Here is a 72089-nt window from a genome sequence, read left to right on the forward strand (position 1 = left end):
CTCAATAAAAAAATTGCATGAAAGGACCGCCCTCAAGCACACCACATTTGGCATACATGTCGACCCACGCAGTGAACACGGGGAGATGCTTATCCCTTTAAAATATTATCCATGAAACATGGTCGGACAAGGGTTGCATACCATGGGGCAAGAGCCACGCGTAGCATCACCAATACTGCCACTTAATTGATGCACAAGAACAACAAAGAGAACTCGTAGCGAAAAAAGCATGAAAAAAAAGGGGAGGGACTAGAGCCCTCCCATCATCCACACGCGCGCAGATGATGGGGGGGCTCCAACAAAGGGGAGGGACTAGAGCCCTCCCATCATCCACGCGCGCACGAATGATGAGCCCCTCCCCCTTTTTTTCGCTTAGCATGGTTTGAGTGCATTGATGCTTGATGCATATTTTATGCAACCTCTTTAGAGACAAATATGCTCAACTTGCCCTTAAGTCATCCCGACAGCGAGCGCTACAAGGAGACATAACATGTTGGTATGGGCATATGACATCATGGTTTCAATCACATGGCTTCAGCATGGATAGACTACCTCCATTTCAGTACTCCTTGCATGCACCCTCCCTATCTCTCTCACGGACAGAGATCACTATTGTATGTCGAGATTTGATTCAACTAGATACTAGGATCATATGGATACAGTCGATACAAGAGTTGGACACGATAATGGCTTTCTTTAGAGAGCATCTTCTCCAACTAATAGAGGATGGATATATGATCAGACCGGCCTATATGGACTCTCATTTATCCTATGGGATACAATATGCTATTGGTCAAATGCACACATCGTTGCATCAGCTAGAGATTGAGATTGGTAGATTTAGGAGAGTACCAGTAGAGGCCAGTATATGCCAGTTGTGTCATATAGTGCTAAAGACAACGTCATGAGATATCAAGATTATAGATTTCTCGGGTTTTTTTTGCTAGAGCTGTACAGACACAAGGAGAGTCTCTTGAGGAGATCGAGTAGTGGGATACATTCATGGAGGGGGATCAATAACTTCTTTAGAGCAAGGACTTAGCAGCCAAATGAGCAGACTTCAGAGCCCACTTATACAAGAGGTATATTAGTTTATACACCCATTGAACCAGGGAGAGCTAGACGCCCAAGGTCTACGAGGACGACCACGACATTGATGGAGGCTCCATCATAGGACCAGAATATTCTAGCACGACATGGGAGAGGCCCAATATGACTATTTACAGAGGCTGACATTGACAAAGCTCTTCAATGATCGATGCAATACTTTTTTGGACAAGGCCCGATGCCAGGTATTCTCAAGCAGCATTGGATGATGATGATAATAATTTTGGTCTTTCACTTCATTTTTATTTTTGTACCAAGAGATTGGATTAGATCCACTAAGATTGTATCAATTTTTCCTCAAAGGTCATTTTGGCCTTTTGAAGATGTTTAATATGAGATTTCATTTCATTTCATCTCTCTCTCTCTCTCTCTCTCTCTCTCTCTCTCTCTCTCTCTCTCTCTCTCTCTCTCTCTCTCTCTCTCTCTCTCTCTCTCTGTGGCAGCTCATCATCAAGGACTTGTGTTGTCTTTACTAGACCACCGCATTTGGCATACATATCCACTAAAGCATTGCCAAACACGGTTCCCTTCCCCAACATATCCTATTTCATGATATCATCGTATACTTTCTCTCCTATTTCAAGTGGTTGAATGCTAAAACAATCTTTTAGAAGCGACACATAGGTGACTACATCAAGCTGTTTTGAATTGCAATGCGTCCGTGCATAGCAATTCAAAGCATCTTGATCTTTGCCATGTTGGGCATACCCCCCAATCAGTGCAGACCACATCACAATTAGGAAGCTCCTCGAACAGCTTTTATTAGAGCACCACATATCGTATACATATCAACTATTATGTTTCCAAGTGTAGTAATTTTTTCCTAGCAATCCTTGTCTGGAAATCTATTCATGAACTTGTTCCCTCAAGTCGATGTCATCTACATTGCCACATGCTTTTAATTAGCTAGAAAAAGTCACTCTATTCAAGGAGAATCTCTTTCTCTGCATCCATTCTAAACAGATTAAAGCATTGATCCTGGCCAATTTGGGCACATCCTACTAGAAGTGCATTCCAAAAGATTACATTTTGTCATCGAAAGATTTAGGTGCTTTGCCAAGGGCATGGCAATTGGCATGCATATCAACACACAAAAGTGTCCAACACTACATCACTTCCAAGTAGCTCTTATGGATAGTTGCATATGCCTCTGAAACACCTCATCATGATTGTTGTAAAATGTTTTTATGGTAAACAATATATAATAGTATAAAATTAAAACCTTACATCACACGACCTCCTCCCTAATTTGTACACCAACTATGGACAGGCTGCTTCTAGAGATCTGAATATTGTTTTTGCTTTTGCTCTCCCTTGACTGCTAAAGTACATAAGACTATAGTTGCCTATGCCTCTAAGACACCTTAGCATAATTGGTGTGAGATTCTTTTCTGGCAGACAACATATAATAGTATAAAATTAAAACCTTACATCACACAGCCTCCTCCCTAATTTGTACACCAACTATGAACATGCTGCTTCTAAAGATCTGAATATTAATTAAATTGCTTTTTCTCTCCCTTGACTACTAGAGCATAGAGGACTAGCAACCTTTGGAGGCAACAACCCCTTTTCCCTCCATCTGTAACGGCTCCTTCCCATACCATATGGCCATCTCTAAAACATGTTTCTCATGAAATTCATCATTCAAAAAACTACAACAAGAGAAATGCTTCATGTCAAACTCACAAATGGTGTAGACAGTAGCTTATGCTTGAAACATTTCCATGCATTCATACTATCCCTTTGGAATATCCTTTGGAACATCTAATGTGCATTTTACACCTTGTAGTTCACAAAACCATTCAATATTGATTTTGACCGTACACACAAGAATAAGTTTAAGTCAAGGCTTCTCTGCACAGTGCACACTGCCCTCTTGGCCCTCATACCTCCACTCTATGCCAAGTCTCTCCTCCCTCTTTGTTTCTGACCTCCCTTCCCCTACGACTTCAAACTCTCAATTGATTGATACCCTCTCTTTATGGAAAAAATACTAAGCATGATATTCAATCGAAATACACACAAGATCAATATCTAAAATATGTTTTTGTTATTCTTTAGCATCACAATGAACCTTGAATGGTTTCCTTCAACGAGCTTCTGGAAAAAGGTCTAGTACAACCAAGTACTTTGCCTTACTGCTCTCTACTCTTAATAGTGCTAAAGAAAGATGGCAGGTTTTGAATGTGCTTAGACTAATGATCTCTAAACAAGATCCCTATCAAGAATAACTTTTTGATTCCTCAGATTGATGATATTTGTGATAAATTCCAAGGTGCAAGCATCTTTAGTCGCATTGACTTAAAGAGCAAGTATCATCAGACATGCATAGCCCCTGAGGATGTCCATAAGACTGTCTTTCGCATAACCTTTGGACTTAATGAATTTTTGGTAATGCCTTTTGGCTTGACCAATGCTCCTACCACATTCAATCAATGATGGTTAGAATTTTCAGCCCACACCGAGCTTTTACAGTAGTGTTCTTTGATGACATACTCATCTTTTCAAAGATTGTCGAAAGCACTTGGACATAGTGTTTCAGGAATTGCAAAAGCATAAGTTGCATGTGAATGCAAAAAAGAGTGTGTTCTTTCTCACTGAGATACTCTATCTTGGCCATATACTCTCACACAACCAAGTATGGATCCCGCAAAGATTTAGGTGGTACAAGATTGGCCCACTTCCACTACATTACATGATGCACGTAACTTTTTGGGATTGTGTTCCTATTATGGGAGGTTTATCCAAGGCTTCGCTCAAGTAGTAGGACCACTCCATAACATAATAAGGAAGAAAATCCCTTTCAAATAGGGATTGAGACAACAAGGTGCCTTTGATAGGCTAAAGTATCTATTAAACAATGGACCTATTTTGATAGTACCAGATTTAGGGAAACCATTCGAGGTTCATTGCGATGCTTTAGGTGATTTCATCGGTGCAGTACTTAACCAAGAAGCCCATACAATGGCTTATGAAAGTAGAAAGCTTAAGGATGCAAAATTGCATGCCTCAATCTACGAGAAGGAACTTATGGCTATGATTCACGTCTTGTCTACCTGGAAGCATTATGTTCTAGGCGCGGATTTTGTGACCAAAGCCGATCATCAGAGTTCGCGGTATTTCCTTATGCAACGGAGATTATCAAAAAGAAAATGAGATAGAATAACTTTTTATCCATGTATCACTTCCACATCCTTCATATGGATGGGAGTAAGAATGTGGTTGCAGATGCATTGTCTAGACGGCCTAGGGTGAAGGCAGGTACTTCTATATATCACCAAGAATTGGAATCACTTCCAAATTTGTATCCAAATGACCTCGACTTCTCCTCCATTTGGAGCAAGACAAAATGGAGAGAATGAATATCCCTATTCCATTCGAGATGGTTATCTCTATCACCACTAAGCAATTTGTGTGGCGGTGCCATTGAGGAAGAAATCATGGAAGAAGCCCATGCTTCACCCTATGCGGGTCATTAGGAAATTCTCCCTATGACTTTAGCATTGGAAAGCTAGTTCTTTTGGCCAAGCCTTAGAGCAGACATTGATCAATATGTCAGGGAATGTTTGGTTTTCCAAAAGGTAAAGTAGGATCGGCATAATACGCTTGGATTACTCCAACCTTTGTCTATGCTTGATCAACCCTAGGAGATTTGCCATGCATTTTATTATGGAACTCAGACTGGAAATGATGCGATAGGGACCATAGTGGACAGATTTAGCAAGCAAGCTCACTTTATTAGAGTCAAGAAAACGATCAAAGCGGACCATATGGATGGGAATTTCCTAGCACAGATCTTTAAGCATCATGGAATGCCCAAGTCTATTGCGAGTGATCAAGATCCTCGCATGACAGGAAAATTTTGGCGTGCCTTATTTGATAACCTTGGCACAAAGTTAAATTTTTCTTTTGCATACCATCCTCAAACAGATGGGCAAAGTGAGATTGTTAATTCCACAATATTGGATATGCTGAAATCTTATGTGTCACAAAGACAGTCTGACTGGGAGAAGTATTTTTCCCTTGTCGAGTACGTGTATAACAATACCATACATGCGTCCCCCACGGGGAAAGCACCTTTTGAGATTCTTTATGGTAAGCCTTTTCTTCCACCGATCCTTGTCACTAAGGATAAGATTTTTTGAGATTTGGACACGGCCTACGGGCAAGTTAAGATGCAATTTTGCGCTCTCAAGAAAAACATAAGAAAGCTACAGACAAGCACATAAGGAATCTGGACTTAACAATCGGTCAATTAGTCTTACTCAAGTTTGAGAAGACAAGATTAAAGAAACAAGTGACTCATAGAGGAAAAGTGGTAAAACTTTCCAATCATTATTATGGGCTGTTTAAGATAATTGACCAAGTGAACGATGTGACTCCGATTAGATCTACCATCTAATTGGAAGATCCACCATGCTTTCCATGGTAGTTTACTCCGGCCATATGTGGAACCGCCTCAAGTCAGCCTATTGATGAGGAACCTCCTAAGTTTGAGGAAATGGAAGAAATACTCCACCGGAGCAAATCATTCATCAATAGGTGCGGCCACTCAAGTCGGAGAAGATTACACGGAAGTATTTGGAAAAGTTCAAGAATTATTCTACTTTGGATGCTCAGTGAATGACCGCGCAAGAATTAGCATCTTATCCCAAAATTATGGAAGGATATGTACACGCACTACATTTGAGGACAACTGTCTAGAAGCCAAAGGGATGTTGCTGAATGGATTGTTTTCATTTTTCTTTTAATTGACTTCTTTTTAGTGAAATTAGCAAATTTAAATGTGTGCACTTGAATCGTAAGGTTAGGAACTATAAATCTACTGGAATCATTAAAAGCCATCAGCAATTGGCAACCTTGATGTGTCATATGATGGGTGATATAAGCATTCCAAAGGGATTGTACTGTTAGTTCGGTAGGAGGGATCAGGAACGAATATTCCTTATGTGTCACGTGATGGGTGATAGGAGCATCGAAAAGGGAATATTCCTTTGGTCTGGCAAAAGGAGTAAACACGAAGACGCAAGCACAAGAATAAAGATGGGTTTCGAGAATCTTTTTCTAAAAGGGGAATACTTTTACGTATTTTTTAGAAAAATTAGATGCCTTCCAACAAGCAATCTATGTTTGCATTGCATCTGTACCTGAGAACTGTATCCGGGGATTCCTGGAATGTGATTGCATAGAATCAATTTTCAGCTTACTCACTTTTATTGAGTTTTGTCCAGATTCACATTTTTTTAAAACAAGTGACCGACTGCCCACTTATTACCCCCTTAAATTGAAGCAAGGATTTATTAAAAAAACACAGCACTGCTAGTCACAGGTTGCTCGTCAATCCTAAGAAAAATGAATTCTTCTTGGAAAAGATCCACTTTCTAGCACTTTTAAGTTGGTAGTGCTGCACTTTTAAGTTGGAAGCACTACCTGCTATTGTCCAAATAGATCATCACACCTTGCGATAATTTTTGACACAATCAAAGTTATTGGAAAAGCATATGCAATGGGCGGACATTCTCTCTATGTTCCACTTTCAAATTGTGCAACTGGAAGGCAAGAAGAATGTTATGGTTGATGTGTTATCAAGAAAGCTACAAATTTTAGCTGTGCCAATCCCTTATCATCATGAGCTTGATGACATGAAGGAATGTTATACTACTAATAAAGATTTTGCAAAGACCCTTGAACAGTTGCAAGATGGACAACACCATGACCACTATCTCCTCGGGGGCGTTCTTATGATGATGCGTGGTTGACTATGTGTCACTCGGCCATTGCAACATAAGGTTATGGTAGAAAGTCCAGGCCCATTTTATTCCTATCAAGAAGAAGATAAAATCTGATCAAATGGTAGGATTGTTTATGCACAATGTGTTCAAGTACCATGGTATGCTTTGATCCTGATCCTCATATGACGAGCCTATTTTGGAGAGTCTTGTTTGAAAATATGGGCACTATGCTCAAGTTTTTCTCTTCATGTCATCCACAAACTGATGGACAGTCAGAGGCCAATTCTATTGTCTTAGATCTGTTGAAATGTTATGTGTCAAATAATAAGGGCAAGTGGGAATAGTATTTACCCATGCTTGAGTATGCATATAACAATACGGTGCATTCTTCAAGAGGCAAGGCACCTTTTAAAATTGTTCAGGGTGGTAGGTTCTTCCCATTTTTCGTACAAAGGATGAGATTTTTGAAGCAGATCGATATGTAGAGAACATGGATGAAATGTACAAGAAAATCAAGCTTGCCTTGGATAAGACTCACGCAAAGCAAAAAAAGGTTGTTGATCATCACCGACGTGAATTGTTGTTTTCACCTGGTGATTGGGTTCTTTTGTGGTTTGAAAAGGCAAGGTTAAAGAAGATGAAGGACAAGGAAAGGTTGTTTCCCAAGCTTAGCATGCGTTATTATGGGCCTTTTCAAGTACTTGATACGATCAACGATGTGGCATATAGATTGAAATTGCCTGACACTTGGGAAATTCACAATGCGTTCCATGTGAGTCTTCTAAGACCCTTTGTGGATGATGTGCCAGAAGACATGCCAAATAAAGATCAACCAAAATTTGAGAAACTTGATGAAATCTTGGTAATTGAACAGATTTTGGTACATAAGGAAAGAAAAGTTAAGGGATAAGTTGCAAGACATTATTTGGTGAAATTCAGGAACTATCCACCTATGGATGCAAAGTGGATGGAAGTGTAAGGTGCAGCCGAAGTGAATGTTGATAGTGCTAGAATGAGTGCTCCGAACTTTGTTCAAGGGTTCCTTTTACTTACGGAAGGGAGAGCTTTCCATTCTTCTTAGAGGAGACTGCAAGTGCAATGATTACAAACAAAGTGAATGCAACTATGAATGAGAGTATTAAGAGAGAGAGAGAGAGAGAAAGAGATACGACACTAGATGGTTCTCAAACCCTCCTCGAAGGGTCCCCCCTCTCTATGGCAAGAGAGGTCTATGCTATAGATTGCACAAATCTGGTACAATGGTCTAAATGTTGTGGTACTTGATGACAACGATCTCGACGACGATGGAGACTATGACGATGACGGCGATGGTGTCGTCTTCAAGTTCGGGATCTGCGACAATGGCGATGAAGGTGTCGTCGTCAAGATAGGGACTACGATGACAAAGGCGAAGGTATCCTTGTCAAGATAGGGATCTGCGATGACGATGACGATGACGATGTCGACGACGATCGTGTCAAGGCTAAAACCTGAAAATGCTAGATACTCTGCTAGGGGGATCTACTGTTGTGGCGGTATCACGGCCTGAGACTAGAATTGCTTCGCTGGACTAGGGCTAAACTGAAAAAATGTTGCTGAAATCTAAAAATGCTAGGTTGATATGGTACTAGATGGGGAATTTGGCAAGGATCTGCAACTAGAGGATGCGGGTTTTAGTGAGGCTAAGGCTCAAAACTAAAAACGCTCGTGGTAGTGGCTGAAAACGCTGATCTTCTTCTTCTTGAGAAAATGCTAGGGCTCCTGGTGAGGTGATGCCTCTAACTGCTGGGTGTCTCTCTTGTGTCCCTGTTTCTTCTACTTCTACTGAGTGCCCAATGGTTTCTTTTATAGTTCTTTAGCAAATTGCCCTACCTACTTTTCCAACAAAATTCACTTATTAATAAATTAGTGAAAAATGTGTACTTTGACAAAAGGTTCTATGCTCTGAAAAATGCTCATGATGGGTATTGAATGTCATGCTAATGATCCTTCTTTGTGAAACCAGAGGATATGCAACTACTCTAAGTGCATGGACATGCACGGTCTGCGCACATGCTCACAAATGGTGGTAGAACACTTCCTAGACTAACTTGAACCCAAGACCTGGAATAGCTTGTCCACATGCACATAGGGTTTTAGATGTGCACGTGACATCTCCTCCTTTTTAAAGTGAGGTAATAGTACCGAGTTGTATGGCGTGGAGGAAGTGTGCCAACAACTCCAAGAATCTTGGGAAGAACTCTTCATCAACCCACTCTAATGTGTGGGTCGTGCGATACTTGAACTTCATGAAGGTCTGTAATGCTTGCTTCTTTGGGTTGTGTCGAAAGTGACACAAAATGATTTGTTGCGGCTTCAATGCTCCAACTTTGGCTATGGTCGTGGGTCCACCTTCTTCAAGAATCTTCGAGGAGGAAAATTCCTGAAACCATTTCCAACACAAAAACATAAATATACCCATTCCATGTAGAGTAACTGAAAAAATATTATTCTCCCTAAATAAATGTGTATACAATGCAGATGAACAAAGTGACGGAGTGCCAAATCATTTACCAAACACACGCAAAAAGTAAGATCAAAACTTGACTTTTAGACGTAAACCTATGAACTGTGGCAAATCACAACGGAAATACTGATGCTTGATGAACAATCTTACTCGTGCTCTTTATGAGACTTTGTCATGCCAAGGAAGAAACATATAAAAGCGATTGACAAAACGGACAATCGAGAAACAATGTGAATTCCTTGAATGCAAACTTTTTTTCTTTTTGAGAGTGATCCGCATACATCTGTGCTCATCCGTGAGTGAATCATGTGCAACATACAATACGGCATGCCTATGAAAAGGGAGCACATAAAGACGGTGATGAAAATACAAGAAACTGTCACGAATAAGAAACTCAAACAATGCACGATGGCTAATCATGTGAACACACAATATTTCCTCAGTGGGTTCTTTGGACCTCGACTCAAGAGCCAAGATCAGTCATGTGTGACTAATCGTATCTGCAATGAGGTTAGCTTCACTAGAAACATCATCATTCAAATCCATCATCCTTGCGAAAAATATGTATCGTGCTTCGGAGAAGAAAGGACCGAGAGAGTCTCCTTCTCATGTTTCTTTTCAAGCTTTACATGCACATGAGAAATGAGAGGTAAAGAATGAAGACTCTCCTCACCACGAACGATCATGGGAGAGTCACTTTTGGCATTTGGAGTGAGTGTATTGTCTACCCAATCAATGAGAGGGTTATGTTCATGAAACCATCGAATGCCCAAAATCATATCGCATTCTAAGAGAGAAGACACAACAAATCTTCTATGGAAGGAAGCTTGCTGAACGGTGAATAACACAGCAAGGCACTCTCGTGTAATGAGAGAGTCCATACTGGGAGCGAAGCTCGACACCTCGAGAGGAGTTTTCTGGCTAACCTCCAAGCGGGCTCTTTCTACAAGAGAGTCACTAATCACATCATGCATACTGTCTGAATCAAACAATAACGTTGGTCCTTCAGATCACCATAACAGTTAAAGAGAGACTCATCAATGGTGGGTGTGTCAAAAGACACGTGGAGAATCAGTGTGGTTCACTAAAGTGCTTGTGGTGGTTGTTGGTGTTGTGGATTCTTTAGGTTTGTCGGATGATTTCTTAGAACAATCTCTTTTCATATGACCTTTAGTGTGATATTCAAAACATCTTTTGTCTTTGTGCATATTCAGCTCGTTCTTCAAGAGTTAACCAACCTCCTGAAATTTCTTTTGCAGATTTTTCATCAACCGTCACCTTAGGGTTTTCTTGACTTTTAGCTTTTTCTTTTCCCTTAGGTTCATTGTGAGAATTTTGTGCTTGAGAAATAGAGAAAGATTGATTAGGAGAATTACCGTTGTTCTTACCATTCTATGAAGTTTGAGAATTTTGAGTGATACTGCGAGAAGACTTGTTCTCCTTAGGCGTACCTTTATTGTGCTTCATCTCTTGTGCGAGATCAATCGCTACCGCCTTGTTGAGATCTATTGAGTCAAGGACTTCAACATCGAACTGGATATACTCATCCAACCTGAAAAGGAATGCCTCTTTGCGCTCATCATCCAATTTGCGTAATTGGGTGTTGAGCTGCAAAACACGGTTAGAGAAAGACATAAATGGCATACCATTTTTCTTGAGATTGCGTCAATCTTTTTTCAACCGCGCTAAGTACTGAGGTGGCATAAACGGCATCTTGAGCTTGTTGTGGAAGTCGGCCCAATTGAAAGAAAAGGGCACGCCTTCCTCGGCTTCCTCTAGGTGTGCAGTCAATTGTGCCTCTTGCCACGCTTGATACCAATTAATGGTATCACCGGCAAGATACATGGCTGCCGTCAAAACTTTGCTATTTCCTGTTTTCTTAGTTGTCCCAAAGTAAGCATTAAATTGGTGCAACCAAGAATGAATAATGTTTGCATTCATCTTATCGTCATACTTACTGAACGTCAACTTAGTGAGACTGAGTTGTCGAATCTACATCTCTACCTGTGCTACCTGATGAAGGGCCAACGTCCTTGATTGGCTTGGATTTTGATGTGAGTACCTATAAGACCAACTCTTGCATGCGTTGGTCTCTCTGCGCCTCACACTATAGCTCCATAGCTGCTCGCTTTTCTTCGACTTCTATCCATTGAGTTTCGCGCGCTTGCTCGCACTCAAGCTCCATTGTTTCCCTTTGGCTTCAGCCGCCAAGTGCGCTTGCTCATGCTCACGCTCCATGTCTGTCCTTCTTTCTTCTAAGGCGACATGTTGCACCTCTTGTTGTAGCATCATCTCCATCATCAACTTGACCAAAGCCTCCATAGGATTTCGTGCAATCCGTGGCGTAGATGGGGATGAGGGAGGATCGGGTAACAATCCTCTTGGTGTAGAAACTTCTTCTCCTCCATCTCCACTCTCATCACCTTCACGCAAAGTATCCATTCCGCATCCGTTGATGACCATACACTGAGATCTTGGATACTTGGGTTCTTGAGGGACTTGTGTTCTTGAGGTGTTTGACAAGGCTTCTCTGACCCGAGCTCGACTCTTCCCTGCGGGTGCACCCCTTGGTACCCTTGTGCTCACATCAAAGTTGCTTTTTCCCACCTCACGTCGATTGGCCGGCCACTAAGTGCATGGTCTGCTCTCAAAGTGAAAAGAGGAACAAGGGGAGGCTAGACAAGCCCTTCTTTCTTGAGTTACCTGTCACTCTTCAAAAACACGATTAGGAATCGACACGCCCAAGTAAACTTGGGTTACGTGCGACCGCAACAAGCAAAAAAATCTTGTGGTTCTTTCCTTAAGTGATACAAAACACTGCCAAAAAGCTCTGATACCAATGCAATGTGAAACATAAGTGAATGTTGATAGTGCTCAGGATGAGTGCTCCAAATTTTGCTCAAGGGTTCCTTTTACTTACGGAAGGGAGAGCCTTTCGTTCTTCTTAGAGAGAGAGTGTAAGTGCAATGATCACAAACAAAGTGAATGCTACAGTGAATGAGAGTGTTGAGAATAAGAGAGAGAGAGAGAGAGAGAGAGAGAGAGAGAGAGAGAGAGAGAGAGAGAGAACAGCAGACGATTCTCAAACCCTCCTCCAAGGACCCCCCTCTCTATGGCGGGAGAGGTCTATGCTATAGATTGCACAAATCTGGTACAATGGTCTAGATGTTGTGCTCCTTGATGATGACTACGTCAACGATGATGGAGACTATGACAATGGCAACAATGGTGTCGTCCTCAAGTCCGGGATCTGCGATGATGGCGACGAAGTATCCTCGTAAAGATAGGGATATGGGATGACGATGACGAGATGATGACAATGACGATGGTGTTAACGACGACGGCGTCAAGGCTGAAAACTGAAAACGCTAGATGCTCTGCTGGGGATGTGCTACTGTGGCGGTACTCTGGCGTGAAACTGCAACTGCTTCACCGGACTAGGACTGAAATGCAAAAACGTTTGATGATATGACTAAATTCTGAAAACTCTAGGTTGATCTCATACTAGATGGGGAATCTAGAGAGGATCTACAACTAGAGGATGCAGGTTCTCGGGAGGCTAAGGCTACTACTCTAAGTGCCTGGACATGCAAAGCCTGCGCACAGGCTCACAAAGGTCCCAGAACAGTTCCTAGGATAACCTGAACCCTAGACCTAGAATAGCTTGTCCACATGCACATAGGGTTAGATGTGCATGTGACAAGAAGAGAGTGAACTCTTGGAGTCACCTTATGTATTGCAACTTTACCTTGAGGCCTTTGGGTTACAACCTACGTATGCCCCAACTCAACGTGTTCAAAAGAGGGGTAATAATGGAACTAGCAAATTATATGTACATACGAATTCAGTGCAAAGTATACATCGCTCAATAACTATTAAGAGTACAATGCTCACTTCTATGATAGATGGAAATGGCAAAAGTATGAAGTTTCATTAATCATTTGTATCTTGTTTCGTGACCTTTCTTGCGGATGCATGTGATGATAAAAGAGTGCTAATCACACTAATTATCTATGGCATGTATATCTGGCATGCATCGAAGACGTTAACGATCTTAAGAGGGGGGTATGTCACGAGGCTGTGACAACCACTGACCTTAGCTGTTGGTTTTTTTCTCTTGATTTTTATTTACTTTTTGGGACCCTCTTTTTGAAGTCACAAAAGGTGAACATTGTATGGCCAGTGTGAAATCGCCGACGACTAAGAGTTTCATCCACAACATTGAATGGTCAGTGTGAAATGGCCGGACATTGTATGACAATGTGAAACGGCCGACGATTAAGAGCTTCCTCAGCAACAATGAAGGCCGTGTTGCCACAAGTTGGTCGGGCCAGTCAGTACTGAAATCCGAGCAATAAAAGGTTGTTTAGGCTTAGTTCAAAGTCATTTATGCTCCATGCAACACTTTATAAGTTTGTGGGTACTAGAAAATTAACTCAAAAGAGGTAAACTGAACACATGGCCACACTAGAGCTCTTTTGCAAGCCACATCAGCTTGGGACATCCATTTTTGAGAGAGGAGGCTGCATCTTTCCTGATTAAGTACCTACAGTGTGCGTGTGAGTAGTGGGTGCAAATCTTACAGCTTTAATGGAAATCTTGCCTTCTCCTTTGTCTTATGTAGCACAATGATTCCGCTCTCATGCACCTCTCTCCCCTTTTGAATATAGAATGGTGATGCCTAGCTCAAGCGCTATTCATCTGTATGTACAGTTGTGTGGGTTCATGTGCGATTGCCGAGGCAAGAGCCTTTTGCACAGGTACTAGAATAGCTAATTACCATTCCCTCGCAGACACGTATTGATTTGGAGAGATTCCACACGAGAAATCTCGTCCGAATCAAACCACAAGTAGCCCTACAGGTGCGGGAGCTCGAGAATTTGCTATGGCCTGTTGTGTATTTTTGCAGGTTTAGGATTTCGAACCCTTATACCTTGAGGAAGCTAGGGGATCGTTGTGGAGGTGTTCTTGTGCATTTTCAAGGCCAAAAACAAAGAATTCAACGTGCTGCAATTTCTTGCCAGGTTTGAGAAAGTGCTCTAATGCACCGGGAATGTCACCTTTTGCATGGAGGTTTTGTCGGTGAGCCTCCTATCGCGGGGTTATGCAGCCAAAACCGGGCTAGAGTAGGCCATTTTCAGCCCAATAAAAGTGGAACAGCTTATAGAAATTCTCATAATTTTCTCCAAAGTTTACTTGAATAAACGAATACTGAAAGGGGCGCCAACCTTTGGGGCCAACGCGGTGTCATTGTCTGCTTGGAAGCACTCTAGCTACCAAGCCATGGTTTGTTTGAAGTGTAATTTCTAGTCACAATTTATTTGTGAAGTTCCATTGTGTCGTAAAGTTCAAGTAAAGTTAAACAGTGTAAAGATCGGGTGAAAGCTGAAGTCTTCCACCCTTTAGAGAGTCTAAGGGCCGGTTTCAAGAGGAGTGGCATCTTGAGGAGCAAAAAGAGGTGGTGGAGCTAAAGGAAGTACAAAGGCTTGCTTATGCAAGAATAGAAATTTTCCAAGGTCAAAATCCACCACATTCACAACAGGAGGAGTATCATAAGACCAAAGTCAAAAGGAGGCATCAAAGTAACCATAGCAAATTAGTATGGTACAGGATTCTAGACCTTGTTCAACAGAATCTTATGAGAGCTAGGAGACAGAAGGGATATATGCCCTCAAGGTAAAGAAGATCTAAAAACCACCAAAAAGGCAGAGCCTCATAATCATTATCATCATCGCAGTCTAGATTACAGGTTTGCGTCTCCTATGTAGAGGAAGTTCCAAAGAAGCCCTCTAGGGAGACCATCCCAATATGCCTTGCTTCGCTCTAATAGCAGCCTCTTGCTTGTTTGTGCTCACTCACCTCCCGCCTTTGGATGATCTATTGTAGACATCCTGGTTCACTTCTTATGGTGTGATAATCTCAGTGGTATCCTCATGATGTATTTTATATTTTACTTGGTCTAGCTAATATGGCTCTAACAATATGTAGGTTTTTGATAGCCAGGATCACTTCTTCTACTGATATTGGCTTGTTCTGATCTCTTAAAACCCTATTGATCTCTTCTTCCATGGTTGCTTTTCTGCCTCATACCAACTTTAAATTTGTTTCTGCCCATATTGGGAACTTGTAGATTCTGGCCCTGAGAAATATCTATGGCATACTCATTACATAACTGAGGCTTGATTGGTTCTGACAGATGCTTTTTACTGTTTTTTTATTATTACTCACTTTCCCACTTTGCTAATCTTAACTACCAGCTATCCTATCCAAACCATTATATAGTTTATTTCATGGACGACTAGCTGGATATATACTAATAGACTTTCAACCCTTTCGGATGCCTTTAAAAGTCTTGCAGGGTGATCAGACCTTTACTGCCTTATGTTTGTACCAAATTGTTGATTTATTAAAAAGATATTGTTATGGTAGGGATGGTTTAAAGTAAACTTCTTGGTGCAAAAGACAACAGTGATTTCTCAATAAAGTTTTCATGCTATAATTGAATGGTTTCAGGCCCTTTTGATATATGAATTATCATTGATGAGTGCTTGACTTACACAAGGTTGACCTTAAGATTAATGCATTTTGATTACAAAGATACACCTGGGTTGGATAAGACTGGTTGGGTAAAGAATACTACATGGTAATATGGCGGCTAATCTGGAATATGTTTTTCAGTGATGGCTCACGTACTAGTGAGGATTAATGAGCTGTGGTAATTGAATTCACTTGAGATGATGTTTTTCGTGGGTATCTGATGCTTTATACATACCCGCACAAGTTATAAATATAGGTTTTTTTTCATCTGGAATGGTAAATGTACCTCATAATTTAAAACTGAAGCAATCACATCCATACCTCACTCATCTTTTCACGGATGTCTTGATCTGCTAAATCTCGTTACTATCAGAATCAGATCTTTTCATTTCACATTTCAATCAAGCAAACCATGCCCATGACCATCCCCACAAGACAGTACATCCACATAGCTTGCAGTTCACAAAATCACACATTTAGTTCACAATGAACATCGTGTTTCAATCATTCAATCTAGCCATCTCGTTCCATCCAGAACTCTTGATGCACCTAGATCACTGTGCAACCGTCTCATCCTTCTGGAACTCTTGATGCACTCACACCAGTATCTAGTCATCTCATCTAGATAGACATCTTGATGCACTAGAATCTCATTCAGTTCTCATTCACTTAGCCATCACATCCAGATCTCTAACAGATGTCTCGATGCACTAAGTTCAAATCATTCATCAGACAAAATGATGCAGACATTTTATCTTTCTCTACATGTCTCTAACAATACACACACAAAAGAGCACATGTTTTCAAGCAAATCCAACAAGTGTCCTCATTTCGAGGATCACTCAAATTTTTCTTGGTCTTCAGAGAGTTCCGATAGTTCGTCGTCCTCTAGTGCTAGTGAGGATGAGAAAAGGCGTAAGAAGCGGAGAAAAAGCAACAAAAGCGAGGAAAGCAGATTTCTCAAAAAGTCTAGACAACGTGGGAGGTCATCTAGCAGTTCAGGGGAGAGAGCTCGTTCGCTTCTAACAGTGACCAGATGAGCAAGAAGACCAAGGAGTTCAAGGAAGGGGGGGTCAAGCCGTCATGTTTGAGACGTTTTCAAGCTAACAGGACACCCAGTGATCCCTTGAGTTTATACAACAGTTAGACGTTGCCTTCTCTGGAGGTTGGTTAACGAAAAACTCCAAGGTGCGAAGGGCGGCATCTTACTTGAAAGGAACTGCACAGACATAGTGGTCTACTTTGTTGTTACACAAAGAAGCACCCTATCGCTAGAGGTTTTGGGATACTTATTTGCCAGTGTCTTTGTTTCGGAAGATTATCTTTAGGGACTAGATTGAGCAGTTTTATTGTGGATTGCCAAAAGAAATTCGAGAGTATTGTCTAGAACAGTCTGACTCTATTCAAAGACTTATGGGATGTGCTAAGCAACGATTTGTAATGCATGCCGGGTCATTGACTTATCCTACAGACAAGATAGTATCCACCTCAACAGGGCAAGAGTCTTTAAATGAAGAGAATGAATCGAGGGAACCGGATAAGAGACCATCATAAGAACCAAGGGAATCAAATGGTAGCGCATCCGAGGGTTCCGACGAACTAAGGGAACCATGGAACATGGGCAAAATTCAAGAAGATTTGTCGTCGACTTGGATATCAGATGAATAAGAAAGAGATGTCATCACAGCTTGGCATCATTTGAGAATGACTAAGAAAGATACATTGGATTACCACCTCGAAAGTCGACTTCCAGCCCAAATAACCGGGGAAATCCACCAATTCCTCTTCTTCTGAGACGTGCTTCAAGCCTTTCATTATCTGGTTCATCTTCTTTTCATGGTAGCGCATCCGAGGGTTTTGACGAACTAAGGGAACCATGCGACGTGGGCAAAATTCAAGAAGATTTTTGACGTCGACTTGGATATTAGACGAATATGAAAGAGATGTCATCACAGCTTGGCCTCATTTGAGAATGACTAAGAAAGATACATTATATTACCACCTCAAAAGTCGACTTCCGGCCCAAATAACCGGGGAAATCCACCAATTCCTCTTCTTCCGAGAGTGCTTCAAGCCTTTCATTATGTGGTTCATCTTCTTTTCAAGAGCTTTGTCTAGCTCTTTCTGCGGTACAATTTTTTCTCTTTTTTGCAATTGTCTGTCCTTTCAGCTTTCTTCCCAACGTGGAAGGAGAATCAATGGCCTCACACCATCTCGAGTGAATCTCTCCAATCGAGTAATTCTTCAGGTGTTTTGCAAATCTCGGGTCTCTGGAGTACTTCATCAATCTTTTCACACACGTGCCAACTTGCAATTGATGGTTGTACTCTGCTCTGGCAAACTTCCCTGCCGAAAATTTGCCAAATTTTTCATTCTTTTCTTCAGTTGCCGCGTCGGATTTCAACTTTTCTTCACCTTCCCATTGAGAGGTGTCATCTCTATCAGATTCTCCGCGAGAACCCTTGAGTGCTTTTTGGTTCTTTATGGCTTATGCCCATTAGGACAGAGCGATGAAGATTGGAGCGCACTCGATGGACGAAGGGTAGTGGCTAATAAGTCTGAGGTCGGGACACACAGATTCTTTCACAAACAAAATCTTGACTGCTTTGTCAGGTTCTTCTCGAGAATGTGTGTGTGTTGCAAAAGGGATTAGATTCTCTATAGAAGAAGAGCTCTGATACCAATGTTACAGGGTTGGACACTCCAAGTGAGATATCAATACGAAAACCAACAGAAACTGTAAAATCACTAAACTTTACTACCGAGCTCCACGACCAAAAGCACTCGCCTCAAAGACTGGTGCCCCTTTTGGTGTTTCTTTTTTATTGCTCACAGTAAAAGTACAACTCTCGAGGGTCCTCTGCATAGGCACTCATGACTACACATAGTACTAGGGCAAATGAAACCCAAACCAGAAGAAATTCAAAACCCAACCAACTCCAACAAAAAAAATAGAAACAAACTCAGAATTTGAAGCCCAAAACTTAACTCACCAAGGCTGCTCAAATCAAACACATAACATAAAAAGGCGCAGTTGCAGAGATCAAATACCATCGCCATCAGTTCCATAAGGAGGGACACACCCGCGACTTGGCTACACAAGCCCCATAGCCGGCAACAATGGGCCTTCCACGTCCGAATGCCTCCATCACACGCAAAAAGCAGGACTGATTGCTTCCCTCTTCTTCCCTCAAACCTCTTCATCACTCACGACCAAAAACTCATAAAAACTTCAGTTTTCTTCATGTTTTAAAAGCATTTACTCACTCTTTGAAGTCTCAACATTTCTATGTACAAAAACAGCAAAACTATGTACCCTGCACAACTGGCCCACATGCATATAGACATATAGACAGCTGGCACACACCGACTTTGCACAATTTGTACAAGCATCCTTTATTTACATCCATGAGGCCCAAAAGCATTAAAAGACATCTCTCGAAGTCTTTGGGGTGCCCCACATTACTCTTCAAAAACACATCACAGCATTATGGAAACTTCATGCGCTTGCGCCGCCAACATTGCATCCATTTGTTGCCCCATGTCTTCAGGCTCGATCCCTAATTGAGCGGCCATCTCAATCGAGATAAAATTGGCCTCACTATCAAAAAAGATAAAAATTCTCATCTTGCACCTTGCCCCACGTCCTACAAAGTTGGGATCAGATTAACTTGTAGGCGCCCCCATGAGATTTGGAATCTTTTGCTTTCCCTTTCGTTGATTAATGAGTATGGTTTGTCTTCATCATTCTCTCCTCCTTAGTGAACTTTCCTTAGATGTGCCACGTCTCTCCACACCCAAAGAGTAGTACTCTATCTTCTGCTCTACAACCATCTGAGGGGTGAAGGATTTCTTCTTCTGCGTCTTCTTGGATTTCTCTTTATCCTTTGATGCCTCTTTCTCTTCAGTTTTTTTCATTGGCTCATCTGTAGCATAAGTCAATGGCCCTATCCATGATGAGAAACTGTCCATCGCTTGTTCCATGAGTCGAATGCTAGAAGATTGCTGCTTGAGACAATATCTCTGTATCTCTTTAGGTAAACCACACCAATGTCGTTCTGTTTACTCTTTTAAAGAGACCTTTGTGAAAGAAGCCACTGGTAAAAACGTGTCCCAATATCTTCGATTGTAAGTCAAGATGGTGTCTTCTCCTTTTATGTGTAGGGTTCCAAGCCATCAACACATCTGCTTCAAATTGGGAAGTCAACCAAATAGAAGGAAACAGATTTTTTTGCCCAAGTTCCTAGCACTTTTTTATGCAATAAAAGCAAGGGCCACAATGTCTGAGCATTCCCTTTAAGATGGGAAGCTGCTTTCTAAACCTTCGAGGCTTCTGTGAAATTGTCTCCAGAAAAGATCAAACTGTTGTATAAAAGAAAGAGAGCGATGGGTATCATTATGACCAGAAAATGTATCTAACTTGATGCTTTGACCCCATCCTTGAAATCGTTCTTTCCCCTTTTCCGTTCAAAATTGTCATACTTAGGTTCTTGAGGCATATGATTCCTCTTCTTGTCAAAGACATTTTCAAAAGTATAGGAATCAGAATTGCAGAAGATGTAGTATCGATGTCTGAGCGTCAGTAGCTCCTTTTGTCCCGTCTAAATCTGCTCTTATGATATTCCAGCTTCCTCAATTCCCGTCGATCTTCCTCGCTTGAAGAGGAGGAAGAGGAAGAAGGGCTAGCATCTTCTTTGAAGTAAACACGTTGGCGGTGTCGCTTCTTAGATCCCTTCTCTGCAAGTTCTTCAAATGTAGACTATCAGCCCAAATAACTAGGGAAAGACTCGAACTTTTGTCCCTTTCTCGAGCGTTTTGATGCTTCATCAACTCATTGATTTTTCGTTTCATAGCGCACTCAACATCCTCTTCTCTCAAAAGCGAGTGCTTATTTGACTTCGGCCTTACTCTGATTTTCATTGCCGCTCTTAGAGGTTGCTTAGTAGCCTTCTGCCATATATCATAGAATTCTTGGATCGATAAATACTATGCATAAGTGGATCTCTTGCAAACTTCATCGATCAGTCGGTCAAGTATTCACTTGCAATTGACGATGAAGATCTATAGACTTTTGAATCTTGATCCTCCTCGAGAGAGTCATCAAGTAATACATTAGACGACTCCTCAATTGAACTGTTGTTGTTGGAATCATCATTCCCATTTTGGAATCTTCCTCACGCATAATTGTCGACGGGACATGTTCCCATTCCCTATTTGAATCTCTGTCAGAGTCCATGGAGAGCTGCAAAGATTGGACCAGATCCTCTATAGAAGAAGAATCGATTGAAGCTTTGATACAACTGTAATTGGCTTGGCAATGTTAAGACTGTAAACTCTCAGCAACACACAAATAGAATAGAAACTTTCACTTGCACTTCAAAACTCAAAGTAGTCAAGACACGAAGCGGCAAAGTTTCACTTCTAGTTGCGTTGGTGACACCCCTTGTACTACTTTTTTTAATTTTGATAATCACATAATATGACTGCCTGGGAGTAAATAAATTCTCATTCACCGATGAATTTGACGACACCCCCCCTTGCTGCTCGCTGCTGCTGCCACGCCCACCCTCTCGCCATCGCTGCCCCCCCCCCCCTCGCGCACCCTGCCACCCGCACCTGCTGCGCGAACGCATGAAGTGCTTGGTGTAGGTTGAGCCTCAACAAGCTCTATTTGCGGTGTAGGTTGCTTATTTTGTTGTGGCACTAGTGGCGCTTGCAAGAACTCCATAAACCTTGGGTTTTGCACCAATTGCGAAAACACAATCACCACGGCAACTAACTAAGTCGTGAATGCATCATCCTCGAGTTGCCCAGTCATAAAGCTCTGTACTGGAGGGACATTCACATCAACAGGAGGTACAGACAGACGTGGCCGTGAACTCTCTCCAATCTCGAACACCATAGGAATTTCCTGTTTGTCCTTCGAAGATGAACCCTCTTCCATAATGCCCTTCCCTTTGTCAGTCACAGTGTAATCTCGCGTCTCTGTACTCTGTGTCTTTACCCAAAACAACCGAGGCTCACTTCTTGAGGAAAAATTGATTGATGTCCCGGCAACAGAACCTTGAAACCGGCCCGTGGGGCGGTAGGCTTTGGCTTTCACCAGAAATTCTTTGCTTTAGACACACACACAGAGAACGAGCAAAGGTAATCTGCGACGGGAATTAACACTTAAAAACACACACACGGCTCGGAAGCTAGAATGCTCCGAGCAGATGCCGACAACCTGTAGGCCCCAAAATTGGCACCCCTTTCGGTATTCCTTTATATACCTTCATAAGTTCAGAATAGCCTTTAAGAGTGTAAATTACAAAGTAGAGCCCTAGGAATTCTTTACCTGTATCCAGCTAGATACCACCTGTTTTGGCGAAATTTCGATAACATAACAACCCCAAAACTTGCCCAAAACCAATTCCCCTACTGGAACTCACTTCCACTGACATAAACCCTCTGATTTCTACCCAAATACAGTAAATTCAGCTCGTTGTATTAACTGGTTTTTGCCCTGTTTTCATCCCTAAACAGTCCCCGAACTGTCCTCTAATAGTGGGGCACTAATCCCAATGGTTCTAACGTCTGTATGGCTGAAAAACAGTCAAAATACAGCGCATAACAAACGCTGAAAACACACCTGTACGGTGAGGTTATCACCCTCAACCAGTGCCTGCTTTTGGAGCAGCAATTAGCTACTCCCGTTCCTGCTCAGAGAGGCTCTTGCCTCAGCAAAAATGCATACAACCACACAGCTGTACATGAGTCAAATGAAGAGCCCTCTTGTGGGGCATCACATTACTGCACGTAGGGGGGAGAGAGAGCTGTGAGGTGTGCATGACATGACTTCTTGCACCACACTGTACATGAGAAGAAAAGCTTGAAGTCAATAGCTCTTAACATGTGACAGCTTACAAAATGAGACCTCCGAAGTACAAATCGAGCGCCCCCTTTTGCTGCATGAGGAAAGTCCACCAAAAGATGCCACTTGGCACATTTTCACACAATTTCCCGTTTCGGGGTTGCCGCTTAAAAATCTCCCGACTGGTTGCCCAGTTGACTTTGCGGCAGAGTTCTAAAATGTTCCACTTTTCATTCCGGAGGCAATGACGCGAACAGATTTCATGGCCCAAAATAGCAGTTCCCTAATTTTTAGGAGATGCTTCCGTTGGACTCCCACTGGTCTTCTGACTATATATCCCCATTGGGACCGCATCCAAAAATGCAATGTGGCCCAACTGACGGGTACTTTCCTTTGGTGACCCCACCTTGGCTTTGTGCCTTTATTGAGTTCACTTCCTAGTATCCACCAACTTGCTAAGTGCGACGGGGGGGACCTAAATAATCTTGAACTAAGCCTAGACATTCTCTTACTATACAAATTCCAGTGCCGACCAACTTCCCGTCTGCGGGTGAAACTACCGTTTACATTGGCCCGACCATTTGCAACGTCAAAAAGAGGGTCTCAAAAATAAAACAAAAATCATTGGAAAGAAACCAACAACTAAAGTTAGCAGTTGCCACGTCCTCGTGACATAGTTAATAGTTGCCATGTCCTCCTGACAATAGATCATGCTCTCCTAACGTTTGCCGTCTCATTCCATTTCAGCACAACTCGACTCGCAAAGACACCTACGCATACCCGATACACTTTTACTTCAAAGACTGATTCGGTTACATAGATGGTATCTACAGACGCTTATTCACAGAGGATCCGGGGAGACCTTTACGGGAGCTCACTTATATAATGTAAGGTGCAGCGGAAGTGAAAGTTGAACTTTGCTCAAGATGAGTGCTCCGAACTGTGCTCAAGGGTTCCTTTTACTTACGGAGGGGAGAGCCTTCCGTTCCTTTCGTAAGAGAGTGCAAATGATAACAAACAAAGTGAATGACACTGTAAATGACGGTGCTGAGACTGAGAGAGAGAAGAATACGACACCAGACGGTTGTCAAACCTAAAAGGGCCCCCCTCTCTATGGCGAGAGAGGTCTATGCTATTGATTGCACAAATCTGGTACAATGGTCTAGATGCAATGGACTTGCCAACGATGTCGACGACAATGATGACGACGACGAGACGGGCTGAAATCTGAAAACGCTAGGGGGTGAAATCTGCAAATCTGCTAACTACTGAATTCTGACACCGTGTCGTCGGCGAGGACGGCGATGGCAACAACGCAACGACAATGCGCTGAAAACGAAGATGCTGATATCTGCGGACAGCGGGCTGAATCTCAAAACGCTGGCCAATCTGACGGTGCGGCGAGAATCTGTTGTGGGTAGGTGAGATCTGTGAGGTTTGGGGCTAATGTTGCGGAGTCCAAGTGCTGAAAACTGAAAACGCTGATGCAATGGCTGATCTGACGCCGAGAAATTGCAAAACACTGATGCTATCTACAAGTTGCAAAAACGCCACGCTGAATCTGGAATCTGTACGCCAGGGCTGATCTGGTGCTGCTCAAAACGCTAGGCTGAACTGTAGCCAAAACGCTGGTCTCATAGCAGACACGGTACGGGACGGGACGTTTAATACACGGTGAACAATATGCGTACTAGACGTATTTTTGAGAATCAAAAATAAAATACGTCAACTTTTTTAGATATGATACTTTAATAAGGACAAATGAAGCAGGTGATGCACTCCTCAATGACTCTTCAATGTTAAATCATACATACATAAACAAGCACCATGAAGCTCTAAAACACACTTGATAAACTAGCAAAAGACACTAGAATAGAGTACGTTATGAGCAAAAAAACGCTAGAATAGAAGACGCTATGAGACATACTGTACGTTCCAATACGGGACGTCCGTATTCTAAATAAAGTACGCGTATTATAGCTACTATGGCTCGTCTTGATAACTATTGACTAGAAACGCTAGGTCACCCGCCGGTCTTGCGAGACGTTGCACTGTAAGTTGGTGGACTTTTGCTATCTCTTCTGCCAGAGAGTGCTAGCGCTATGTTTCTTATATAGAGCTTAGCAAATTTGCCCTACCCAGTTTCCCAACAAAGTCACTTATTAAATAATAAGCGAAAAATGGATAAATAAGGAAAATGGGTTATCTGTACTGTAAAATACTCACGATGGGTACTGACTGTAATGTTGATGATCATGCTGTGTGCAACCAGAGAATATGCAACTACTCTAAGTGCCTGGACATGCACGGCCTGCGAACACGTTGCCAAAACACTTCCTAAGCTGACCTGAACCCTGGACCTGAAGTAGCTTGTCCACATGCACATAGGGTTAGATGTGCACATGACATCCGCTCCTTTTCAAAGTGAGGTACTAGTACCAAACTGTATGGCGTCGAGGGAGAGCGCCAACAATGTCTGGAATCCTGGGAAGGACACTTCGTCAACCCACTCTGATGCGTGGGTCGTGCGATACTTGAACTTCATAAAGGTATGTAATGCTTGCTTCTTTGGGCCGCGCCAAAAGCGACACAAAGAGATTTGTGGCTGCTTCAATGGTCCAACTGCGTTTATGGACGTAGGTCCACCTTCATCAAGAATCTCCGAGGAGGAAAATTCATGAAACCACTTCCAACACAAAATCATGAACATACCCATTCCATGTAGAGTGACTGGAAAAAGACTATTCTTCCGAAAAGATTGCGCATGCAATGTAGATGAACAAAGTGACAGAGTGCCAAGCCGTTCACCAAACATTCAAAAAATGTCAAAACTTGACTTTCTGATCTAAATTTATCAATTGTGGAAAGTCACAATTAAAATGCCGATGCTTGATGGTCAATCTTTCTTGTGCTCGTTCTGAGACTGTGTCATGCCAAGGAAGAGACATGGAATGTGAATTCCATGAATACAAACTTCTTTTCTTTTGGAGAGAAATCCGCATACATCCGTGCTCATCCATGAGTGAATCATGTGCATCGTACAATACGGCATGCTTGTGGAAAGGGAACTGTCACCAGCGTGTGACTACTATCTATCCTTTTTGTTGATTTCTTTCTTATTATCTATTTACTTTCACTTTTTGGAAACACCCCTCGGGAAATCTAATTGCCCTGCATTGCATAGCTAGTGTGGAACTGTCCAGAGGGAGTCCAGGCCTGAGGGCAAGAGAGCACTAAGGTTGGACAAAGACTATGGTTAGCCAATGTGGGGTCATTGACTAGCCAAAGTGGAATCCTTTGCTACAGAGGCTACATTTCAGTTTTGGGTGTGGCTGCAGTGTACAAAGGGGGTTAGATGACCTAGAAAGATACAATGGCAGCATCTCCTAAAATTTAGGGAACTGCTAGTTTGGGACCTGAAAATGTGTTTGCATCATTATCTCCGGAATGACAAGGGGAACATTTTCTTACTCTGCCGTGAAGTCAACTGGGCAACCGGTTGGGAGATTTTTAGGCAGCAATCCCGAAACGGGAAAATGCTTATAAATGTGCCAAGTGGCACCTTCTGGTGCACTTTCCTCATGCAAGAGAAGGGGGCGCTGATTTTAGAGAGGAGAAGGGCTCATTTGCAGATTTTTGTCACAGGTTACGAGCTATGGAGTGCTTGCTTTCCCTCCTATGTACAGTGCGGTGCCAAGAGTGATGCCCTGCACGCTACGCACTGCCCTCTCTCTCCTCTATGGCAGTATGTTATGCCCCTCTAGTGGGATTTTCATTTGACCAATGTACAGTTGTGTGGGTTCATGCGCGATTGCCGAGGCAAGAGCCTCTTGCACAGGTACTGGATTAGCTAGCGGCTAATCCCCCGCAGGTACAGGTGAATTCGGAGAGGTTTCACGCCAGAAATCTCGTCCGATTCAAACGGCAAGTAGCCCTACAGGTGCGGGAGCTCGAGGACTTGCTACGGATGCGACCGGCACGCGAAACGGAGCCCGAAACAGTAAATTACAGCCTGCTGTGTATTTTTGCAGGTTTAGGGTTTTGGCCCTAAACGGTCCCTAATACCCCCAGGAGGTTCGGGGACACGAGGGGACCGCTGTACAGGTGATCTGACGCATTTTCGGGGCAGAAAACAGAGAATTCAGCGTGCTGCAGATTCTCGCCAGGTTTTGTAAAGTGCCCGTATGCGTCGGGAAAGTCAGTCAATGCGTGGGAATACTGACTGTGAAGGGTCCTAGTACAGTTATGCTGCCGAAATCGGGCTGGAACAGTTGAAATTCAGCCGAGCTTGTGCGGGGCAGCTTGTAGGGAACGACAGCGTTTATTCCCTCTTTTAAGCAATAAAGAAATACTGAAAGGGGCGCCTAAATTGGGGGCCAATCTGGTGTCGGTCTACTCATACAGGTGCAATCTAGCAGCCTGTATCCCTCTCCCCTTTGTTGTGTCTTGAAAGTACAGGTAGAATAGACGACTAATAATGGGTGAAAGCTAAATCAAGGTTTGAAGTAAAGTCTACCGCCCTTTTTGGATTGAACAGGCCGGTTTCAGGAACACATAAAGACGGTGACGAAAATACAAGAAACCGTCACGAATGACACTCGAACAATGCGTGCTGACTAATCATGCGAACACAAAATACTTTCTGAGTGGGTTCCTTGGACCTCGACTCGAGAGCCAAGATCGGTTCTTGGTGATTGATCGTATCTACAATGAGGTTAGCTTCACTAGAAAAAGCATCATCTAAACCATCATCCTTGTGAACAATCACATCTCTATCACGCAAAACATGTGTGTCATGCTTCGAAAAAGGAATGACTGAGAGAGTCTCCTTTCCTTGTTCTTTTTCGCATTCTGTTTCATGTGTCTGTTCTTGTTCTTTGTCATGCAACAAATCATTCTTCTCTAGAATGAGACCGTGTTTTATCCTCGTCCAAAACATGAGAGAGAGAGATTAGTGACATAGATGGAATCTTAGTGTCACATTGAAGAACCACGAGAAGTGCTCCTTCAACTGCGAGATTGAGAGTATTTTCTTTCCGACAAACTTGTGGATTATGACCTTTAAACCACTTAATGCCAAAAAGCACATCGTATCCTCTGAGAGGAGAAATCAAAAACTTTCGATGAAAACGGACATTTTGAATGGACACGATCACATCAGGACGTTCATGCGTAAACGAAGAGTGCATGCTAGGAGCAAAACCAGAGGTCCTAATGGGATCAATGGGTCGGGCTTCTAGACGTGCGCTCTTCACGAGAGAGTCGCTAATCACATCATGCATACTACCAAAATCAAAGAAGACCACAATACGTTGACCATTCACATAACCATAACAATGCATGAGAGATGCATCGTCATGATCGTGAGAAACTTGGGACACATTAGTGTGCTCTCTGATTGCATTAATAGAAGATGTGAATTCTGTGGGTTCTTTAAGTTCGTTCTTCGGAAAATCTCGTCTTATGTGACCCTTAATGTAACGTTGATAAAATCTTCCTTCTTTAGAATAAATGACGACTTCTTCTCACGTTATGTATCCTCCTACAATTCCTTGTGCGGCTTTTTCATCTGGGGTGAGCTTAGGTTTAGCAAGTGTGTTAGCTTTACCCTTAGATTCATTTTGAGAGTTCTTTTCCGAAGGATTAGAGGAAGATTGGCTAGAAGAGTTACCGTTCCTACCGTTCTAAGGGTTCTGAGGAGTCTAAGAGGTACTGTCACAAAGTGATGACGTGGCTACCCGCTTTGCAGGAAACCCTGACCCTAAAATCAAAAACCGTAATTTTGTTGAAACCCTAACCCTAAAATCAAAAACCCTAATTTTGCAGAAACCCGAAACCCTAAATGCTGACGTGGCTGAAATTCCTGAAACGACGCAGATTTGCTGACGTGGCAACTTCCGTGATTTACGCCGCATCTCACGCTGACACATGGCACTATGTACGGACGTCAGCGCTGGGAATTAAAGCAGCGGCAGTTTTGGACAGCCTTTTGGATTTTGCTTTTACTCAACACAAGAGATGAGAGAGAGAGAAGCTTTTGCTTTTATAAAATAAAAGCATAGAAGAATGAGAGAGAAAAAGCTTCTGCTTTATTTTAAAAGCTTTTTATTGGACAGCTTCTTGGAACTTGCTTTATTTTATAAGCAAGAGAGAGAAAGAGCCTTTGCTTTATTTATGGGCTTTTGATTTTCAGCTTTTGGGGCTCTGCTTTTGGCATCCCTTGTAACTTTAAATATGTGAGCAGGCCTCTCACAACTCAGAGCATCTCGAGGCAGAGTCTGAGTGTGAGCGCCTGCCCTCACTCTTGTACTTTGAACTCAGATTAATACAAAAAGAAATACCGAAAGGGGTGCCAGTCTTTAGGGCCAATATCTCTAGGCACGGAACTCCGCCAGCGGGCCAGTGTTGAATCAATTGTGAACTGTGAACTGTTTTTGAAGTGGTTATTTGTGCTGTCGTGGTAGATTCTTGACTTGGAGTGTCCAAGTCTGTTACAGTGGTATTAGAGCACGGCCGATTTCTCTTCTACAGGAAATCCGATCCCTAAAAAAAATTTCGGCAGCACCTATGGCTTCAGGCAAAGATCAGCCGATTCCCTCTGCATCCGGAGATGCGGGAAGGGATCACAACGAAGATTCGCGCGAGTATGGCCCGCCTCCGACTACTCAGGCGGAGCTCGAAGAGATGGAGCGTCAACGATTGATCGGCGACGCAACAAAGATGATGCTCAATTTTGCAAAGGACCCAAATTTGCAAAAATATATGAGCGAGACCTCTTTCGAGGACGTGCAGACACACTGGCGGCAGACCACAGAACCACCCAAGAAACCTCCTAGTCCCAGGATGTACACAGAGAAGGAATTAGAAGAGGTGGTTGATACACGAATTGCTCAGCTTTTTGACGCGCAAAACAAAGCTGAAAAACACGGCAAAAAGCAAAAGAAAGGTACTGACTTCCCGGGCTATTGGGTCGTCATACGACATTTGAAAAGGCAAAGAAACAGAAGAAGCGTGTTCGATTTGAAGGAGTACCCAATTCTTCTTCTTCTTCTTCTGACAGTTCCTCTAGCTCATCTGACTCGAGCGAAGAAGATAGAGAAAGCAAAAAGCGAAGCAAGAAGCATCGCTTCGAAAAGGGCAAGAAAAAGGCAAAGAAGTCTAAATCTCGCCCCGTGATTGACAGTTCCACAGAGGACTCGTCTACAGACAATTCGGACTCTGATAATAGCAACTTTTATGCAAAGAAGAAGAATTTTTACAAGCCAACCAGTACGACTTTCTGGAAGACAAAAGCAAGAAAGTCCGAGAGTTTAAGGAAGGTGGACAGTCAATTAAATTTGACACGTTTTCTTGTTATAGAGATGCTTCGAAGGCTTTGTCTTTTGTACAGCAATTTGACATCGCTTTCGCGGGAGGGCATTAGTCAGAGCACTCTAAGATTCGAAGAGCTGCCTCTTACTTTAAGGGCATGCTCGAACTTGGTGGTCCACGCTTCTATTAAACAAGACTGCACCAATTAAATGGCTGAAATTCAAGAGGCTTTTTATTTCTTCTTGGCTGACTCGAGAGCATGAACGCGATATACGAACTGCTTGGAACCATCTTCGGATGACCAAGAAGGATACAGTGGACGCTTATTGCGAGAGATTCTGGAGCTCTTTTCTACCCGCCTCTTCATTTAAGAAGATCTCGTTCAAGGAACAGATTGAGCGGTTTACCTTGGGTCTAGCTACAGAGATCCGAGACCACTGCTTTGAACAAAAGTCAGCTTCCATTCAGGAGTTGATGAGTCATGCGAAACGGGGGTTTTCCATTCACTCTGGTAGTCTGACCTACCCTAGAGATGAGATCATGACACAAAGAGCCGAACAGACTTCGAAAAAATGAAAGTAGAAAAAAAAAGAGTAACCCATAACAGAAAGAAAAGGATGCACGACCCAAGCTTACTCCTCAAAAGAGGGCTCTCTACATAAAGGAGGGGAAGTGCTTTGGATGCGAGGAAACTCGACATATCTCCGCGAAGTGCCCTGAAAAGGCACCGAGTGAACAGGATGAAGAAAGGCCAGAGAGTTCTAAAGCAGCTGAGGGACGTGGCAAAAAAGGCAAATAAAAAGCAGAACTGGTACCACATTGCGTGGGGCCTGAACCGAATCAAATGAATGAAAGTACAAACTTTGCCGGGCAAAGGGAAAGATCAGGAAGCTCTTTTGAAGGAACCAAGGCCAACTTCTTGAATTGGCGGCTCGATTTGGAATTACGTCCGACAGGCTGAGGCCACAGGCGGAGGTAGTTCGAGTGGCACCCGGACGGGATGTTGCCATTACACCGAGCATTGGCAAACTTCGTTTGCAATGATAGGGGTGTTTAGGGCACACGGAGTTTTACGTAATTGCCTTGGAAGGTTGTGACCTTCTACTCAAAATCCCTCGGTACTAGAAGAACAACGCCGTGGTTGACTACCGGGCTGAGAATGCGACTTTGACAAATGAAGGGCTCAGAGATTGTACTTGATGAACTTCAGTTTCTTTACTCGCTTTTTTTTGGGAGAGAACTAAACGATGGATGAAGGTCGAATATGTTTTAACCTGAACAAAAGAACGCCAAGATTTTCTCCACACTCATGCCGTAGTCTGGATGGATTTGCAGAAGTCGTTTGAAGTATATTGTGATACTTGTGGTCGTAGTCTGGATGCGGTCTTAATGCAAGAAGGCCAATGTCATTGCCTACAAGAGCCGATTGTTCTCAAGGCCGGAACTGACAACACAGATTTGTGAGAAAGAGCTTTTGGCGGCTATCCATGCTCTTATTCAGTGGCGACATTACCTGATCGGAGCCGATTTTACGGTTTTCACAGATGATGCGAGTTTACGCTGCTACTTGTCACGGAAGCAGCTATCGAAAAAAGCAAATGTGGTGGGCAAACATCTTGTCACAATTTACTTCTGGATTATCCATGTGCAGGGACAAAAGAAATTGGTGGCAAATACTTTGTCCCGAAAGCCGTTGATTCTGGCTATTTCCGCGATATATCATAGGAACTTCGAGGATATGGTCGGTCAATACGCCACTGAATAGATTTTGCAGATGTATCCAATTGAATACAGAAAGGGGAGATAGTAGCCGACTATTCCATTCGGGATGGCTACTTGATGAAGAAAACCATGTTGTGTGTTACACAGCCGTTGAGGGAAAAGGTTATGACCGAGTGCCACTGTCTGCCTTTTACAGGTCACCGCGGCATTGCTACCACCTTGAAAGGGATAGAGAGATACTTCTTTTGGCCGAGACTCAAGAAGGATGTGGACAAGTTTGTGCGCAGTTGCTTGGTATGCCAGAAAGTCAAGTTTGACAAGCATAAAGCACTGGAATTGTTACAGCTTTTACCCATACCCACCCGCCCCTGGGAAAGTATTGTAATGGATTTCATCTCCCGAGAACACAACATGGGCACTATTGTTTATTGCCCAGGTCTTTAGATTACATGGCATGCCTGAGACGATTGTCTCCGACAGGGACCCCTGGTTCACGAGTTTGTTTTCGGACGGCTATTTGGGGAGAACATAGGCACGCGGTTGCAGTTCTCGTCATCGTTCCACCCGCAGACTGACGGGCAATCAGAGATTGCCATTTAGTGAAACACGTTTGACTCTTTGATGGGGAAGATGCCATTTGAGATTTTTGAATTTGCGACGAAGGTTCTACCCTTCCTTAGCGCGAAAGATAAGATTTTTCTTTGAAACCGACCAGTTCATGAGGGACTTGGTCCGGAAGGCTTTGCAGAAATTTTAGGAAAGATAGAAAAAGGCAGTAGATCACCATTGTCGCGATTTGAAATTAAAGGAGAAGGATTGGGTGCTCTTACATTATGGGAAGGCACGTCCGAGAAAGGAAAAAAAGGGAAAGGAACGGCTTCTTTGAAAGCTTAACATGAAATGGTGTGGACCTTTCCAGATTTTCCGAAAAGATGAATGATACCTCCTTTCGACTGAAGCTGCCAGAATACTTGGAGGATTCACAATGTTTTTCATGTGAGTCTCTTAAAGCCTTTTGAAGGCGATGTGCCTGATGATGAACAACTCGAATTGGACGAAAACGAGCAGATACTCGTTCCAGAACAGAAATTGGCACAGAAAGAAAGAAGGTAAAGCGAACTGACGTTTTGGATGCGAAGCGAATGGAGGAGGAAGACGTAGCAAATATTTCTCGGAATGTGAATCTTTACCTTGAAGCTTTTGGTTTAGCATAGTCTACTCCAAAAGGAACCGAGAATTCAGCTTGGTCGGAGATCTGGTGCAGTGGGTTTGCACAAGAGGGGAGTTACTCCACTCCTTTGTCAATAGATGCCTCGATTTTTGAATACTAGAGTCACTAATGTCTCTTTGAGCTTCAGGGATACTGAGAGCTAACAGTATTCTGTTGGATGACTTTATGAAATGGAATTCCTGAATATGAAACTGATTTGTTCCGGACTTGTTTTTAAGTGCATGAACTGATAGACAAAATGACTACAGGATTTTGGTCTAAATGATCTCAATAGACATGGTTGCAATAGAGGTTAGCCAATCGGGCACTATGAGGTCTCGATTGGATCTAGATGCGATTGCTAGCTACATTGCCGATAAATCATGGTCTAAGATCCGAATGAATGTTGAATGTCATGTGATGTCCTGTGATGTCGAGTGATGTCCTGTGATGTGTGTGATGTGACTGTCGATTTGGTTCATGTGCTAGATGTGTGTTCCTAGTATGTAGGTACTAACAGTCAGTGTCTGCTAAGACAGTTTATGGCCTCTGTCTGTTTTGCAGGCGTAATCGAGGGCGATTACAATGCTTTCAAGAGGGGGGTATGTCACAAAGTGATGACGTGGCTGTCGGCTCTGCAGGAAACCCTAACCCTAAAATCAAAAACCCTAATTTTGCAGAAACCTGAAACCCTAAATGCTGACCTGGCTGAATTTCCCGAAACGACGCAAATTTGTTGACATGGCAGCTTCCGTGATTTACGGCGCATCTCACGTTGACACGTGGCACTGTGTACGGACATCAGCGCTGGGAATTAAAGCAGCGGCAGTTTTGGATAGCTTTTTGGCTTTTGCTTTTACACAACGCAAGCCTACACTCTTGTACATTGAACTCAGATTAATACAAAAAGAAATTTCGAAGGGGGCGCCAGTCTTTGGGGCCAATATCTCTAGGCATGGAACTCCGTCGGGCCAGTGTTGAATCAATTGTGAACTGTGAACTGTTTTTGAAGTGGTTATTTGTGCTGTCGTGGTAGATTCTTGACTTAGAGTGTCCAAGTCTGTAACGGGTACTGTGAGAAGACTTGTTCTCCATAGGCTTTCCCTTGTTGTGCTTCATCTCCTGTGCGAGAGCAATCGCTACCGCCTTGTTGAGATCTATTGGATCGAGTACTTCGACATCATACTTGATATACTCGTCCAATCCATAAAGGAATGCCTCTTTGCGCTCATCATCCGATTTGCGTAATTGGGTGCCGAGCTACAAAACACGATTAGAGAAAGACATAACTGGCATACCATTTTACTTGAGACAGTGCCAATCGTCTTTCAACCGTGCTAGGTACTGAGGTGGCATAAACCGCGCCTTGAGCTTGTCTTGGAAGTCGGCCCAATTGAAGAAAAGGGTCGCGCCTTCTTCGGCTTCCTCTAGGTGTGAAAATGGAACATTGACAAGATGTTTGCCCATCGCATGTGCTTCTCGGACAACTTCGTTTGTGTGAGAAAATATCGCAAGGTTTGATGATCTGTTTGGACAACAAAATCAGCCCCTAGCATATAGTGTTTCCAACTAGTGAGAGCATGAATTACTGCCAGCAATTCTTTCTCATAGACTTGCAAGTTCCTTTCGGTCTTCAAAAGAATTCTACTCTCATATGCAACTACTCAGCCATTCTACATTAGAACTACACCCAGACTATGCCCACACGCATCACACTGAACCACAAAAGGTTAAGATCTCGCAAAATGATTACCGGATCTAAAGTCAGCTTCTCTTTTAAGTGTTTGAAGGCTAAAATTTCCTTGGCTGTCCACATGAAAGTAACTCCTTTTCCTTGCAGCGCATGGAGTGGAGAAGCAACCTCAGCAAAATTTCAAATGAACCTCCTGTAGTAGGAACATAAGTCTAGAAAGCTTCAAATGTCATGTACAGACATTAAGTCTGGCCATGACTTAATTGCTTCGACTTTGACGGGATCCATGCGTACCCCATCCTTTGAAATATGTGCCCAAGGAAGTGAATCTCTTTCAAAAAGAACTCACTTTTCTTAGCATTAATGAGTAGCCTGTTCTTACGTAACTCGTTGAAAACTGCGGTTAAGTGATTCCTATGCTCCTCTTTAGACTTTGAGTAGACAATCATGTCATCAAAGAAGGTACCCACGAAGTTTCTAAGTGGTCTAAAAATTATGTCCATCATTCTATTAAACGTGGCAGGAGCATTTGTTTGAGACCAAATGGCATGACAAGAAACTCATAGAGACCAAATGTTGTCCTGAACGCAGTCTTATGAACATCTTCTGGCCTACTAATGCGTACCTGATGGTAGCCACTCTTTAGGTCTATCCTTGTAAACAATGACGCTCCCTCAAGCCGATCAAGAATGTCATCTATCCAGGTATGGGGAACCTGTTCTTGATGGTATTCTTATTCAAGGCGCGATAGTCAATGCACATGCGCCATGAACCATCCTTCTTTTGCACTAGGAGTACAGGCGAACAAAAAGGATGAGCTGGTCTGAATCAGCCCCTTCTCTAAAAGCTCGTTGAACTGACTCATAATCTCTTTCTGTTGGGCTACACTAACCCTATATGGTGGTCTATTCGGTGGACTAGAACCTGGCACAAGATCTATGGTATGATCCTCAGGTCTCTCAAGAGGTGACTCCCCTGGCAAAGAGTCCGAAAAACAATATCACTGAAACCACTCAAAAAAGTTGACCTGTTTTTATCTAAGGTAGACAAATTAGATACAACTTTAGGTACTTCTTTTGCAAAGATCAAGTACGCAGAAAGATGATTCTTTATTACAGATGAAATAGCAAAAGCAGAAACAACTGGAACAGACTCGCCTTTAAGCTTTACATCAAGGACATGAGTCTTTCCTCTATGTACAAGGGTAATCTTTTTGTTGTAAGTATCCACCATAGCATGCAACCTGTAACACCATAAGATACCCAATAACACATCACAACCCTCGAGTGGCATAATATGAAATTCTTCCGAATCCACATAGCTCTGAATATGCATACGAAGCTCCCCCAAAATGGGAGTAACAAGCTCCGAATGACCTGGGCATGCCAAACCTGCTTCCCCTGCCATACCCATCTCCTCGGCACGAATGCCCAACTTTGATGCCAATTCTGGTGATATGAAATTTGCATGGGCTCCTGGATCAGAGAAAACCAGCACTGTCTGATCTCTAACTTTGCCCCAAGCTCTGCACAATTTCGTGGCATCTATGTTTGGCTGGTCTCCAACCAAACCTGGGACAAGTCCTGCACTCGACTTTGGCTTCTTCCCTTTATGGTCTGACTTCTCATCCTTAACTGGTGACTTCTTCGGTGGGCATTCATTTGCAAAATGCCCTTCCTGTTCACAAATGTAGAATTTCTTGGCCTCCCTAAGAGCTTTCTTTCTTCAAAAGTTTTGTCAGAAAAATGCCTTTTTTGTCCTTGTCCTCGTCCCGAAGGAGATTTAGACTACTTCTTGGACGTATCAGCTTCTTCATTGGAGGGCTTCTTTGTGGGAGGCTTAGAAGGCTTTGCTGCAACATTGCCCTTGGCTGAAAACTGTTTACCCTGGGACCCTTTCTTGTGGCTATTAAATCCATCGGAATCTCCCTTCGACAGATTGCTGGCCACTCTTGCATTCTCTATCAACTAAAACATATTCATGACAGTAGTCTTTGTGCAGTAGTCCCTGATTTTCTTGGGCAATCCGCAACAGTACTTCTCAATCTGTTCTGACAATGGCACAAACCTATAAGAGGTGACTCGCAACAGTGCAGCCCAAAACTGTTTATTGTACTCTTCCAGATTCGCACACTGTGTAGCATTCAACTCGTGCCATTCTGTCATCACATCCACTTCAAAAGTGTTTGTCAACCATGCAGGCGCAAAAAGCTGTTTGAATTGGACCCACGTTGTTGGGGCTTGACCTTGGTTCAACAATGCGGTCCACCATTGAAGCGCATTCCCTTTCAAGAAAGTGGCAACCTTGCGTATCTTTAAAGATTCCGTGAAGTTTCCTCCAACATAAGCTGCATCGAACTACTGTATGAAGGTCAAAGCCTTCAATTGAACCTCAGTTCCTCTAAAAGTTTCAAACTTCACTCCTTGCCCACCTTCCTTGTAATCCTTAGGCTTACTCAAAGGAGCCACGTTGTCATAAATAGGTGCCTGTAACAGTGGTGCTCCATGATTGTTCATTCCAGCACTCGCACCAACCGTTTTACCTGTCGTATCTGCATTTTGTATGTATGGCTGCGAAAAACCAGCCATACCAAATTGTGTTCCAGGCACTCGAAACTGGCCATAGGCACCCTGAAAACCTAGTTGGACACCCATGTTCGCGTACAGAGGGTTACCCATGCCTGTTTGCATTGTCCCGAACACATTTCTTGGCATATAACCTGTGGAAGGTCCAGCCATAGCTTGAAACACTGAACCACCTCCAAAATAACCAGGATAAGTATTAGGTAATGGAAGGGTCTGACGCATAGCCTGTTCATTACTCCCTTGACCATTCACAAACGGTTCCTGTCCAGCTAAAGCAAGTTGCTTTGGATCATTGGACACTGCTAATTGCTCAACCACATGGGCTTTCCCTAGAGCATCATGAGTCCTCTGCGCATTGGAAATCTCCTTTTCCTGCAACGGCTCAGTCATGCCCTGTATAGGAGGCTGAAAACCCTGTGTCGGAGCCTGTAAGAACTCCTACATCCTTGGTTTCCTAGCCAACTGCTGAAACATGTCCATGCAGCAACGCAGTTGAGCTCTGTCACAAACGGGAGCGCATAACAATATAAAATATACTCAGATAAATAGAATTTATCTCTTATTATTGAAGCCAAAGGATATAGAGAGAAATAGATAGAGAGAGAGAGAGAGAGAGAGTGAGAAGATCGACACAGTATTGGGACCAGAAGATGGGCTGGTCCCCCCCCTTAAAGAGAATTCTTTATTAGGGAGAATCTTTTTACAAGCACAAGAACCGGAGAAAACCCCTCCGTTCTAAATCTCTGACTCGATGGTCGTTCCTTCCCGTAAGGGAAATCCGAGAGACAAGCTCTCAATCCTTTTTCCGTCTGTACTCGGAGTTGAGACTCCGCAGACAATTTCCGAATTCCGTTTCCGGAATTCCCATGCGTAGGCCGAAGCCTTCTCGCTTCTCCTTCGCGATGAAGTACCTGCAAACACACACGCAAACACACGACAACAATTCGTATGGCGAATCCACAATAGGTACCTGTCGCTCTTGCACGAGAAAAGCGACTTCCGTGCTTCATAGTCTCGCGATCTCTCGCGTCTTCTGGCGGCAGAGTCTTCTCTTGCTGGCGTTGGCAACCTCCCTTCGATGAGGGCATGTGGTGCTTTTATAGCTCCTTCACCACGGCACGAATAGCTGCTCGCGGAGAGATCGCGACCGTTTTTTTTTTTCGTTTTTTTTTTTTTTTTCTATTCTACCCGAAATAGGGGGAGAGAATTCGCTGGCTGGTTTTGTTGCTTTATTTTCTAAGTGGCTGCTCACTTATTAAGTGGACGGCCGGCATATTTTTAAAATTGGTTTGAACCTGCCCAAAAACTCAATAAAACCTTATAAGTTAAAATCAATGCTTTCACAGCACTTCCCAGGCGTCCCTGGATGCAACCACATGCACGAATGCAATGCAAACATAGATTCCTCGCGGGAAAGCGTTTGCTCTTCCCGGAAAACTCGTTCAAATTTTCCGCTTTTTAAGAAAAGCTTCTCAGAACCCATCTTTATTCTTGTGCTTGCGTCTTTACGCGTATTCCTCTTTCCAGTTCGGATTTCCTCTCGACTATGGATATCCCCTTTCCGATGCACCCGTCACCCACCTTGTGACGCATCAGGAATACCCATCACCTAGTCCTTTCCTACCAAACTTACGGTACAATCCCCTTCACGATGCTCTATGTCACCCATCCTATGACGCATCAGAGATGTCCGTTTTCGGATGGTCGGATACTTCTTCCCGATGCTCCCTGTCACCCATCCGATGTGATGCATCAGAAGTACTCCTTCCTGGTGGCCTTACAGATATTCTCGTTCACAGTGCTATCGTCATTACTTTGAATGACGCACTAGGAATACTCTGTACTCGGATGTCTCCAGTGAGAAAAACCCTCTCACTTAAAATTCCAATAATTCATTTAGAATTATTTTTCCTTGGTGTTCCAAGCGAATCTCACTTATAAATCCAATAATTCATTTAGAATTATTTTTATGTCAGATAAAGCCAATTTAGCAACATCCCTCTCACTTATAAACATTTGTCCTCAACTGTAGAGGTCCAACTGAACTGCCGGGGAGAAACCGGAAAATTTCAAATCTTGCTCAATGGTGAGTTGAGCCAGTGCTTTCTCAAAAGAGAACTCATAAATTAAATTAAACAAAAATTCAATAATTCAATACTTACCTTACCAGTTCATGTCCTTCCTCTAGTACCTCGAGGATATCCTTCACCATTCATTAAACTTACGAGCCATGTAAGAACTCGTCATTCGCGTCTTTCTGAGAATCTGTTTACTCAATTCCACCTTCTCAATTAAAAATAAATTTAGGTCAATGTCCTTGCGCATAACCTTGCGCTATTAGTCCTGAGGATATTAAACCTCTTGTGTCCTCCCACATAGGGAATGCCCAAATCATAAGAGTATTAATCTTGATGTCTTCCTTCACAAACAAAGTGTGTGATCACCTTAAAGAAGGTTCTTGTTTCGGGCCGTCGCTCAACCTAGGCGGACAGTTCCAATCCGAAGATTCCTTGTGCACGGTGGCACTTCCTTCCAATTTTTTCCTCCTGTGAGTTATTACCACCAGCAGTGTTTTCCCGACGCCTATTAGCGTCTCTTCCTTACAAAATCATCAAAAAATGATTCACCTTGCGAGCATCAATGACGACTTGCAAAATCTCAGGCAGATAGGATTCTAGCCATAGCATTTTCTGAACATACGTTCAAACCTGGTTCATAATAGAGCGAACCCTCTTTAATTCTCAAGGATGTTCTCCCATATGTAATTCTTACCATTTTGAAACAGTTTGCGAACTATATACTTACGAACATAGTAGTTCGAATTTATTCCAGCATCGTGTAAATGCTACTTGACCTGCTCATGGAGAAACATATACCGCAACCAAAAGTTGCAACTATAATGGTAAAAGCACATAGCGTACTCAATGATCAACGACCATCAGCAAACCTCTTCTTCGTACAGAAACTCAAATTCCTTCTACTGAACACATCTCAAATAGAGATTCTCGTGTCGGAATATCCTTGCGCGCAAAAAGGCGCTCAAGAGAGTACAACAAACTCTCGTCCACTTCCTTGGCATAGGTCTGCATCTTCGTGTGTTATCCATGTACTCAAAAGTGTACATAATTCTTAAGCTATGTTAGAGTTTCAGTGAACCTGGAAAATTTCCTTCCCTTCGTAAGATCCTTAGAGCAAAGACACTCAACCTGACGATTCCTTGGCTCGTTCTTAGAGAAAAACCCAGTCATCAAATAAGCTAGGATTTCAATCCTTGGATTCCTCGAGCACAAGCCGTAGCAGTGTCTTGCTCCTTTACTCATAAAGAGAGTGTTTATTCACTTGTGTGAAAAGCACTACCATATCTTCCCTTACCGGGTAGGGGGTGTGGGCTTAAAGAGTACTCAAGCTTCATGAAAGCTTTTCTTTGCTTGAAAGCTCAGAATGGTTCCTTCATGATTTCCTACCCGCAGTAGCAGGTAATTTGTTCAAGAATTACCGGATACCAGATCAATAGTTGACCTTCCGGCTAGTTAAGCAAACCAATTCATCTCAGAAAACAATGTTTCAGTTTGATCCTGCTCTCATAAACACTCGAGAGTGGTAGTCCCTGTTAGACATAACCATATCTTGTGCAAAAGAGCAAACAAGCACAATGCACTTTATGATTTTCTCAAAGATGTAACTTTGATTGAAAACCTGCCCTCTCACTTAAAGTTCGAGGGTCTTCTATTCAAGAACTCAGGAGTTAGATTGAATTCCCTTACTCCAAACTTTCTGTGTTCAATGATTCCCATCCCACTAAGGGGATTGGATTCTATGTACACTAAGGTGTACACTTTCAGCTTTTATTGCTGACTCTACCATCTGCTCCAAAGTATTTTGCTGCAAAGTATTTTGCAGATGCGTCTACAAAATTCGGGCAAAAGTCCTTTGTTGAATTTCTTCATCTTTCCTTCCTCAAAGAGGATCGAGAGTGGAGCTACCTTGGCAAGAGTGAACCACTACTTGCTTTGACTCACTCGTGTTCCTATTGGGCAAACCCATCCCAATCTTCTTGGATGCCTTTCTCAAAGTGTAGAGGAAAAAAAATTTGTCGAAAAATTCAGCCTTGAATTGAATCCAAGTCTTGTTGTAAGTTCCTTGCAGAGCTTTGGTATACCACCAAGTACTTGCAATCCCCTTGAGGTGTTTAATCACATGCCCCATCTTCGACGCTTTTTCAGAAATTGCCGTTTGCAAAGGCAACTTCAAACTTGTCGAATCAAAGCGGTAGCTTTCGGGGCATCTTCCCTTCCGTCAAAAGTATCAAACTTGACTGGAAGTGTTCCTAGGTCTAGAGACCTTCTTCATATCCTTCCCGGAATGACAGGATTTCTTGGCTATGGTTCTGGATTGATGTTCATGGATATCTTCTGAATTCTGAAGGATCTCGAGCATTCTGCTCCTTGGATTCTCTAGGTTCTTGAGCATCATGCTCTTGTTGCCTTCTCAGAGAATCCCAGGTCTTGTGTCGACTTCTTGCAGAGAGAAAAAAATTCCAACTTTGCGAGCTTTTTCCTGCAGGACTTAGGTTTCCGCCTGCTTACTTCTCTCTTGGCTTGTCATGGCTTCTTCCCGTATCTTCCCAGAGTCGTCCTCCTTTATAGAGAAAGAGAGGAGACCATGCTCTGATACCACTGTCACAAACGGGATATACTCAGATAAATTGAATTTATCTCTTATTATTGAAGCCAAAGGATATATACTCAGATAAATAGAATTTATCTCTTATTATTGAAGCCAAAGGATATAGAGAGAAATAGATAGAGAGAGAGAGAGAGAGTGAGAAGATCGACACAGTACTGGGGACCAGAAGATGGGCTGATCCCCCCCCTTAAAGAGAATTCTTTATTAGGGAGAATCTTTTTACAAGCACAAGAACCGGAGAAAACCCCTCCATTCTAAATCTCTGACTCGATGGTCGTTCCTTCCCGTAAGGGAAATCCGAGAGACAAGCTCTCAATCCTTTTTCCGTCTGTACTTGGAGTTGAGACTCCGCAGACAATTTCCGAATTCCGTTTCCGGAATTCCCATGCGTAGGCCGAAGCCTTCTCGCTTCTCCTTCGCGATGAAGTACCTGCAAACACACACGCAAACACACGACAACAATTCGTATGGCGAATCTACAATAGGTACCTGTCGCTCTTGCACGAGAAAAGCGACTTCCGTGCTTCATAGTCTCGCGATCTCTCGCGTCTTCTGGCGACAGAGTCTTCTCTTGCTGGCGTTGGCAACCTCCCTTCGATGAGGGCATGTGGTGCTTTTATAGCTCCTTCACCACGGCACGAATAGCTGCTCGCGGAGAGATCGCGGTCGTTTTTTTTTTTCGTTTTTTTTTTTTTTTTCTATTCTACCCGAAATAGGGAGAGAGAATTCGCTGGCTGGTTTTGTTGCTTTATTTTCTAAGTGGCTGCTCACTTATTAAGTGGACGGCCGGCATATTTTTAAAATTGGTTTGAACCTGCCCAAAAACTCAATAAAACCTTATAAGTTAAAATCAATGCTTTCACAGCACTTCCCAGGCGTCCCTGGATGCAACCACATGCACGAATGCAATGCAAACATAGATTCCTCGTGGGAAAGCGTTTGCTCTTCCCGGAAAACTCGTTCAAATTTTCCGCTTTTTAAGAAAAGCTTCTCAGAACCCATCTTTATTCTTGTGCTTGCGTCTTTACGCGTATTCCTCTTTCCAGTTCGGATTTCCTCTCGACTATGGATATCCCCTTTTCGATGCACCCGTCACCCACCTTGTGACGCATCACGAATACCCATCACCTAGTCCTTTCCTACCGAACTTACGGTACAATCCCCTTCACGATGCTCTATGTCACCCATCCTATGACGCATCAGAGATGTCCGTTTCCGGATGGTCGGATACTTCTTCCCGATGCTCCCTGTCACCCATCCGATGTGATGCATCAGAAGTACTCCTTCCTGGTGGCCTTACAGATATTCTCGTTCACAGTGCTATCGTCATTACTTTGAATGACGCACTAGGAATACTCTATACTCGGATGTCTCCAGTGAGAAAAACCCTCTCACTTAAAATTCCAATAATTCATTTAGAATTATTTTTCCTTGGTGTTCCAAGCGAGAAAACCCTCTCACTTATAAATCCAATAATTCATTTAGAATTATTTTTATGTCAGATAAAGCCAATTTAGCAACAAGCTCTAAACAACCTTTCCTCTTCTTAAAGAGTTGAAGGAACTTTCTCTGTGCCATGTGAGGAAGATCCCTCTTCAGGTACTTGGTCTCTCTTCTTTGCCATAACGACAAGCTCTATGTTTTGCTTTCACCCACAACAATCCACGCTGCATTTTTTGAAGAAAAAGTGACTATCCCGTCGATGGAACCATATAACTAGCCTGTACAACGTAGAGGGCGGTACTATTTCAATTACCTGTTAACTTTACACAGAGCACTGAGAAGGAAAGAGAACACAGTTGCGTCCAGCGACTAGAATGTCACTGCGCACACGAGACCGACACCCTGTAGGCCCCAAAGATTGGCACCCCTTTCGGTACTTCTTTATTCAATTTAAGATAGACGATCCGACCACTTAGTACAAGCTTTCACAAAGCTGTCCAAACCTGGCGAGGGCTGAATACGCACGTTTCCGACCTGATTTCGGCAACATAACGACGCAAAAACCCCTGTAGGTCAAAAGTACCTGTCTAGGGCGGATTCCCTCGTATCGGGAAGCTTTTTGGTGAGCTGTCACAGAAATTCAGCGGGCTGTAATTCTCTGTTCTTCACTGCCGAGTGCCCAAAAGCCTGTACACACATCCCAAGGCTCTCACAAGGCTCCCCTGGTGTTCCCTTGCAACTTAGGTGCAAAACCCTTAACCTGCAGAAAAACACAGCAGGCTGTAATTCCCTGTTTTGGATCGTTTTTAGCGGAGCGAACACGTCTACGCGTGTCCCAAGGGCTCACGCACACAATGGGACACTTCCCCTGTGAATTGGACGAGTTTTCACGCGAGAAAACTCTCCAAACTCGCAATCTTTCGCGATGGAACTGTGCATACCTGTGGGGGATTAACAATTAGCTAATCCGGTTCCTGTTCAAAAGGCTCTTGCCTTGGCAAACGCGCATAAACCCCCAAAACTTTACATTTTCATCTGAGTAGCCCAACTAGTGGGGCATTACCATATGTGCCAAAGGAGAGAGAGAGACATGCACGAGAGCAAGTCATCGCGCTACATGAGATAGAGGAGAAGGCAAGCTTTTCATTAAAGCTATAGACCTGCACCCACTACTCACACACACACACACACATTGTAGGTCACTTAAAGTCAAAAATCAGCCTCCTCTCAAATTGGGCGCCCCCTCTTCATGCTGGATCTGGCAAATCTACCAAGAGCCGCCATGTATCCAGTTTGCCCCTTTTGAGTTAATTCTCTAGTTCCCATTGATTTATAAAGTTATAAGTGACTTTCTAAGTAGCCCAGACCTCATTTGGCGCACACACGCTTCCATAATCATCAGAATTCAGTGCTAACTGGCCCGATCAATCCCTGACTGACCGACCTAGACTCCCGATGTGAGAAACCTATTCAGCTGCAGCCGTTTCACACTGGCCATGCAGTGTCCACTTGCACCTTTTCAAGGGTCCCAGGGAAACAAGTAAAAAAATAAATAAATAAATAAAAGATCTAGTACTTATTTATGGAAGGCAACAAACCTCCTGGTGACATTTAGGCCCCTCGGCCGGCATCTGTAAGTTGGCTCCATTCTTCAGGGCTTTGACACGTCAGCAGTTTGTGACACATGCACGGCCTACGAACAGGCTCACAAAGGTGCCAGAACACTTCCTAAGCTTACCTAAAACCTGGACCTGAAGTAGCTTGTCCACATGCACATAGGGTTAGATGTGCACGTGACATATTAACAGAGACATTACAGGATGATGCAACAGAGGCATTACCCCATACGAAGCCTAGGCACACCCCGAAATAGCTGGTATGATGAGTGTAGAGAGACGATAGCCCGACTTCAGAGGGAGGTACTTCTAGGAGTCATTACTCGTAGGCAGTCACGGATTGCTTCTCGGCATTTCGTACGACGGAAGAAGAGGGCGTTTCTAGCTCGGCTAGAGCAAGATTTATATCAGTTGTTTTTGAGCCAAGATTCAAGCGAGGCATGGCGACTCTTCCATGAGCACTCTCCCCCACCAGTCATCACTTCTACGGAGATATGGGGTCAATATGCATCATCTCTCTACACCGTCTCGGGGCAACCACCTCTTCCAGATCCACCTGAGCCATGCCCACACACATGTGCTTTCTTTACATTGATGGTAAAGAAATCCATTGATGACACGATGAAGACTAGGAGAGCATATGATCATGATGGTCTGGTAGCAGAGCATTTTATACATGCCAAGGAATTGCTTGCAGAGCTTCTAGCAAGAATGTTCAATCGTGCCATGTGCGAGGGCCTACCTGAGAGTTTGTCCACTATTGTACCTATCTGCAAGTCAAGGGACCCTATGGAGCTTGGGAACTACCGCACTATCATGATTGGACACACTTTGGCACAGTTGTATGCATCAATCCTTGAGCAACAGTCGAGTAGATGGGCAAAGAGAGAGGGTGTACGCCGTACGGGCAATAGGACAAGAGGGTTCTAGGAGAGGTTTCTCTACTCTTTATCATATTCTGACACTCAGAGCCATTATTGAGGAGGGGAGATCACGTGGGAGATGGCTCTATTGTTGCTTTATGGAGTTCTGCAAAGCCTTCGATACAAATGCCCAGAGCTAGATTGATGTGTAGTCTGCAAGATATGGGGGTTCCAAAAGAGTTGATTTGGGGGATCATGGCTCTATACAAGTCAGTAGTGGGGCATGTACGCACTCCAAAGGGGATTTCTGATTTGGTTCACTCCACTAGTGGGGTGAAACAAGGATGCCCTCTATCTCCTACACTATTTGGCATGTATGTGGATGAGGTTGCTGACTACATTGAGAGGGATGGTGACAGAGGAGCACAGTTGGCATGGAAATGGATCCCACTATTGTTATATGTTGATAATATTGTGTTGATTTCCAACCCCGAGGAGGGGATGCAGCGTCATTAAGATGCTCTGTACACATTTGCCCACGATAGTGGATTGTCGTTTAACCTAGGGAAAACCAAGGTTATGGTGTTTAACACGACACCACAGTGGGTCAAGAGGTCAGCACCTACTTTTACATATGGCCAGGAGACGCTAGAGTATACAAATGCATACACCTATCTTGGGGTAGTCTTCAGTGGACCGGCATTTTCATTGAGGAGAGCAGCAAAGACTAGATTGACAAGAGCTTATGCAACCTTGGGAGGTTTGGAGAAGATGTGTTCGCAGGTTCAGTTTCAGGAACCTCGAACAAAGTTGTGCTCTATGGGGTTCAGATTTGGGGGCCCTCAATGGAGTGAAAGTAGATCTGGTAGCACTGATGCATGGAGATGTATGGAGAGGCCTCTAGTCTCTATGATATCTCGAATGATTCGGGCTAAGGCCTCAGTGCCACATGAGATTATTCCGGCTGAGCTAGCTGCCCCCCCCCCCCCCCCCCCCCCCCCCCCCCCCCCCCCTCTCGTAGTTGAGGCCCTTACTAAATCGGTTTCCTTCATGCATAATTTATGGGACCTTCCTAGAGACAAATATGCTTGGCTAGCACTTGAGACATCCCGACAGCTAGCGCTACAAGGAGACATAGCATGTTGGTATGGGCAGATGACATCATGGTTTCAGCCACATGGCTTCAGCAGAGGGAGATCATTGACTTCTCTAGAGCAGGGACTCAGCAGCCGGATGACCATGCTTCACAGGAGACTTCAAAGCCCACTTCTGCCACAGGTATATTAGTGGACAGAGCCACTGAGCCTGAGAGAGCTAGACGCCGACGTCTACAGGCGCAACCACGACATCGACGGAGGCTCCACTAGAGAATCAGGACTATTCTAGCACGACATGAGAGACGCCCAATACAACTATTTACAGAGGCGGACATTGGCGAAGCTCTTCAGCGACGACCGATGCAATACTTTTTGTACAACGCTAGATGTCGGGCATCCTCGGGCATGGATGATGATGATGATGATTTTCAGTCTAACAATTTTAGTCTTTTAGTTTTAGTCTTTTACTTTACTTCATTTTATTTTTGTACCCAGACATTGGATTAGATCTACAAGGATTGTATCAGTTTGGTCTCATAGGTCATTTTGGCCTTTTGAAGACATTTAATATAACATCTCATTTCATTTCATTTCATCATCTCTCTCTCTCTCTCTCTCTCAGAAAACACACCCCCAGGATTTTTTTGTTAGCCTGGAAAAAACATATCACGAGGCTAAGTGAGGGAATGCCCTCACCTTATATAGAGGTATGTCATGAGGATGCGCTGGCAGCCATTCTAGATTTCTTCATGAACCCAATCTGGTTCAGCTTCAACTCCCAATCACCCAATTAAACATAGTATCAAGTCTGTACAGTGTTAGGAAAACCATAGATTGTGATAGCCACAAAGTAGGACAAAAAAAGACAGAACAATCTACCTGCAAGGTGGTAGGAGGGAAGGGGAAAAAGAATGAAGATCATCCGGCCATCATGGCAATGTAAAGTTTCTCAAAGAGCATTACTTCAACTAGAACTTCCCAAGTGTTGCAAATGTCCAATAGATTGCACACTCCAGCTATGCATCCCCATGTCACAGGAGGGAGTCAAAAAGCACCATAGTATTAGCAAGGCAATGTGTTTTAATATAAGGGAGAGCCCATGCACTACTACATATATCAAAGACAGGAATCACCTCGAAGAGAATGCGGTACTATAGTACTTACATGTATACAGTGTCGGGGAGCAGGAAAGACTTGCATCTCCAGAGGAAGGAAAAATCTCGTTTTGATTGTAGGAGGGAACAGTCGATCCAACTCGACAGAGGGCAGGGTGACAGAAAGACAGCTACTTGGTTCTCCATGGGGGAGAAGTTCAAGAGAGTGGGCTAATAAGGTAGGGTTCCACTAGGCAAGTGAGAAAACTAGGGGAAACTTTCAGAATGTCCATATCAGGATACTTGTAGGGTAGCATAAAATGTATTTTCCAAAGTGTGTGAGCTTCTTATAGAGCATGGAACTTAGAGGATCAAGACAAGTGAATTAGGAGGACAAGTCAACCCCATTTTATTTTTTTTTAAATCATCATAAATAGGTCCAATGTGTGTGTGTGTGTGTGTGTGTGCGCGCGCGCGCGCGAGTGCATGTGTGTGTGTCCAATGTATATAGCATGCCAATTTTATGGCACAACCCAGAGGAATCTAGAAGAGGGGTTTCTTGTAATCCAAGGATCTATGAAAGGTCCATATTGCTTTAATAGCCCATAACAGAATTATTTAGAGTAGGAAAAAAGCCAAGGAGTCGGAAAAAAAGCAATAAATGCCACTTCATTCCCCAAGGCACCCAAAGAGGAGCATCCCATAAAGTTAATCTTGGAAGTATTAAGAGGGCAAACCACCAAGACAAGCAAGTCATGGTATGAGACAGAGGGAGAATCACAGCCGAGCACAACAACATAACTGCACTACTCCCAAGTTTCAACTTTCAAGGAGAGATTAGGATACGGTTAGAAGTGCAAGGCCGGTTGCAAAGGCAGCAAGGCATCCATAGTTACAGGGAATGGCCATTTTCAAGTCCCAGCTCCCGGTTCCCATCCTAATTTCCCGTTCCGGATCAACATTTTGTGTTTCAGACGTGAGTATCCAAAACATGGAATGGCATTTCATGCATGTTGCCGTTCCCCGTTCCCTGTTCCCCTTCCGATTTCTCGTTCCGGGTAACTATGAAGGCATCCCCTTTTTTTTAAAGAGGGGAAAGGTTTTGTTTCAAAGAAATTGGCTCAGCAAATAGCATCAGTGTGTGTGTGTGTGTGTGTGTGTGTGTGTGTGTGTGTGTGTGGGGGGGGGGGGGGGGGGGGGGGGGGGGGGGGGTTGGAACGGGCCTTTTGCTAAAGTTAAGCCTTTCCCTTATGCACTACTGACCAAAACCTAGAAAAACCCTTTAAAACTAAGCTTTTTCAATCAAATTATGCCATTTGTATAGATGTGATTAGTATTACTGAATGCCATTACAATAGACTTGAGAAAAAAATGTGCATACTTTTTGTTGAATTATGCATCTAAGAGTTGAACTTTGGGTGTACCCACATAAACACGCACATCACTAAGCTATGAGCTTTCCATATTGTGCATGCTATAAAGAGGCTTAACTTTTTATTTGATTCAAGTCATCTTTTTAAGTATGTTTTCTCCTCTGGAAACAAGTAAATCTCGTCAATTTGCGTAGCTGAAAACGACCAAAACCGGCCAACTCCTAGAGGAGCAAGTATTTTTATTGGATTGGAGCATCACCACGAAGCCTAATCTGCACACTGCAAGACTAGAGGCGTAATTCCTCTTCAGACAGTGTTGGTCCTCAAGTCAAGCGCCCCTAGCAGCAAGTATTTTTATTGGATTGGAGCATCACCACGAAGCCTAATCTGCACGCCTGCAAGACTAGAGGCGTAATTCCTCTTCAGACAGTGTTGGTCCTCAAGTCAAGCGCCCCTAGCAGTATTTCCTTTTCACCTCTAGAACTATCTTACTGCTTTGTAGATGGAGGTAGAATGGCTAAAGAAAGTCTGATGCCAATTGCTGGCACAACAATGAATAATGTCAAAGTTACACCTAGCTATCCACTGGCAATTCCACTAGAGAAGACATGAACCTAGCAACACGAGGTTTGTTCGCTCCATACTTGTAGCAGTAGGCAAAGAGCAAGACAAGAACTAGGTGACGTGGTATGGGGGAAGGGCATGCAAATGAGAAGTCAGGGACCTTACCCTAGACAACCTCAAAAAGTCTCTCCACACCTAATATAACTTCTCAAAAAGGATGAGCTGCGCACGTGGTTAATGAGAGTTGATAATCGACGACTAATATAGCAGAAAGACTGCTGTATCTATTGATACCTAGAAACTAATCAACGCACTAAATTTCACAACAACAGCAACCTCCACCCAACTTACATGGTTCACTACCCCCTTCAAAGGCCCACAATTTGAGTAAGGCCATTTACTCAAAGCTCCCCAGACAGAGACATTGCAGCTTTGAAGCACTAGACTAGGACCTTGTACCCTAGCCAAATCTGGCATAGAAGCATCTCAAGCAAGACCCTGACCAACCTCCTGAAGTCACTACCAATTTCAATATCATGTGAGAAAAGTAGCAATGGATGCCACGAGGAATGGCTTGAAGTGCTCAATAATTAGCCTACAATTGGGTAATAGTATCCTCTTTACCTAGACCGAACGGACGTCAGATTCTAAGTTTCTTCGAGGAGAAAATTCCCCTTAATGGAACAACAATTTATCCAAGGAAACAATAGCCATAGCAATTTGCAACTGACTGCAGATACCCATTCTTTTATTAAAAAAAAACATCAGCACGAGGGGTAGTAGGGAGAACTTTATACATACCTATGTATTTACGACCGAGCATTGCTATCCACATTACCCCCACAAGGGGCCAACCATGGGAACAACTTCCCGGATGGAGAAGTTAGTATAACACCCTTCCAGGACAGCCTGTACACTCAACCTTTAGATTACATTACAAAGGCCCAACCAAGTGAGCTACGCTCTTTGAGTAAGATACCGATTCTTACTAGCACATTCTCCATCTTGAGCTTGACTCTCAACCAATGCCACTCAAACACAGAGATGCTCAGATCCAAGTAAATGTAGAGTGTCTCCTGGGGTCTTGATAAAATCAGAACTAGTAAGACAGCTCTGTTTCTCTTGCAAACTGTATCGGTATGATATTAATATACATACCACAGGAAGCTCACCATGATAATGATACAGGAGCCAGAAACATCGCTTCGCCAGTACTATTGTAAGCCTACACTTGCTTTTCTAAATTCTCGCGATCCGGAGTGATGTCCATAAGCTTGCACCCCTCAACTTTGAACAGAAAATCCAGTTTGTTTGTCCAAATACAAAGAACTATTGTATCATAAGAGACTCTGCAAGATGTGGACTTGCTTATTAGATGACTTATCTATAAGAACTAGAATAGTTGTACCTTGTTATGGCAAAGGTATTCTGAATTAATCAGATTGTGAACTTAAGCTCTGTCGCTGGCCATAACTTTCTGCTGTGTTGCATAATGTAATCAGAAAACTCCTAGAAAATGTGAATATGCATACATCCTGACCGCAATCCACACATCATGACCGAAAACAAGGCTCCATAAGTTTCCTACTAAAAAGACCATCCGAAAGGTCAATTGCCAGCAACTCTGACAAATCTTGTTTTGCCATCAAATTTCTGCAAGAAAACGGCATGCTCATGTTTCACATTAAATACCCCACATTGGGTTAGGGTACACCAAGATCAAAATGGCATGTAAATCGACAAAATGGGATCAATACCTGCGCTTTTTAAAAGAATCAATGCTAGTTGACTAAGATGAACCACGTTACCTTTCCATGCGGCATTCCAAATAGCTTTTCGATAAGTGTCTGCAATTTTCTGCCTCCTGTTGTTGTCTCTTAGACAACAAATACTGCCTCATGACCTGAAATTCAATGACGCCAGAACTTTGATGAAGATGGTCCTTTCTCTGGAGGAATAGGCTGCAATCCACGTCATTGCCTGCAGCCATAACAACTTTAGATCCTCTTGGACCTGCCGCCAAAGAAACGCCAATGTGGAATTACCCCTACGTCATTTCTAACACAAAAGGAAGGAAAGTACGCCTTCAAAAAATATCTGATAGAGAAGTGAAAGAAGAAGCTAACGGCAGAGGAGGAAAGAGTAGACCAATTTGATTGACTAGGAAAAAACCTCCATCTAGAATGTACACCATGCTATTCATCACTTTTACACGGACACAAACCCTTGAGGGAAAGTTTCTAGCTTTGTAATGTACATTTCCGTCTAAGATGTCACCGCTGCAATGATATTGATGCAGGAAAGGTGTAGATTTTTCCATCAAGAACCTCGAGAAATTAGTGATTTAGGTCTTTCTTGGTTCGGCAAAGTCTCTTTCACATAGGATACCGGGAGGATCAGTGTAATCAACTTGGACACCTCGCCAAAGATCTAATGCAACACATGCGAGAGAAACTGAAAGCACTCAATAAACTGGGAGGGAGAGAGATGAAACGGCCCGGCGGAGTTCTGTGCCCAAAAGTACTAGCCCCAAAGACTGAAGTGCCCCCAAGCCAATCTGCCAAAGGAGGCCCTCGCTCACTTATAAAGGCCCTTGGCCAATTCAAAAGCAGTTACATGAAAAGCATTAAGCCCCAAAAGCTCATGTGCTCAAAAGCATGCGCTGCAGCTAGCTGCCGTAAAATGTGGATGTTTGTACGATGCCACCTAAGCAGTCAGCAGAAAATGCAGAGATTCGTACAACATTGCCACATCAGCATTATCTACACAATTTTAGTGACTTGATTTATTTTACAAGGTTTTAGGCCCCACGACTGGGGTACCATAAGTTGGTACGACTTATTGGATTAGAACCCTCTAATTTGGGCCAGTTGAATAGGTTCCATGCGTTGGATAAAAATTTGCAGCTTCTGATCAAGAGTTTCTACGCCCTTTAGTCCAGGCTCTGTCCTCTAGGCCATACCACATCATCACTTTGTGGCATATCCCCCTCTTGAAAGAATTGTAATCGCCCTCGATTACGCCTACAAAAGAGACATAAAACAAAAACTAGTTCAGCAGAGACACTGACTCTAAGTACTGACATACTAGACCACCTATATCTAGCACTTGCACGAAGACGGCCATACTCTCCCAAGGTCAGCTAGGAATAGGTAAAGGTTGTAGTAGACCAGGTGCCTTATGCCTATCAACAAACTTGACCTTTTGGCACACCAAGCAACTCGAACAAACTTGTCCACATCCTTTTTGAGCCTTAGTCAATAGAAATACTTTTCTACACCTTTCAAAGTGGTGTCTATGCCGCGATGTCCTGCAAAATGTGGACAGTGACACTCTGTCAAAACCTTGTTCCTCAACCCTTGAGTAACACACAACATAGTCTTCTGCATCAAATAACCTCCCTTTAGAGCATAGCCTGCAACTGTATCCCCACTCTGCAACCGGTCAAAGATTCTGAAAATTTTGGATTTGTGACGTACTCATCAACCATATTCTCGAAGTTCTAATGGTGAACCACCGAAATAGCCGATATGTGTGGCTTGCAAGACAACGTCTTTGCCACCAAATTCTTCTTTCGCTTTACATGGATGATCTGAAATATTTACCCATCTCATTGTTTTTCTAAAATTTGTTTCTAGGACAAGAAGTATCTCAACCTTTGGTGATCGGTGAACACCGTAAAATCAGCTCCAAGTAGAAAATGGTGTCCAGGGGGTCCACCTTTCACAAAAACCTATAGCACCTACGTTAATCAAGAGGTATTATTAAAACCTCTCTACACACACACTTCATCATGAATTAAAAGACCCCTCTTCCTTCATGAACTTGTCAGTTTTTTTCAGTTTTCCATTTTTAAACTCCTCTTGTACATGTAATTCTGTAACTCTTTGGTATATAACAAACGCTTCCGAGGGAACTCATGTGCTATACTTACATATTTGTAGGTGGACCCCTCAAGAAATGGTGCCACTGAGTAAAAGCATGGATGACCGCCAAGAGCTCTTTTTCATAAATCTGTGCAACCCATGGTCACGAGAACATTCTACTATCATAAGATACAGCATGGCCCTCCTGCATTAAGACCGCTCCTAGACTGCGACCACGTGTATGATCGTAAACCTCAAATGGCTTCTGCAAATCTGGTAGTAACAACACTAGACCAGTCGTCAACTTCTCTTTTAGAGTCTTTAATGTCTCTAAGAAAAAGGAACCCCTTTCTATGTCAAATGTGTAATGGATAAGCAATCTCCGCAAACTTTCAAATGAACCGCCATGATATAAACACAAACCCAAAGAGCTACAAACTTCATGTACATTCTTCATCTTTGGCGAACCTTTAATGGTTTCAACCTTGGACAGGTCCATCTTTACACCCTCTACAGAGACAATGTGTCTCAACAAGTGTATCTCTGGCACGGAAAAACTCACTCTTTTTCCCATTTACCACCAATCAATGTTGCCATAGGGCTTGTAAAACTTGTAACAGGTGGTGTATGCACTCTACCCCGCTCTTGGAGAATGCGATGATGTCGTCAAAAAGGGTGCCCACAAATGATCGGTATTCTCAAAAAAATCCTATCATCCATCCTATTGAACATTGCAGAAGCATTCGTGAGACCGAAAGGCATCACCAAATACTCGTACAATCCAATGGACGTCCTGAACGCGGTCTTGTATACATCTTCAAGAGCGATCCTAATCTGGTGATAGCCACTTTTCATGCCGATTCTGCTAAAACATGTAGAACCCTATAGCCTGTCCAATATATCACCAATTCCTGGGTATTGAAAATCTATTCTTGATGGTGATTTTGTTGAGATCTCTGTAATCAATGCACATTCTCCAAGATCCATCTTTCTTTAGTACCAATAAAACTGAGAAGTGGTAAGGTAATGTATTGGGCTGAATTAGACCCTTTTTTGGAAGCTCTTCCACTTGGTTCATAATTTCCTCATCTTGAGCTCATTGTAGGCTCTGCTAACTCGGTAAGGTGATTGGTTCAATGACGTGCTGTCGAGAATCAAATCAATCATGTGATCTTCAGGTCGTTGAGGAGGTAACTCTCTCGGTAAGCCTTTAGAGAAACAATCGGCTTGAGCTTGCAAAAAATCTTGTCGTTCTTTCTCGAGTCGGACCAATTTGAGGTTTTATGGTCATCTAACTCATTCAAGTAGACTGAGTAAATAAACAGACTAGATTTCATAAATTTCAAAATGTCTGAAGTCTATACAAGAGGGATGCACTTTGCCCTTTAATTTACATCAAGCACTATGTCTTTACACTTTTCATTCTTCAATGTCGCTCTCCTCGTCATGTAGTCAATCACAATGTCGTTGTTATGGAACCAGGGGATTCTCAAAAGGACGTCACACCCTTCCAAAGGCATGATATAAAAGTCCTCACGCACTACATACCCCTGACAATGCAACCGAAGTTTGCCTATGACAGGTGTAATGGCTGCTAGAACTGCCTCGGCCAGTGATCCCATTTCTTCAGCTAGCGTAATCCCAGGTCGAGCATGTCTACGCTAGTTAGTTGTGTTTTGAACAAAATGTTATTTTGTGTATAAGGAGTATCTTAACACAACAACACGCACACTATTACAGAGCAATGGTGAGTCTCCCACTCCTAGTAGGCATACACACACACACACACACACACACACACCGAGCTCCTCCTCACCCTTTTTATGGTATCGTGCGGCGTTGCCCTCTGCATGGGAGTTTTTCCCCTCTCTCATTATCTAGCAACTCAACCTTTTATTCCTTTTGTTTAATCATTAAGGGGTAACTCACACGCGACCTTGACCCCTTAGCTCTTTATGTGTGTCTATGCATGCTCATGTCCGGCTATAGGATATATCACATTTCTTCCCCCTTAAGATGATTTTTGTCCTTGAAATTCATTGAAAGAAACATTCCTAAAGTTGGGAAACCTTTTAAGGAGATTGCTTACTCACTCCATGTTGAACTCTCTTGAGCACAATCTCTCCACTTAACTAAACACTCTCTATAAATTTTATTTCTAGTTCTTTTTTCTCCAGTGTCTAGTATTTCTCTAGGTCATGTGGAAGGATTAAGTATTTATGAGTTCCACTATCTGATTACCTTGAACATTATCAGATTGACCAATTTCTTTTTGAGTCTACTAATGTGGGATACTCGATGTATGCCACTTGTCTCTAGTAATTGGAGTTTGTAAGGCATGTCTTGAACTTTCTTTAGTAGTGTGTAAGGTCCACAATACCTTGGCGATGATTTTGGACATAGTTCCGTCTTCATGGTTTCATAGTTTTTAGGCACTTTCAAATAGACTTTCTCCCCTTCCTCAAAGGCAAGACTTCTTCTATGAGAATCAATGTATGTCTTTTCTCTATATTGAGCTCTTTTCATACTATCTTTAGCTTGTTTAAGCATTTTAATTCATATCTTCTAGAAAGTCTTTAGCTGTCTAAACTTTTTCCTTTTGCAATCCTTCTGCATAAAGAGCTCTAGGTTGAGACCCATACATTAACATGAATGGACTATATCCCGTGGAAGAGTGCTTGACACTATTATATGCAAACTCTACTATAGGTAAGTACTCTTTCCAATTAGTTTGCCATTTACTTACATGTGCTTGTAGCATGTCTGATAGGACTTGATTAACACTTTCAATTTGACCATTCGTTCGAGGATGCTTAGCTATGTTCATACTTAGTTTAGTATCCAACCTCTTTAAAATAGCTCTCCTAAAATGTCTCTTAACCTTCCTGTCTCTATGAGACACAATATCTACTAGTAATTCATATAATCGATAGAAATTTTCTACAATTAATCTAGCCAATTCAAGAGTTTGAAAAAACAGTTTTGGTTTGAATAAACATAACATTCTGGTTAATTATCCACTGTTACCATATACATGTGGTAGTGATGTGTGTGAACACACTAGGACCGCTGGGGCATTTTTTCCCTCTTTAGGAGGTTTTTTCCCCCGTGCATTGTATATACGCCCATCACTCTAGGGCTATCTATCTTTCCATTGCACACTAAGTAACACACTCTCTATTGTGTGCCTTGAGCTTCCTTCGTCTTCTCCAAGCTGTGTGTGTTTCTCTGCAACCCTAATTCCAACAATTGGTATCAGAGCAGGTCACGTCCTCCCGAGCTTAGTCGCCAGCTGCTCTAGCACACGCTTGCTCACTTTCTCCGATTTCAGTGAGCTTTGGCGAGCGTTCGCAGGTCGACAAATATTTTGGGGCAGCTCGAAGAGCATGGTCTGCTCAGAATTTTGATTTGGGCTCATTTCAGCCTCCGTTTCCACTACGGCCAGTACTGCACAGGCTATTTCGTCATTTTGTGCAGATTTTCTGTCAGTGCCGTTTTCTGCATAACAGGTGCCTTATAGTCTTCTACGGTTTGTGCTATATAGCACAAGTTGTTCCCGCTCCATTTCTCCTATTTTCGGGCAGTTTTCACATCAGGTGCAGCATTTACCATGGCTGACAACAACAACACAGATGTGTTCAAGATGTTTGCTGCTGAGGACAGGTTGGATGGGGACAACTACCCTATGTGGGCTTATATGATGCAACATGTTCTTGTGTCAAAAGGTGTCTGGAACATTGTGCAGGGCATTGATGTACGTCCTGGTTCTGAAGATGTAGGCGATGTTGAGGATGTTGCAGGTCTTGCTGCAAGGATTGCAGCTGTTAGAGTTGTTTTGCCTACGGCAGAACAAGCTCGTTGGGATGTTAAGGATGCGCAGGCTCATGCATTGATTGCGTTGTCTGTGAAGCGCACCATTATTCCTCACATCCGTTCAGCAAAATCTGCAAAACAGGCTTGGGATATTCTAGTAGGTCTTTATGCAAGCCGCAATGAGGCTAAAATTGCTTTGTTGCGTAAAGAGCTAGAGTCGAAGATTATGCATGAGGAAGATGATATGGACACTTTCCTTGCTAGTGTCAAGGATATCAATGAGCAACTCATTTCTGCAGGTGAAGTCATTTCAGACAGTTCCCTTGTGCAGACTGTTCTTGATGCCTTACCAGATTCCTACCAGACTTTTGCTAGTACTTGGAGACTGATGACCCAAGGAAATCCTGAAGTTGTCAAGTTTGATGCATTATGCACATTGCTGTTGCAAGAGTCACTTTCTAGAAAAAACAGGACTAGGCAGCGTGCAATTGAACAGGCTTTTATTGCTTCTCAAAGAAAGGGTGGTAACAGTAATGCAGCCACTTCTTATGGTTCTGCTGCGAGTGGCAAAAATTCTGTTCCTAATGCTTCTGGTGGCAGCACTTCGTCTGGCAATTCTGGTGATAAGGGCAAAAAGAAGATGCGTTGCCATTATTGTAAAGCCAATGATCACTTGATCAAGTCGTGTCCTAAGTTGAAGGCCAAAGAGGCTAAGAGAGAAAGAGGGTGGTTCCACTGCAAATGCTGGTTCCACTACAAATGCAGCCATTGTTGAGTCTTCTGTGAAAGGAGATTGTGATGCTGATGTTGATGCAGAATGGGCTTTTAGCGCAGAGTGCACTTACAATCCTGATGTCCATGATGCATGTTTGTCAGTTGCTGCAGATTCACATGTGTGGTATTTCGACAGTGGTGCTACAAAGCACATTACCTCACATCGTGAATTGTTTACCTCTCTCGAGTCTGTCCCTCATGGGAATTCAGTCACTTGTGCCAACAACGCCTCTTATCCAGTTCAGGGAGTTGGAAAGATAGTGGTCACTGCTGCTAATGGCAGTTCCTTCACACTTGTTGATGCACTTTATGTACCTGGGATCAAGAAGAATCTCTTGTTTGTATCCGCACTTGCTAGACTTGGACTTGTAGTCAAATTTGTGGATGACAGATGTACAGTTCATGATCTCAGTTTTGGTGATGAAATTGTTGCATCTGGGCTTTTGTGCCGTGGGCTGTATAAGCTCACTTTGTATGACAAGTGTGGACAAAATTTTGCAAATGCTGTTGCAGATTCAAGGGCTATTTCAGATGCAAAACTTTGGCATGCACGTTTTGGTCATCTGAATTTTGCCAGTTTGCTGCGTTTGCAGAAATCTGATATGGTTGCTTCTTTGCCGCCTCTTGAAGCACCTGTCAAACATGTTTGTGAAGGCTGTATTCTGGGTAAAATGCAGCGTTCTAAGTTTCCAAAGGATGGTTCAGTTAGGGCCACATGCAGGTTGCAGCTTGTGCATATTGACGTTTGTGGGCCCATTCAAACTCCGTCCTTGGGCAATTACCTGTACTTCGTGACTTTCATTGATGATTACTCCAGGCATGCATGGGTATTTCCGCTTAAAGCGAAGTCCGAAGTTTTTATGTGCTTCAAACAATTTTTGGCTATGGTTGAAAATGTCTCAAAATGTACTATGGGCACCCTCCGTTCCGATCGAGGGGGGGAGTATATGTCTCATGAATTTAATGCATTTCTGGCTAGTCGTGGGATAAAACACCAATGTACAGTGCCTTATACACCTCAGCAAAATGGTGTTGCTGAGAGGAAAAACAGGTCACTAACGGAAATGGCACGATGTATGGTCAAAAGTCAAGCTTTGCCGCATTCTTTTTGGCTTGAGGCCATCATGTGTGCCACTTATGTACTTAACAGGTGTCCTACGAAAGCTTTGCAGTCTATTACTCCATATGAAGCATGGCATGATAGAAAACCTTCTATTGAGCACATGCGTGTTTTTGGCTGTTTGGCATATGCTTTGGTGCCACAAGTGCAGCGCAGAAAATTGGATGATAAGGCTGTCAAATGTATTTTTGTTGGTTATAGTGCTGAAAGCAAAGGTTACAGGTTGTATCATCCGCAAACAAAACGTATTCTGGTTTCACGGGATGTAGTGTTTGTGGAAGACTCTGTTCAGCCCTTGCTGTCATGTACTAGAGACAGTAATGTAAGCTCACAGGACATTTATGACACTTTGTTGCCTCTTTTCAGTGGTGGAAATACGAATGTAAGTTCCAATGAGGCAAATGTACAGCCTATGGGGGTTTCTGAAAATGTTTTAGAACAGCCTATTACTGATGCAGATGTACATGATGTACTTGATGAGGATAGGGCTGAAAATGAGCAGGCTAGAGGTATGCCAAAATGGCTGGTGCACACTTTGCGTGACAGTAAATTGGATGCACCTTTACCTAGTCGTACTCGTTCAGGCTCTCGCCATGCATCTTATGCATCAGATTGTTATGCTTTGGCTGTGTCTAGTTTACATGATGTTGAGGAGCCTCTGTCTTTTGATGAAGCACAGAATTCACAAAATTGGATTGCTGCCATGAAATGAGAATATGATGCACTTATAGAGAATGACACATGGACTTTATGTGATTTGCCTCCTAGCAAAAAGGCCATTGGTACGAAGTGGGTTTACAAGTTGAAACGCAAGCCGGATGGTGAGATCGATCGCCATAAGGCTCGACTTGTTGCAAAGGGTTATGCACAACAAAAAGGCATAGATTATGAATGACTACTGTGCGTTTTCTATGTGCATTGGCAGCTCATTTTGGTTGGGATGTACATCAATCAGACATTGTTACTGCTTTCTTGAATGGTGACATATTTGAGGAAGTTTATGTAACGCAGCCTCGCGGTTTTGTCATAAAAGGACAAGAGGACAAAGTGTGCAAATGTAAGAAGGCTTTGTATGGGTTGAAGCAATCTCCTCGTGCTTGGTATGAGAAAGCTGACACTCATTTGGTTAAACGAGGCTTTCGTAACAGTCCAACAGAAAGCACATTGTATGTAAAGCGTGAGGATGATGTATTTCTCATTGTGGTTCTTTATGTTGATGATTTGCTGATCACTGGACCAAATGAGAGACATATTGCTGAATTTAAGGCTGATTTGAATGCTACTTTCAAGATGAAAGATTTGGGGCTGTTGCATCATTACTTGGGTATACAGTTTAAGCAGTGTGATGGTGGTATTGCCTTGTGTCAGAAAAGTTACATAGAGACATTGCTATGTAAGTTTGGACTTGAGGATTGCAAACCTATTGCCACTCCCATGGAAACAGGTTTGAAGTTGAGTCTACATGATGCTGGCGATCCTGTTGATGTCACTCTTTACCAAACTGCTGTTGGCTGCCTCATTTATGTATGCAACACAAGGCCAGATATTCAGTTTGCAGTCTCGCAGGTCAGCAGATTTATGCATAGCCCAGGGTCTAAGCATTGGCAGGCTGTCAAGAGGATTTTCCGCTACCTTAGTGGCACTTTACATCTTGGCTTGTTTTATCCCAAGGGGGGATCATTGCCGCCAGACTTACATGCTTTTTCGGACTCAGATTGGGCTGGTTGTTTTGACACGCGAGTGTCCACAAGTGGTTTTTTTTTCATGCTTGGCAGTTCATGTATATCATGGTTGAGCAAGAAGCAACCTACTGTGGCCACTTCGAGTTGTGAGGCTGAGTACAGGGCAGTCTTCACAGCTACGGTTGAGTGTGTATGGCTCAGACGCCTTATGGCTGACTTGGGTGTAGGACAGGACACTGCCAACACTATCTACACTGACAGTCAGAGCGCATTGGCAGTTGCGAGGAACCCAGTTTTTCATGCTCGCACAAAGCACATTGAGGTGCATTACCACTATGTCAGGGAGAGGCTCTCAGCAGGAGAGATCAGCTTGGCTTATGTGCCAACACAGGACAACCTTGCAGATCTTTTCACAAAGGCATTGTCTCGTGAGAAGCTTGAAGCTTTCCGCAAAGCTTTGGGCTTACTCCCCTTTGTGGACTGATCCTGTCCTCAGGGCATGGCACTTCCCTTTACTCATGTGCCAGCTCTCGTTCATCGCATCACTCCAGGGGGGATTTGTTACCATATACATGTGGTAGTGATGTGTGTGAACACACTAGGACCGCCGGGGCATTTTTTCCCTCTTTAGGAGGTTTTTTCCCCCGTGCATTGTATATACGCCCATCACTCTAGGGCTATCTATCTTTCCATTGCACACTAAGTAACACACTCTCTATTGTGTGCCTTGAGCTTCCTTCGTCTTCTCCAAGCTGTGTGTGTTTCTCTGCAACCCTAATTCCAACATCCACTACATGCCCCATGTTTGATCTATACAATCCAATTATACTCAACTAGATACTCTCCCATTTTCTTGAAAGAATGTCTAATGGATGGAGTAGTCCTCACATCTTAGCCTTTTAGCCTTATTAATCTAGTATTTTATTATAATTAACCAATATTTTAGAACGTCCTTATACATTCTAGATCAATAAAACTACGTCTTAACAAGATTATGAGTCTTGTTTACACTTGGGTCCCCCACACTTGGAATATCATGACACTCATAGAGTATCTGGTGCCTAATGTCTTCATCTTTTGGGACACATACTCTACCTTTGTAGAGTAAATAGCCATAATCTATGGCAAAATTCTTTCACTTGAATCCCTTTAAGGCACTCTTCGATGCTTCATTCTCATTGGAAACCTCTTGTTCTGAATCCCCTTTTTGAATGGTTTTCCATATCTTGGAAGCATATGGATATTATCTTCAAGGTGGCCATTTGTTCCCTGTTCATCCACATATCAATGTCTTGGAACATACAAACGATCATAAGAATACCCCCTTCTTTGTCAGAGACCCATGAGTTCTCTCTTTGTAAAGATCCTCCCCAATGGAGCCATGCTAGACACCCAAAATGTCCACGGCACACCACCGATTGCCATTCCTCTATGCTTTAGGGATAGAGATGTGTAAGAAGCATAGTATCACAAAACAAGCAAAAAAAACATAACAATTATAAGATCAAAGTACCACAAACAACTCAAAACAAAGTGGAAATAATAGTCACCATATGAATCACTTAAAATTATCTATGTGTAAAGGAAGATTGGAGCTTCGGAGATGGAGATGAAACTCCTTGTGCATGTAAACATGATTCAAACTTCCTTTAGTGTCTTCTTGGTTCTAGAAAGTGTAAAATTTTTCACTCTTTTGTTCCAATATGACAAGAATTGGTTTTTTTATGAGTCTTTTCTTCTCCTGCTCTGTTGCATTATAATATAGCTACCCTTGGCTATGGATATTGGGATCCAATATTTTTGCTCGCTTAATGTGGCATAGGTGGTAATGGTTTCAATGGATGTGCTAGGGTGTCTAGACTAGGTGGACTCCGTTGCTTGAGGAAGATGACACATGAAAGATGTACGTGAAGAGGATAGGAGGGAGAAGAAGGTGGTGGAATGAGGAGAGAGGTGGAAATATGAGGGAAAAGAAGGCTGGGAGAAGATTCAAAAGAAAGGTGGGAGTAGGAGGGAAAAGAAGGCCGTGAGAAGATTCAAAAACACTTTTGGACGGTGAAAGAGAACTTTTAGAGGTAAAATAACCACTTGATGGAAAGTTACCTTAGATTTTTATTTTATTTTTAATCTTTTAAAAAATTCAAAAGCAACTTTTAAAATGAAGGTTTTGTAATGGAAGCCCTCCTCTCATTGGCCTACAGTTCTCTCTCTCTCTCTCTCTCTCTCTCTCTCTCTCTCTCTCTCTCTCTCTCTCCGTTAAAAGGCAAAAAAGAGACCTCAAACTTCCCCTAATGTATTGAATACCATAAACTTACTCTTTTATTAATTAGCTCGTGTGCAAGACCTTTGCACAAACCTTGGAGGCTTATGAAGCTGACCTGGGGCTACATCATACTTGCTAAATTAGAACCTACTAAATTAGGATAGACTTTGTTAAAAATAAAAGTCACCCTTTGGGCTTTAAAACTTTCACCTCCTGTGCAAAACCTTAGCACAATGCTTTGGAGGTGCCACCAGGTTGCTCCCAAAACCTGCTAAATTAGATAATTTGTGGCAAGTTAGAACTTCACCCTAAGGATTCCCAAACATCATACTTGGAGTCTAAAGAGTTATCCTAATGACTTCAGCTTAGCATAGTTACTTTCTATTTTTAGACTCCTATTATTTCTATCGATCATCTCCTTTGTCTTGTACCTTTGATCAAGGCTACTTGGGATACATTTATCCTTCCTTGGCATGTGCCTATGACCGAGATAACTAGCTAGCAATTACTCTTGCTCTTTTATGGACTTTCCTCTTTTGGTCCCAAGCCTTGATCGGTTGGTCCATCAACACTTAATCAATTTCTCTTATTCTCTTTTTATTTTCCCTGGACTTAAGTGGCCAAATTAAGTTGGGAAAATGATTTTAGAAGGTTAGAAATTAATATTCATGACAAAATTATATTCTGTTTAATTATGCATCACTAAATTTTGAAATGCAATTTGATTTATGAAATTTATGCAAGATTGGACACCTAAAATATGTGCAACTTCTTAGCGTTAATCTATAGATTCAATTTGAATCACAACTTTGCACTAAAAAACATCAATTATTTAAACCAACCTTTAAAACCCTAAAAATTGTCTCCTTATCACATTTTTAGAAGTATAATTTTTTGCTTACTACATGTAGCTTCAAATCTTACAAAGAACATGGTTACTTCATGTTTACTCTCATGCGTGAAACTTGAGTATTGGTCCCACATAGCTTGATATAAACTAATATAACTTTGAAGCAACTTTTTATTGAGTAAAACTTATATTAACATGTAGAGCTAGTGTATATAAACTTATTCCAAATTTTTTTGAAGCGTTGGTATTTTGCTATAAGCTTATTGTAAATATTCTATAAAATCATCGAAGGCAATTTTGTGCAAGCAGGCTTTATGAGAATGTTTGGAATCGACCAACATGCATATGCTAATACACGGCTAGGATCTTAAGCAGAATTGGACGGCATACACATTTTTTTTCCATTTATTATTTTTGAATATGTGCATTTTTATTGGCTTGCGCTTGTTGTACAGTGTGTAATCGGGCTTTACGTGAGTTGCAAATTGCATTTTAATCAACTTAGATATGCCGCTAGCAGTCACCGTCATTTATGCATTTTGGAGGATGGGCCACACTTTTTAGAGAGCTTGTATATATGTGAAATGCAACAATGTGAAAGAGGTTAGTTCACTTTGGAGTTAGGGTTGAGAGTAGAGAGCTCAAGCAAGTTTGGCTATGGTGGCGATAGAGATGGAGCTCTTCTATATTCGACATGGGCTATGTGCTAATGAAGATGAGTCTCTTCCTCCTCACTCTTGTCTCTCTCATTATCTAATCATGCTAATTGATTCTTAATTGTGTGTGTGCGTAGGTTAAGTAATTAATGTCTCTCTTTGAGATTCTATATTCTTTCTGATGTATGAGTGCTTAATTGAATTTGTGTGTGCATGCATGCTAGAAGCATTTTTCTATGTGTGATCACCATTAACGTGTAGATTAAGAGGTTTTTTTATCGAATTATTTCCTTTGAGTGAATTCGTGTATATGCTAGTGTAGATTAGCAGTGATTTGGTTAATTAGTGTGCACGTTGATTAGTAGCCACACTCATGTGTGATTGATTGGATTAGGTTTCATAGATTGGATCCAAACTTCAACTAGAGAGTGATTAGTGTTAAGATATCTTGATTCTTCTCTTATTCCTCTCTCTATCGGAGTCCCCTCTCTCCTTAATCCTTCAGTCAGCTCTCACATGTACTATGTATGTGTGATGTTTTCATGTCTAGTCAAGTAGTTACTATTTTGAATTGACAATTATGTTGGTTTAGTTGTGCTATGATGACCTCACCCTCTCAACATTGTTGTTGTTGTCGAAGACAATACACTTCACATAGAGGAGCTAATTGGGTTATGGAGATTGTGTAACTAGAACTAATTTCTCTTTAATTTCCTTTGTTTTGTGAATGTGTGTGCAGATTTGGAGTGCAATTGAGTGAAATACATTATGTGAGTATTAAATCTTATGTGCCTTATGCATAAACATTTCTATTACATAATTTTTGTTTGTTTTTTTTCAAAATTTACCTAATGAACACTCAGTTTCTCACCAATTAGAGATGTTAGTTAAGCATTAATCCATTAAAATTTTGTTTGCACATGGTTTAATTCTTAATTAGAGGCTTGGTATAGAAGATTATGTGTTCAATTTGATAAAATTTAATGTTGATCTTGTGAATTTCTATTGTGTATTTTATGAAAGAAACGGCTTTGGAATCGGTTTTGTGCACATTTGTGTATCCTTCATTTGGCGGTTGGAATCCGACACGTTTCTCGTGCAAATGTGAGTGCACAAATATTTTTATGTGTAGAAACTTGTGCGTTGATTTGGAAGCTTAATTATGTAAGAAATTTTGGTTATTCTTATGTGCAATTAAAGGTGTTTATGTGTAAGCAATGTCTTTGATGCGAAGTCAGTTAATGATTGTGTGCTTAAGAATGATAGTGTAAGTAATTGTCAAGTGGTTTATGATTATAAAATCATGCCAAAATGTTTTTAGCATTGTGTGTATAATGATTTGATGTAAGATTTTTAAGTGTTTAGTATTGTAAATTAAGCTTAGAATGTTGGTTATTTTTAAAAAAAATCAATGAATTTTTAACTATTTTGAGTTATTTTTTCAAAATTATTTTCTATTTATTTGTCGCAAATTTCAATTACTTTGCCTAAAAATTATGGAGTGCAAGACCGTAAGTGCCCATCACGAGTCCGACATCGTTCACAAAAAGTTTAACTATGGTAAACCATTTATCAAGCTTTTGATTGATGTTGGGATAATTGTTTTGTATATCAAGGCTTCTTGGACATTTTTTAAAAACTAAAAGTAAAAACAACAAACACAAACACTAAACTTCTCTCTCTCTCTCTCTCTCTCTCTCTCTCTCTCTCTACCCCCCTACTCATGCAGCACTGAATTGGCTCGCTTTGAGTCATGTCGCATCCTACACATACAAATTCTCTCTCGTTTTCTCTTTCTCGCATTGATATTGTTGCTTGTTTTTAGCCGATGACACCACACACACCAAACATAACCTCTTCCTTACTGGACCTCGTGTACTAGAAATGGGTCTCTCTCTCTCTCTCTCTCTCTCTCTCTCTCTCTCTCTCTCTCTCTCTACTTTGTCAATGCCAGTAGCCATGTCCACAATTCTCTATCTTTACTTCTCGCACACTAGCTACTCTAATTGCAAGACACACACACACTAATACTCAAAGCTCACATGCTCTCCAATCACACAAAATTTTTCTCTCTCTCTCTCTCTCTCTCTCTCTCTCTCTCTCTCTCTCTCTCTCTCTCTCTCTCTGTGTGTGTGTGTGTGTGTGTGTGTGTGTGTGTGTGTGTGTGTGTGTGTGTGTGTGTGTGTGTGTGCATGCGTGTGCGCGTGCACCCTTGTGGGCACCTAGCAGGAGAAAATAGAAAAAACGGAAAAATATTAAATAATAAAATGTAAAAAAAGAAGAGAATAAAAATCCAAAAACCTAGAAAAAAACCAAAAAACCAAAAAACGCAAAAAATTGAAAATGAGAAAAAAAAAATCCATGAAATCAAACAAGAACAGCAAACTAGATTGAGAGCACCTTCCTATACATGGTGAGAAGCCATTAGCATTAGAGTAGTGACTTCATAGCAAAATACACTTCTTGGAACACAAAGAAGCACCATGACCCAACCAAACACAAGAAACGAGTATCAAGGCCTACCTTGCTACTATGCTATGATAGTTGAAAATAGTTAAATTCAAATTGAGACCATAGATCCTTCTCCTCCTATGTGGCTGAGTGTCAGAGCATACATGCACCCTACATTGCGAGGCCATCTCATAGAGGGATCAGGAGCATCATGTAGGGTTGGCCCCACCCTCATACCATTAGAGATCATTTGGTGATTTTATGCTCTTATATGGTGTTCAAACATCTTGTTTTTCCTGAGAATAAGTGAAACCAAAATGTACATTGATGTGGATAGCTATCTATATAGACGAGAGACTAGAGTAGCAAGTTACTCACTTGAATCAGATTTTGATAGAGCCTACGGAGTTGTACAATTGAGAGTGTACTGGAGTGCTTATAGCATCTATAGATTGATTTTTGACTTGCGCTATATTCCTTTCTTGAGCATAACGACTGAGATGATAATCCCTAGTGCCGAATCTTTTCCACCACTGCAAACACAAATTAGATCACCTTCTAGATTCCCATCACCTAAAACCTAGTTTCTCATCACAGACCTTAGACCATACTGACTCTAGAATGATGCAAACAACAAAGAGTACCAACCAGTTAGATCTCTTATGCTTGGGCTACAACACGAGCTACAAAGCCTAAAGAGGCCCACCAACTTAAAAAGCATTCATACACACCCCTTGAGTAGCTTAGAGACACAATTTAACCTTTGACTACACCATATATAGAGACCACATGACCCATCGTGAGAGCACTAGACACTAAGCAAGCTCTAGACCACATAATATAGACATGAGTGCTACTCATAGAGACCACATGACCTAGACATTGAGCAAAATCTAGAACAAATAATATAGACATGAGTGCTACTCATAGGCCACCGCCTATAGAGACATCAACATAGGTTGAGTCTATAGATAGCACCATGAGCAAGCCACAATATCCTCATGAGCAGGTTCTAAAATTCATAGGCTAGGATATGAGAGGTTTGGCTTGCTATGTTGATTTTCATGGCCATTATTATTTGAGACTAGCACTGGTACATTACCCAATGATTATTATTTGTTAGATAGTGAAAGTACATTTCAATCAAGCTAGTGCCATTGTTGTTGATTATCTTTGGAAGGACTATAGCTCTCATCCGAGCACTATTTTACAAGATATTGTGAGAGCACATCATGACCATTGCTTAGATGCCCAAATCCATCCTAGGTTAGTGGAGTTGCATAGACTAGCAAAGACTTTGATATAGGACCACATGATTTTTTGTGTCATCCATGAGCATTTTAGTATACCTTGTAGGAGATCCTTGAAATAGGATTTATAGGGATATGATTGATGTTACATGTTCTCTTATGATTGGATTTCCCTCATCTCCATGACATGGATAGGATCCTATCATAACAACCACACATAGTTCACATATAGTCTAAACAAGCATCTTCTAGAGAGACATCCCCTATTGGGTCAACTCCCTGATCTCCACCACCATAGAGACATATTTTGCCACAAAGTGTTGTAGATTCATTGAGATCCAAAGTGATGGAGATGAATGCCCATATTGACAATAAAATGAGTGTACCCAAGAGCACTATAGTAGAGCCTAGAGTGATCATTGCTACTTGCTAATGGCTTTAAAAAAATTAAATTCACGTGACCTGCATAGCATAGTGGAGAGAAAATCTACCTACATAATGCAAGGAGAAAGTTTAAAAAAGAAGAAATTTACAAATGTGACAATGCACACTCGACCAGTTCTTTATATGAACATGAAAAGTCTTTTGACTTTCCATTTCCATGGAACTTTTCATTTCCTAAACGTACCCCTCACTTATGGATTTGAGGTCTTTGGAAAGGTTTTCTATTTTTCCAAGATTGGGGGGCTCTAATTTCTCTAGAGAGAATGACTAGTTTAGTGAGATAGCTCTTGCGCTAGAGATGACTATTGTGCCACTAGAGATGGATAGAGTGCTAGACTCTACACATATTGATGATTCTAGTGCACCTATTTTAAATAGAGATACCCAATTTGAGCTTATACTTGAGGAGATTGATCATGTATATGACCACAAGAGTGATATCCCAATGATTGAGCCATTAGAAATAGACATACCAATAGACACAATATAGGTAGATATTGCTACCTCTAAGATGTCTACTAATGGGCATTCATGATCGGATTTCACCAATGATTGAGCATGTAGATTCTACATGAGAGACAAAGACATATGAGGTACCTTAAGACCATGACGAGATTCATCGATGATTGAGCACATAGATTCTTACATGAGACACACAGACATATGAGGTACCTTAAGACCATGAATGTCAGTCCTCTAGAGTAGAGGGCATATCCAAGGATTCAGAGCGTCCTTTGCCTAAATTGACTTCCAATGTCGTACTTGAGACCTCACAAGATCATATAGATGTCAAATTTATTCAACCCACATAACCTATAGAGCTATCATTGACACATAAGGGTTCTATAGACCTAATAGATGAGACATTATGAAAAATATGAAACTATTGGCTCCCTTTGTAGCATAGCTCCAATGGATCAACAAAATTATCAATTCTCGGATGGTAGGGACCCGGCTAGGGCATGAAAGCATCACACATGGGAGAGTGTGTGAGAGTAATGAAATAGAAATGAGTGGGGAAATCATGAGAGGCCATCTAGATTAGAGAGAAGGCAGAACTAATGAAAGGGATTAGTGTTACACACACGCTAAACCTTATGCAAATCACACAATGCTCTTTGTTGCATTCTCTACTATTCCTTGTAGGCATATCCTAACGAGATCACCCAAGCTCACGGGGTTACGATTAGGCCAATGCATGCAGAATCCTTATCTACACATGCACTACAAGAGGCTATTCACATTAGCGACGCTCACACAGCGACGCTTAAAAAAAAAATTCCCGGCGTCGCTATGAGCGTCACAAATTTACAAAGAAATTTGAGACGCTCATAGCGACGCTCATAGCGACGCCGGCTGGGCTAAAAAAATAACAGAGCGCGCCCAAAAACTCAGATCTCAGATCTGAGTTTTTCGGCGCCCTCAAGCAAGGAGCAGGTAACGCTCTCCCTCTCTCTCTCTCTCTCTCTTTTTCTTCTCCACACACACACACACACACACACACACACACACACACACACACACACACACGAGGAGAGGAAGGAGAGCCAGGTATGCTCCTTCCCTCTCCTCATTCTCATGTTCCCTTCCCCTCTTTCTCTCTCCCTCTCTCTCTCTCTCACACACACACATAGTGTTTTTGAGAGAGAGAGAGAGAGAGAGAGTACAAACATAAACAAAAACTCACACACACATACATAAACAAAGAATGCACACACACATTGAGAGAGGAAAAGAGAGAGAGAGAGAGCATGCATAAACAAAAAACGCACGCATTGAGAGAGGAAAAGAGAGAGAGAACATGCATAAACAAAAAACGCACACATTGAGAGAGGAAAAGAGAGAGAAAACATGCATACGATCCAAAAAAACGCACACACATTGAGAGAGAAACTAATTTAACGTCGTAGGAAACTAATTAAAATTAAAAGACCTAAAGATCTAGCCGACGAGGAGTTGAACTCAAGACCTATTATTCAAGAGGAAAATGGCATAATCAATCTATCATACTTGGCATGGGTGATAGAAAGGTTATACCATTTATCTCTTTTTATTGGCACACACATCCACACACGTGCACACACACAAGAATAAGAGAGTTATAACGTCGTAGGAAACTATCCTAAAAGACGTTAAAGATTAGGTTAGATGTAGACTTACGTTAAATTAGATTTAGGTTTATTTAAGTTAAATTAGATTAGATTTAGGTTTATTTTTAATTAGATTTACGTTTATTTACGCTAGATTTAGATTTACGTTATATTAGATTAGATTTAGGTCTCCATAGACTGCAATGCTTGCATGAAGCGGGTGAAGAAAGCCCTCAATGGAATATAGGGTATTGCTGCCTTCACTCATGGTGGGCTCCGTCGATCCAAAAGTACTGGTGAAATGTCTTCAGAAGATAGGGAAGAAGGTGGATCTTCAGGGCGGCAAGAGTCACTACATCCCCGACACAATGACCATCTAGACAACCTCTAGTCATTCAACAGCAACTTCAAAGTTAGTAACAAGAGCAAGAACGGTCTAAAGGGCCAATTGCTGTCGTCAGATGTGGATGGAGATGAGGCAGCGTCACCGCCGGAAGTTAACTCTCACATCTTTAGTGATGAGAATGCCAACTCTTGCCGAGTTATGTGAAAAATTATGTGTTAAGTCAGTTTTAAGGTTCTTATAATCCCTGTTAGTTTAGTTCTTTGTTTTTAATATAACATAATTTACGTTAGATTTATATTTATGTTATATTAGATTAGACTTAGGTTTATTTAGGTTTACCCACACACACACACACACACACACACAAGAAGAAGAGAGTTTTAACGTCGTAGGAAACTATCCCAAAAGACGTTAAAGATTAGGTTAGATGTAGACTTACGTTAAATTAGATTTAGGTTTATTTTTAGTTAGATTTACGTTTATTTAGAT

At 42.3% G+C, this 72089-nt stretch overlaps 1 protein-coding gene across 7 annotated transcripts; it reads right to left on the minus strand.

The window, feature by feature from the left end:
- Window positions 1-8705: 8705 nt before the first annotated feature.
- On the minus strand, window positions 8706-52162 carry LOC147421684 (uncharacterized). Of its 7 annotated transcripts, none has more exons than XR_015186817.1 (5): window positions 51804-52140; window positions 51404-51648; window positions 47844-47980; window positions 47661-47733; window positions 8723-9264 (listed from the first exon to the last, which is right to left on the minus strand). XR_015186817.1 is itself a non-coding variant. In XM_086503394.1 (2 exons), exons 1-2 carry the CDS (start codon window positions 51983-51985, stop codon window positions 9216-9218), a joined length of 231 nt encoding a protein of 76 aa, XP_086359520.1. In that variant the 5' UTR covers window positions 51986-52155; the 3' UTR covers window positions 8706-9215. The 7 variants fall into 7 exon arrangements, 4 of the variants coding, with proteins under 4 accessions (XP_086359520.1, XP_086359517.1, XP_086359519.1 ...); XR_015186816.1 differs by having other exon boundaries at window positions 8725-9264; window positions 47661-47772; XR_015186818.1 differs by lacking the exons at window positions 47661-47733; window positions 47844-47980 and having other exon boundaries at window positions 8729-9264.
- Window positions 52163-72089: the final 19927 nt, after the last annotated feature.

This window comes from Adiantum capillus-veneris, chromosome 27 (genome assembly GCF_014529385.1).
Source record: "Adiantum capillus-veneris isolate H3 chromosome 27, ASM1452938v2, whole genome shotgun sequence".
Classification (NCBI taxonomy): domain Eukaryota; kingdom Viridiplantae; phylum Streptophyta; class Polypodiopsida; order Polypodiales; family Pteridaceae; genus Adiantum; species Adiantum capillus-veneris.

Bases quoted from the DNA above. Each gene is read 5' to 3' on its own strand.
- LOC147421684 (XM_086503391.1), bottom strand. From the start codon at position 51,985: ATGGCTGCAGGCAATGACGTGGATTGCAGCCTATTCCTCCAGAGAAAG. The intron at 21,186-51,803 runs GTAACGTGGTTC...AGCCAATTACAG, and splicing joins TTGGAATGCCGCATGGAAAG to TTGTATCAAAGCTTCAATCG.